Here is a 65,931-nt window from a genome sequence, read left to right on the forward strand (position 1 = left end):
CTCCCCGCCACGCACCCTCTCCCCTCCCCAGCCATCTGTTCTACTCCGCAGCGCCGCGACAAACACGGCTCCAGCTCGCTTCCGCCCCTGCCCAGCCCCCTCCCCAAACTCCCCCCATCCCCGGGAGAGGAAAAGTGATGGCACCCCTCTCCTAGGAGGCCCAAAGGTCTGCCTGCATCGCCCACCCGGTCCCAAGCCTCAGCCGGGCAGGGTTGAGCGTGAGACCCCTTCCTTCCATGGTGGGGGTGGGCAGTGGGGCTGGAGACGATGCTTGAAAGGTTGGGGGTCCGGGGAGACACGGGGAGACCTCAAAGGAGGGGCAGAGTATGTCCAGGTTAGAGGCTCAGGAGGCCGAGCCCCGGGAGGGGAGGACTAGTGGGCAGGGTGTGGGGTTCCGCGGGTGGTTCACCGCCCCCAGCCCGGGTCCCAGGCTGCGCCAGCCACAGCCATGCAGCGCCGCCTGCTGGGCGCACCGGGTACCCGGCGCGCACGCCCCGCTTCCCACCCAGAATCCGGTGGGATCTCACATTTCTTGCTCAATCTTCACCACACTACGGGGAAGGCCGGAGAGCACAGTGAGATCCGGGCAGGGCCTCTGGGAACCGGCAGGATCCCCTGGTGGGCGCTAACTCTGATCTTGTATTTTGCTAAGGCAATGTTGGAAGTCAGCTGCGAGCAGCCAGGGATGTGCAGTGTGACCTGGTCAAGTCTCACACCTCTCTGAACATTTTCTCCATTGAAAACAGGCGGGCCAGTCTGTTTCATTAACTTCTCAAGAAAATTTAATAAGACAGAGGGAATATGGTTTATCCGGGATGCTACCTCCCAGGTCCTTTTCAAGAGTAGAAATGGGGGAGAGGAGGATGGATAGGGCTGTCAAGGTCACTCTCAGCCCAGAGAGGGCTGCTGATAACTGGAAAGAAGCTTGGGGTCTCCATTTCACCCCTGATTGCCAGGGAAGGCCTTGGGTTAGGACTCTGCAGGCAGACTGCCTGAGTTCCATGATGAGCTTCACCACTCACCACTGTGTGTCCTTGATTTCTGCCTTAACCTCTCTGGGCTTGTTCCTCAATCTACAAAACAGGATGACAATATCGACCTCTTGTGCTATTGTTGGGATGAAAGGAGACACTGTAGAGAACGGACAGATCCTCAACCACAGTTAGTTGCCCCTCCATTCTGTGACTTTAATTGGTAAGGTTTATGTCCCAGGAACACAAGTAGGTGCAGGGTAAATGAGCTACAACTTCCGGAACGGTCTCTTTTCCTCAAAGATGATGTCTTCCCTCAATGTGGATAATTTTAAAGTCTCACTTTAATGTTAAAAGTAACATAGCTGAGTATGGTGGCACATGCCTGTGACACCAAGGATCTGGAGGCTGAGGCAGGAAGGAGGATCACAAGTTTGAGGCAAGCCTCAGCAATTTAGCAAGACCCCATCTCAAAATAAGATAGAACAAAAGGACTGGGGACATAGCTCACTCGGTGATACAGTACCCTGGGTTCAATCCCCAGAACCGGAAAAAAAAAAAAAAGCAAATGTAAATATAGCATAACATAAAGCTTAAAATTTGCATGAAGTTTTAAGATAAAATAGGAGACTACAAAGAGGTGTTGCTTTCAGCAAGCCCCAGAAATGCCTCGGTGGGAAAGTTTGAGTCATCCCTTAGTTTTCTTTCTGAAGCATCCTTCTCTGATCCACTGTGTGGAAAAAGGCCAGCTTCCTGGATACACCCCAAACCCTGGGAAGTAGGGGGCAAGATTCAGACTTCCTCCCGGCACTCAAGGCAGGGAGAGAACGGGGAGGTGAGCCAGACAGCCCGAGGACAGCCTGGCACTGCAGGCACACTACATAATGCCCCGCTGAGCCCGGGGGAGGAGGGACAGGGGACAGACAACCCTCCCGCTCCGCCACTGCCCCAAAGCACAGGTACACGCCAGCCAGTCTCCCGCTCCCTTTTTATTTCCTCTTGGATCTGAGAGCAGCAGCACCAGAGAGGGAACCTGCCCTCCAGTCCTGCAAGGGGCTTGTCCCCGCACCCCGTACAGGACACAGCCAGTACCTTGAGCCCCCTTTCCTCTGGGGGAAGGTATGTCACAGCACACACAGGTACTCACACTCCTGGCAGCTGGGGCCACAGGGGTAGCCTGCTCACTGACCCCACAGTCCTCCAGAGGCACCAGAAGACAGGACCCTTGAGGCCCCTGGGACAAAGGCCTGGAGAAAGGGCAGCCTCACGCCTTGGTCTCCTCTGTCCAAGGAAGAAGGCCCAATTCCTCCAGCACAGGCTTCTTCAGTCCCTGGAGAGTTGCTTTGGGAAATATTGTCTTAAGGTTATCCCCACCCCTTTTTGCAAGTCCCTATAAAAATAGACCTTCTCTTGGTATTTTTTAAATGCACGGCTCCGGGCTCCATGCACATGTGACAGGTAGGGAGCCGTCCGGGTGTTCCCTTTGGTCTCTCAAGCCTTGGTTTCCCGTCATCCAGTTTCTTGGCCTCAGACGTCTATGCTGCCCCCTTGGAGATGCTGAGCGTCTTCTGTGGGACTGGCTCATGGGTGACATACTCCCCCTGGAGCCGGGCACGGTAGTAGAAGAGGTAGCAAGGTAGCAGGAATCCCAGAAGTGAGAATAACAAGAGACCCAGGTTCACCTTTAGGGAAAGGAAAGAGAAAGTCAAGTGTGTGCTGGTTAAACCTCACCATCCTCAGAGACCCGCCTTAGCCACCAACGCAGAGGAGAAGGCAGTCATTTTTGCTCCAAGTCCTAGGGAAGAATGAGAAACAGCACTCAGTGCAGGCGATCGCTGCTCCACCAGTATCTCATTTAATGCTCAGCAGCCTGGCCAAGTGGCTGAGATGAAAACCCTGGAGTCTAGTAAGTGGCAGGGCCTGGATTGGGGCCACACAATGGGGCACTCTCTCGGTGGACAGGCTGCCTTTGCAATGGGACATGGGCCAATGGGATATTAGCCAATGGGATGCCATGTGGGGTGATGAGCAGCGGCTCTCAGGCCTGGGCAAAGGAACGGAGATGGACAGACTGCGGGACAGATGACTTGCAAGGCCCAAGAGAGTGAATGAGTTCACATTCCACTCCACAAGACACAGTGTGACTCGGGGCCAGCCATCTCCTCTTTCTCGGCCACTGTGGCAAAGATTAAGTGCCAAAAGGTACACAGCGTGCTTGGCACACAGCAAATTCTCCAGGAGCGGGAGCAGTTCTTTCATCACAGATCTTGGGGGAAGAGGATTTATGATGTGGGAGGCCCCACAGGACAGAAGTTGGTTTCAGGGAGGCAGATGTCAGTTCAATGCAAGGGAAAGCCTATCAAATAACATCCGTGCTGCAGGGAAGACCCCTGGTAGGACCTTAGGGACCAGGGCTCCTAAACACGGGCTCGAGGATCAGGGCTGGCCCACCGTGCAACTCACCTGGGAGCTTACTGAAAACAGAGCCGGGTTGAGAGAGGCCAGTTCAGGAGGCCGGGGACCTGCGTTCTTAACACTCCACAAGGAGTTCTGATGGGCACCAGCCTGGGAATCCCCAGATTAGGCCTCTGAGGTGCCTCCCAGCTGAGATAAGCGGAATGAGGGATGCTATCACATACGAGTCCCCCTCCCTCTTCCCTGTGCCCTGAGCCCACCCTGGCTCTCACCCAGAAGGGGTCTCCTCGCAGGGGTCCAACCACCACCATGAAGAGCGGCTGCTGAAGGAGGGCAAACACGGCGCTGATGAGAGACTGCAGGCCTGTCAGCGTCCCAAAATGGTTGGATGGGAACCTGTCCACAGAGAGGGGGCCAGGAATCAGGGGTAACCCCCCCCATTGTGCCCCCTCCCCAGACTTCACTCTATTGGCAAGCAGAGCAGAACTTAGCTAGAGACGGTGGCCAGGGAGGACCTCACCAGGAAGAGGACTACTGGCCTTGCATGTGCTCTTTGGTCCCTGCCCTTCAGGGTGCATGCCTGGGCCCTGAGCCCTGCGGGTCTGACAGCTCCTGTCTGTGTGATCATCATAAGGAGCTCAACCTCTCTGTTCCCCAGTTCCTCGAATAACAGGGATAGCATGAAACCCACTTGGCTGCTCACTTTATTCTTGCCACAAATGGCACTGATGTACGTGCTGGGGATAAAGCTATGTACCAAGCGAGCAAAGATGCCTGCCTCACAGGGTGACACTGTCATTGATGGAGCAGGTGGCCATCCGACCGTGAACACAGCACAGTCTAGGTGCTGAGGAAAGAGGTCAGGCAGAGAAGAGGGTGGGGAGGTCAGGGGGGCTTCAACTGTAGAGAGGGTGGCCTGGGAAGGCCTCCGCAGATGAGGCCTCCTAGGTCAGAAGAGGAGGAGGTGGAACTGTGAGCCTGGCAGACATCTGGAGGAAGAGTGTTCTAGCAAGAGGGAACAGCGAGTGCAAAGACCCCGAGGGCGTAACATGCTGGGGCTTCTGAGGCATAAGAGTGAGGGAGTGAGGAGAGGGGGCCAGATCTTGTAGGGATTTTTAGGTCATAATAAACCTTTGGCTTTTACTCTCGAGTGAGACTAGTGACATGAAGAGATTTATATCTACCAGGGGACTCTGGCCACTGGTGTAAAAATGGTCTGAGGAGGCCAGGCACAGTGGGGCACACCTCTAGTCCCAGTGACCTGGAAGGCTGAGGCAGGAGGATCACAAGTTGGAGGCCAGCCTCAGCAACTTAATGAGTCCCTGCCTCAAAATAAAAAGTAAAATATGGTTCAGTGACAGAGCATCCCTGGGTTCAATTCCTAGTACCACACACACACACACAAAGGACTGAAGAAGGACAAGCCTCAAGAGACTATTTGGAGGCCACTGCAGTGATCCAAGCTGGAGCCAATAGTGGCTCGGCCCGAGGTCGCAGCAATGGCGGTCAGAAGGAGTCAAAGGGGTGGTGGAATGTGGGCAGGAGGCCGATGGATCGAATGTGGAGCAGGAAGAAGACTCAAGGGTAACTGTAAGCCCTTGGCTTGAACAAACACAGAGACAAGTTCAAGACAGGGAGGGGCTGCTCGGTGCCGAGATGCTGCCGTGAGGCTCACACTAGGGAGCAATGGCCAAGCCTCCTGGCCTGGACCGGCCGTGGACGAGGCCCCCGGTAACAGTTAAGATTCTGTCATCGCTACTGTAATGTCCTTTATTACTCCATGGCCCCCGCAGGGGAGGCACTCAGCAGTGCCTGGCAGTGGAAACTAGGAGAGAAAGGGACACGGGGCTGTTCCAGGTGGAGAAGGAAAGTCATAAGGAAAGGGGGTGTTCTACAGGGCAGCCGGGGGGAGGGAGGCCACTGTGGAGGCCATTTCTGACAGCAGACACAGGGACCAGCGCCTCTGTCATCAAACCACGTGTTCCAGCTTCCCCCAAGGAAGATTTCCAACAACGGGAGTCTCCCTGCAGAGGGAAGGCTGATGTGGAGGAGGTGGGCTCCCCATGATCAGAGGGGCTCAGAGGAGTGGACCAGATGGCCCCCCAAGCCCCCCAACTCTGAGAGGCCAGCATGCAGGAGAGGTACTGAAGGGACGCGAGGGGCCCTTCTGGCTCTACCCTGGTTTTCTCTGTGATGGGGACAAAGCTGGGAAAGGCGTTCAGCCTGAATGACTCACACGGCAGCGTACAGGCCCCCACAGGCCGAGTGGTAGAATCCTCGAACTACGGTGTGCAGGACAAAAGTCAGAAACTGAAACCAAAAGGGAGACAGCGTCAAGGCAGGGTGCAGAGGGACACGGGGCCTCACCAAGTCATCTACACATTCCCACCCCACCTGCTACCAATGTACTAAGAACACCTGGGAACCCGGGAAACAGACCCTGAGCAGAGGCCAGAGCCATGCCTCCAGAAGGCAGGCCCTGGTGGATCGTCCCTTTGGAGGATCGTGGGAGGCAGAGGGAGGGGACAGAGGGAAGTGGCACCTGGAGGTGTAAGTTGCTGATAAGGCAGGTGAAACCAAAACCCACAAGGAGGAGGTTGGTCAGGGTGAAGGCGTTGATGGCATTAGTGAGCTTCTGGATCTTGCGGTAGCGTGGTTTGGTGGACTTGGTGGTGACCCCATCCCTGAGGAGAAAAAGCCATCACTGGACATCACCTGGACCTCCCTGGTTCTCAACCAGGCCCTGCCCCCTGCCCCTGATTGTTGGGGCAGAAGAAAAGGCAGGAAAACCGTTCTCTCGAAGTGTGGTTCCCCCAACTAACCACTCAAGCATCAGATTGGGGGGGGGATGTCTTCCTAGAATGCAGGCCTGACCCCAGGTCTCAGAACCTCAGGAGTGAAGCCCAGGAGTCTGCAGGACAAATGCCCGGAGCATTTCTGATGCACACTGCAATTTTAGAATCAAGACTGAGAAGAATGGTAGAGAAAAGGGAATTTCACAACGGCTCTCCCGCCGGTCTAGTCAGCCGCCGGTCTAGACAGCTGGGCCTCTGACTGACCAGAAAGCTCCTCTGTCTGGCATGATCCAGAGCTCTGTGGCCAGCCCAGGAGAGAGGTCAGTAGGCTGGGGTGAGGGCACGCTGCCCATCTATCCTGGACCAATAGACCATCAGGAGCACAGGGTCAGGGAGGAAGGTTGGGGCACTGCTGGTAGAGAGAGAAGCCCCTGGAGTGTTCCTTAGATGGCTTCTCTCCTGGTGTCTCTCTCCCATCCTCTCAGGACAAATGGGGACTATTTGTATTGACACAAAAACCAAAAGCAGTCAGAAGACCGGTTGGAGACACAGTGTTCAAGACCCAGTGGTCCCTCGTGGGGAGGCACTGACCCTCCTACCCACAGCCACGCGGCTGAGCTTGGAAGCAGCTCTGCAGCCCCAGGCAGTCCTCAGATGACTGTGGCCCTGGCCCGAGGCTCGACCACAGCCTCATGAGAGGCCCTGGGTCAGAATCAGCTGTCATCCCCAAATTCCCAATTCCCAGAAACTGTATGAGATGGTAAGTGTTTTTTGTTTAAAGATGGGGTAGTTAGTTACGCAGCAATAAATCTCATACACCAATTCCATCTCCCCCTAGCTTTAACTCAGTAAGCCCCATGGTCCCAGATGAGGGACAATAAATATACCACTTATGGAAACTTTTGAAATAGATATTATGTTTTTAGAGTTCTGTATTTTTGAGAAAATTGGTAAATGATTACAGTATTTGAGGTCATTATGTAATATGTTAGGTTATGTATATCTATAAAGGATATATAAGCTCTAGATTATTACTTCTACTCTATTTTAATGCACCTCTATCAATTTCATTGAGACATTCACGAATCAAAAACTCGGAACTTCGTGGGTTAAGAACACTTTGGAGTACGGCCTTTATGACATAGTTTCTAGAGCTTGCCGTGGGGTCCTGAGTAAGTTACTTAACCATGTGACCCTGTGTTTCAGCTTCCTCATCTGCAAACAAGGACAATAATATACCCACCTCAGAGAGCTGCTGCAGGACTAAACAGATCACACAAGGTGCCTCACACAGAGTCAGTCCTCACTGTTAAGCTATTCTTATGACCAAGCAAGCCATGCCCCCTCTAGCCTCCGTTTCCTCATCTGTAAAAGTGGAGAAGTACTCCTACCCTCCCAGGACTCGGAGGAGAATGAAATGAGACACTGTATGTGCAAGAATGGAGAAAATGAAAAGCACTGTCTGACCACTTGCTGTCTCCATCCTTGGGCAGGTCACCTGGCATCTCCGAGAGCAGTGCCCTCATTTGGGGAGTCCACGCAATCCTTGATCCGCCAGTCCATGAGGTAGCCAATGAGGGGGCAGGTGAGAAGGCACAGCAGCTGCATGGCCCCAAAGATGGAGGAGTAGAACCCAACTGGACAGGACAGGAAGGGAAGTGGGGTCAGGATGCTAGTGGCCCCGTGGGTACGGCCACCCACTTCCAGCAGACAAACAGCCTCCCTCTGACCCAGGTTCTTGGATCCCCGGATTACCAGGGTAGGCCCAGGCCCAGAGGAATCCCAGCACCTGGGGAACAGGCGACGGCACGGTGGGCCTGGGCCCTGCTTTCATCTCCCTACCTGTCTCTTGCACATTTTGTCTCAGCTCATCCGTCACTGTGGGTAGGGGAGAGACACAGTGAGCCAGTTCAGCCAGGGTGACCCTGCTATGCCCCAACCCTGGGCCTCAGCAGTGCCTCACCATGCTCCTGGCCACCGGTCATGAGGTACTCCAGCATCTTGTTCATGATGGCCATGTAGAATATAACTCGGAGCTGGGTCATGCCCATGGTGACAAGGCTCCACAGGAAAATGGGGGAGCAGAGGCTCTTGCGGAAGGGGACAGACTGTGGAGAGACAGCAGGGGGTGCCCCTAGGCCCCCAGAACTTCAGTTTCTCTCTGTTTGTCCCAGCTCATGCAGGCCTAATGGGGGCTGGGACACTAACTATGTGACTCTGGAGAAGGACCGCTCAGTAACTATCTCTACAGCGGTGTTTTGTGTGGTAATAATAACTGAAGCACTTACTACGAGCTATTCCATTGAACCAAATCTTACAATAATCTCCTCTCACAATGTTATCCAGGCTGGTCTTGAACTCCTAAATTCAAGGGATCCTCCTGTCTCAGCCTCTGGTGTAGCTGGGATTACAACTGCCTGCCACCATGCCCAGCTCTTTACCACATTTTACAGATGAGGAAACTGTAGTTCAGACAGATCCTGCCTGAGCTCACAGGACCGGAACAGCAGGTTGGCCTTACTCAGGCTCCTGCCCTTGACCACTTGTCCCATGGGGATGGGCAGTGGGAATAACCACTCTCCTGAACATACCAATTTTGTACTTTACAAAGAGGTCCCATGTCCATGATGTAATCCAACCCTTACAACTAACTTGCCTATTTAGGTGGGTGCTTTTGTTTTGGTTTTGGTACCGGGATTGAACCCAGCGCACTCTACTACTGAGTCACAACACCAGCCCTTTTTATTTTTTTATTTTGAGACAGGTTCTCACTAAGTTGCATAGGGCCTCGCTAAGTTGCTGAGGCTGGCCTAGAACTTGCAATCCTCCTGCCTCAGCCTCCCACAGGGTTGGCATTACAAGCATGCACCACCGTGCCCAGCTGAGTGGGTTTTATTAGTGCTAGTTTGAGAGGTGAGGAAGGTGAGATCAAGCACAAGTGATCCACCCAAGTTACATAGCCCACCGCATAGGAAGCAGGACTCAAACCCCATCATTTCTCACCAAAGGATATACGCCTTCTTCTTCTTCTTTTTTTTTTTTTTTGGTGTGGTGCTGGGGATTGAACCCAGGACCTTGTGCATTCGAGGCAAGCACTCTACCAACTGAGCTATATCCCCAAGTCAACGCCTTGAGAAGTGACCCAAGCAGGTGGATGCAGCTCCTCCTGCAGACAGCAGGGGGCGCTGGAGAGCCAGGAGTAGGAGGGCTGCATCTTTTGAAAGCTCCACTGCCCTGCCACAACAGGCTCAGAGATTGCAGGGGACCCTGAGTGAACCAATTGCTGGACAGACCAAGAGACTCTGCTCCTCCCTTCCTCACCCAGGGTACCAAGCAGGGTATCCCCAAGTCTGAAATTGCCAGAATTGTTTAAAGTTTGGCTTCCCCATCTGTGAATGGGAAGTGTGCTCCTCCTGCATCCCAGGGTAGTGTGAGAACAGAAGTGGAAAGAGACTGATGTTCACTGGTCTAAGAATGCACCCTCCCAGTCCCCAGTGCTGGCACCTCGACCAGACACTTACTCTCAGGAAGGTCTTCTGAGGTGTCACGGGCGTCCTGGAATGCGAGAAACGCGTCAGCCCCCTCATCCAGGCTGGGAGCCTTCTGGCTCAGCCGCTGACCCACGTTGGTCACATGGGTGTAGAAGCGGTCACCCGTGAGCTTGTGGTCCAGGTTCAGTCCAGCAAGATTGTTCTTCCTGCAGGCAACCAGGCCACAGCATAAGAAAACCAGCCACACAGAGGCCACCCTCAACTCCAGGGTGCCATCCCAGCCTGTCCCAAGAGTGTCAAGTATCCCTAGCATTGACAGACCCACTAATGAGCTCCCTAATGGAGGGCTCATCTCTGTTGCTCAGAGCCTGGCCCAGAGACCAGCATAGGCACAGACCAACAAACAAACGGCAAATGAATCATTTTCACTTGTTCCTACAGAAGAGGCAGCAGGGAGAATTCAAACTCTGAGGTCGCCTGACCTCAACTTACCCCCTTTTCGATGGGATGACCTTCAGAAAATCACTTTGTTCTTTGCATCTTGTTATTTTTGTTGTTGTTGGGGTTTTTTGCAGGGTGGGAGGATACTGGAGATTGACCTCAGGGGCACTCAACCACTGAGCCACATCCCTAGCCCTGTTTTGTATTTTATTTAAAGACAGAGTCTCACTGAGTTGCTTAGTGCCTCACTTTTGCTGAGGCTGGCTTTGAATTCTCGATCCTCCCAAGCCCCTGGGATTACAGGCATGTGCCACTGTGCCCGGCTTGCATTTTGTTATTAATGAAGTATCTAACAGAGACACACAGGTATTAGAGAATGGTATGGGAGCTAAGTACAGTGCCAGCATAGAGTAGGTACTCCATAAATGTCAGCTACATGACTGCCACCCTATGTGGCTGGTTGTGGGGCACCACCCTCTGTCACTGCTGAGTCGAAATGAAGCTGGGAAGAGCTGGAATTCCAGCTGCCCCACAGCAGGTAGTCTGCTTGATTCCTCTACATCTTCCCTTTTGGGTCCAAAAAGTATCTGGTGCTATTGCTGGTATACCAGATTTCTGATCTCCAAACACAGAAAGGATAATAACAATAATATTCTCTATGGGTTTTTGTTGTTGTTGTTTTGAGTGTCTGTGTGTGTTGTGTTTTGATTTTGGTTTGGTTTGGTTCTGGGTTTGAATCCAGGGGAACTTTACCACTGAGCTACATCCCTACTTCTCTTTCTTTCTTGAGACAGGTTCTCACTAAGTTGCTGAGGCTGGCCTTGAACTTGCAGTCTTCCTGTCTCAGCCTTCCAAGTCACTGGGATTACAGGCATACACCACTGGGCTCAACAGTCACCATATTTTGACCACCCATTGTGGGCCGGTTCTATTATTTCAAAACACCTGTGAATGGATAGAATTTCTCACTGTACAGATGAGAAAGCAGAGCTCAGAGAAATGAAGGCATTTGCAAAGCGGGGCTCCAAGTGTAGGTCTCTCTCCAAAGCTGATTGTGTCACACCTCAGGGCCCTGGCCTCCCCTTCAGTGGTGCAAGAGGGAGTCCCCTTCCCACTCCAAACCCCCACCCCCTCCAGCCACTCACTTGTAAGCACCTTCCTCAGGAGCAGGAAAGGCTTCCATGGGCCAGTTGAGGGCACAATTCAGAAAGATAAGGCAGGCCAGGACAGACCAGGTGAACATGATGACCACAAAGGGCACCCCAGCATCGTAGATCAGCTGTGGGAGGAGCAGGACAGCCCATGGAGGAGGCTGCTTGGCCCCAGGCCCCACAGAGGTCAAACCCAGCTCTCAGATGCCTTAAAGATCTCCTCTTCCCCATTCCGCGTGCCCAATTTGCAATTGAAAAAAAGTAAAGTCAGAAATTAAGAGTCAGATCCCAAAAACTACCAATCTTCTTCCTCATTCACCCAAGCCCCTCTCAAGAAGTGTGGAGTAGTCTCCACAAAGTGCTGAAGTTGTTGGCCACTCACTCCGAATGTCTTGGAAATCTCAATTATGGTCTTAAAAAGGCACATATTTTGTCTGTGGTTCCACAAAATGTTTATTTTCACACACACACACACAAAAAAAGTCATTTCATATTCTGTACAAAGGAAAATTAAAGCTCTGGGTTTACCAGACCCAACGGTGTTTATTCTGTCCCTTTCTGGCACGTTCCCTGGGGGAAAGGCAAACCCAATCTGAAAAACCTTATCTCACCTTTAACAGGTGCTTCCAGGTGCACCAAGAGGATGGGGATCGAAAGTCCTCTGCCCTCATAAGGCCTCCTAACCCCAGGACAACTCGGTTCTGCACTGACTGGGTTCAATGAGACATCCCCTCTAGTGGGTGAAGTCCCTGTGCACCAAGATGCTGTGGTTCCTCGTGTCCTCCCTGACACTCTCCACTTGGGATGACTGCCAGGCTCCTGCTCAGAGCTCCAGTTGCCTTCTGGGAGAAACCTCTGGCGCTCCTTGGCTTTGGGCCTTAAGGTGCTTTCCTTCCTGGGGACAGGACTGAGCTTAAAAGGGCCATACCCCCAAATGTGTGGGAGTAACAGCTGGCCCATTCACACACTCTCCAACTCCTATGAGAGGGTGAGCAGAAATGCCTTTTAAATCAAAAATTAACTACCCAACGTAGAGTTTAAGGAACATATCCCAGCCCAGGGAAAAACAGCACTTTGAGAGCTGCCCTAGGTTCAGGCCTTAGGATTGCAAAAAGAAAAAAAGAAAAGAAGCCTTTGACAGAGTCTAATAGAGGAAGAAACTGAGAACCTCCAGCCTGCCCCAAGTTCAGGCGTCTAGGCTCCCAAGTCACCAGGCTGACCTGTCCATGAGCTACCTGGCATAGACTCACTTTGTGACCTTGGACCAACTCACTCAGCCTCCCCAGTAGGAAGGTATGACTCAAAAGGCTGAGCGAAGCCAGAGAGTCGAGCCCTTGACTTGTGAGTCTGTGCAATGGTTTTCTAATATCAGTCAGGAAGTCAGGTGACTGCAGATTAGACAAAGAAAAGATCAGAGACTGAGGAAGTTTGCTTGGTCCAGGAGAGAAAAGAAAGGTCTGCTGGGACATTGGTGAAGGAAAGAGGAGAGTGGAGATGTCTGACCTTTGGGAGCAGTAGGGCCAGGATGCTTCAGTGCTTTTCTGCACAATGGTGGGAAATGACCTATGATGGGCAGGAACAGGGCCATTGGACACAATAGCCACTACTCACCCAGTCACACCCAGTTCTAGCATCAAGGTAAAAAGACAGGTGACTTTACTGGTCCCTCAAGAACATCCATACCTTGATTCCTCCAAAAGTGATGGCAGAAGAGACATAGGAGCCAATCATGAGGGCCATGAAAGTGGAGCGCAGGTTCCCAAACATGTTGGGCAGCTGGGGGAGAAGAATGGCACTGTGAATAGCCTGACATCACCTAGGGCTCCCCTTGCCCAGAGCCCCCCAAGAAATCTTGGAGGCTCCATGGGGGCATTTCTTAAACGTAGGTTCCAGCAACAATGTCACCAAGAGATACAACGGAAAAGCCCTTGGTTGGGGATGTAACTCAGTGGTAGAGCGCCTGCCTAGTATGCCCAGAGTGCTCGGTTGATCCCCAGTACTGTGGGGAGGGGAGGTTCCAAGGCAAAATCAATATAGAAAACTGTACTCTGACCCCCTCTGGCACACCTACAATGCACACTAGCACCTAAAGATTCCCAGAAGCACCTCCTAGAGAGACTTTTTAAATTCCATTTAATCCGGAGTTGCCCAAGTTGGTTGTTTATGAAACCCCTTGATTGTGTTACACCTCTAAATACCCCCATTGAACCGGTGTTAAGAAACGCTGATCAGGTTCAATTCATTTCACAGATGAGAAAACTGAAGCCAAGAGGGAAAGAAGTGCCCTCGGGTTCACAAAGCTTATTAAAGACTTTCTCCCCTGCTCTGCATCCAGCCTGAAGGCTGTGCTCATGGCTGACTCTATAACTAAAATGGTGCCCTTAAACTTCTTGATGGCACCCAAAACCCCAGCCTACTGAACTAGGAGGAATCACTGAAAGGGCCATGGAGGTGAGACAGAGACTGGGAGGGGGCAGGAAGAAGCCTGATGATCACAGGACAGGTGGCTCTGGCGGGCAAAGCAGATGCAGAACTCCAACCAGTAAAGGATTGATTGTATGTCCAGTTTCCTGGCCTGACCCAGGCCCTCAGGGGAAGAGAGGGCAAAGTCCTTTGCTTACATCTCCCTTTGGCCCTATCACCCTCCCCAAGTCACCACATCCCATAGATGAGTAGGACTTTACATGCCATGCAGAGCCTAACCCCTCCTCCACAGAGGGGGAAATGGCTCATGGCTCTGTAAATGGACTTCAAAATAGCTCTGAGAAGGAAAATATTTAAACACAGAGAATTGGGCTGTCCTCCTCCCTCCCCCGGAGTGACTCCATAAAGGGAGTGGAGCAAAGTTATCCCCCATTTGGGCAGAGGTTTCCCTGGGCACCCTCTTTCTCTGCCAGGCACACTGCCAACGACATCAGGGAAGGAGGCCAGGGCCAGGACCCCGGCTCCTCAAGGGCCGTGTCAGCTCAGCACCATGAGGAGGACAAGGCCAGCCCTGCTAACCGCAGGCTGACCCGCACTGGCAGGCTGGGAGCGGATAGGAAGCAGCCGGCGCCAACAGCAACCCGCTGCAGCCCTGGGCGCTGGGCTGGAGCTGACCCGCGGGCAGGGGGCAACACCGGTGGGAGGCGGGGTGAGGGCGGGACCGGCGCCGGCCACTGCCATTGGCTGGAGATTACCGGCCGGAGAAGATGCGAGGAGCCGCCGCCGGGCCGCGGGCGGAGCCCCTTTGGCTGGCCTGGGCAGGGTGTGGGGAGGTCAAGCCGCAGGCCCGCCCCCGGGAGAAGGGAGAGGGATTTGGGGACAAAAGCCAAGTTGCACAGCGGGAAGGGGCTGTGGGTAGGAAGGGATCCGTTTCCTTGAGAGTTGTGAAATGTCCCCAGCTGGAATTATAGGCGGCTGCTGGGGTGAGGAGAAATTCTGCCCAAAACTCCCAGTTGGACCGCATCCGAGATAAACAACCCTAAACCAAAGGCGAAGGCGGCCCAGGCCACTTACCTCCAGGTGTCCCGACACACTCTAAACCCTTCCTTATATTACTCACCTCTACAAACATAATACACTTCGATAAACACACATACACAACTCACACACATAAGTAATAGGTGAAGTTGTGAAAAAGTCAGTTTTATAGATCAAGCACGAACAAATGTTGGCAATTTCATATTCAACCTCATAGATATATTTACCCACTCCCACTCCTGCCCTTCCACATGGACAGCAGTACACACACACACACACACAGCAAAGGTACACACACCATCTCCAGCTGCTCCCTCTCCCCTCCCTATCACATCATCCAGTTTAATTTTCTTCCTAGCACTTGTGACTACTGACATAATTTATGAGTTTGCTTGCTTATTGGGTTTTCTGTTCCTCCTAGCTCTGAAATGGAAACTCCTAGAAGGTGAGGACATGGTTGATCCTGTTTGTGCTGCAGACCCAGACTGTGTTTGTGCCTAGAATGGAGCTCATCCGACATTCACGGGCTAGGTGAACACACACTGACCCACACCCACCCATAGCTGCCACCTGCACAGTTTCACACACATGCACCTGATCGACACCCTCTGAGCCCCTCCCCCACCAGTGCCCCACCCATTGCTAACCCCACTCTGCACCCGGGTGGCCTGTTATACTCACAGTGAGTGAAGTGAACGTGAGGCAGATGCCACCAAACCCATTCAGAGACAGCGCCAGGAATATCAATGGAGACAGGACTGGGAAGGGGGGAGAGGGGCAGGTGAGGGTATTTGGGGAGCTGTGGGAGGCCAGGACATCCCCCTTCATTCCACCCATTCTCTTCTTGTGGAAGCACAAGAGGTCAGACAGCTCACCTTCCGTGTCCCGAGAGGCCAAGGCCATGAGGGTGCAGGATGCAGCGAAGCAAGCACTGTGGGGACACAGGGAAGGGCAGGGCTGACCTGTGAGCCTCCCCTGCCCCACCCCACCGGGGGCTGCAGTATCTTCCTAGTCCTCTAGCTCCCACAGCCCAGCCACCTTACCTGCCAACCAGCCGGAGGGGCCGGGGGCCAAAGCGGTCCATGAGGATCCCCAGCGGCAGGGTGGTGGCACTGAGCAGGAAAGAGCCAATGGTAAAGCCAAGATTGAGCATCTCTTCCTGCTGGTCACAGCTGGGCCACTGGTGTTGCTGGTCCTGGGTAGTGTTGGTGGTGATGTTCTCAGCTGAGGAGGGGGAAGGGGGCATTCAGCACAGAAAAGCAGAAGCTGCTGAGATAAGAGCAGCCTGAACCAGAGTCCTGCCTTCAAATCCCAGGCCTGATCAAACCAACCTAGGTGTTCCTGGGGGTGGCCTGGAGTCATGTTTACTCTGTTGGGGGCTGGGGGCTCCATAAATGGCCACAATTAGTATCTGATCCCAGGACAGCCAATACATACTCAACCTAGGGCCTCCACTAGCTCAAATGAGATAACGGACGTCCAAGTATTTACCACATATAACCTCACTCAATGTGCAAGCTTCTGGGGCTGCGGGCCTCCAAGGGAAGTGCTCCCCAGTCAAGGGGCAAAGTTGTTGAGAGGCACTCTAATGCACGTGATAAGAAGTCACTTAAAACTTAGATAAATGACATTCTGATAAAGCCAGTATTGGCTGAGCACTTTATGTTCCAGGTCCCGTTCTAAACTGTTCCTATATTAACTCTCAACCACCCTTCTGTCGGTTAAACAAGTCTTCCCATCCTCCAGACGATGAAACTGAGGCACTGCCCTCTGTGACTCTAAAAGTTCACCTGGAGAACCTGTCCTCAAGGTAAACTGCCAACTTGGGGTTGTGACAAGACCATGAGAAAGGCCAATGTGGGGGACAGAGAATGATTATCACTTGTACTCAGTTTTCACTGAGTCAATGAGGGGGCTGCCCCACCACCTCCAATTTGTTACTAGGCAGCACTGCCAAGGGCAAATTCAGGACTCGCACCCTGGAGGCAGACCGCTGGGGGTCTCCATTAACAGCCGTACTAGCTGCACAAGCAACTTTGTGACAACTGTGGACAAGCAACTGCCTCTGAGCCTCAGGCCCCTGCTATAAACAGGGAATGCCTAAGCCACAGGCTCCTCAGGATGTCTCAGGGAATAGAGAACCCGGCACAGTGTCTGCCTCCAGGAAGGCACTCCCGAAATGGCTGAGGAAGGGGGAGAGGAACACAGCCTCCAGGTGCTGGGATCCCACAGTAAGACAGGCAGCTGCTAGTTTTCAAGGGGCCTATGTTAGATGGTAGGGAAAAAAAACGGATGCTGATTTAAAGAGTCTCAGATGTTGGAAGAGAATTGTGATGGTACCTACATGCTGGGGAGGGGACAGCAGTGACCCCTGACTTCAGGTATCCCAAGGGCCTTCAGGCAGCAAAGGGTAATTGGATTTGTGTGTAAACATAAGAACCAATATAGAGAACTGTCAGACTGAGCACTGGCCACCCACGGAAGGAACTGTCTTGGGTGATGGGGACTTCCCCCACTGTCTCCAGCTGTCAGGAGGCTGGGGAGAGTACCAAGGCACCGGGAGGAAGCGGTTAGGGGGGGTTAGACCACACAGCTTTTGGGTTCGTGCTAGCCCTGTAATTTGGTGGTCTTTATGATCACTGTTCATTTCCCCACCCACTTACGGGACATTGACCATATGTCAACACTGTGTCGGGGCAGTGCAAAAAGCAAGAAGAAATGGAAAGATAATTTAGACCAGGGTCTGCAATGAGATGACCAGCATTGAACCCCACCCAAGTTTTGCTTGGCTGGCAGTGTTGACCCTTATAATGTTATAAATTGTAATGGGGTGCCAGTTTAAAATCAGGATTAGTAGCCCGGATAGTGGCACTCGCCTATAATCCCAGCAACTCAGGAGACTGAGGCAGGAGGATAGCAAATTCAAGGCCACCCTGGGGAACTTAATAAGACCCTGTCTCAGAATAAAAAGAAAAGAGAAAGGGCTAGGCACACCTATAATCCCAGCAACTGGGGAGGCTGATGTAGGAAGATCACAAGTTTGAGGCCAGCCTCAGCAATTTAGTGAGACTGTCTCAAAATTTTAAAAGGACTAGGTATTGTACTTCAGTGGTAAAGTGTTCCTTGGGTTCAATGCTCAGCACACACACACACACACACACACACACACACTCAGGAGTTAGCACATAAATATCCAGATTTCTGACTTTTAAGCACTGGGTTCAATCCTCAGCACCACATAAAAATAAACAAAATAAAGGTCCATTTACAATTAAAAAATATTTTTAAAAAAGTTGGAAGATCAGCCAGGTATGATGGTATGTACTCAGGAGGCTGAGGTAGGAGAACTGCTTGAGCCCAAAAGTTTGAGGCTATCCCCATCTCAAAATAAACAAGCAAAAAATAGTCAGGAGACCTGGCCATTCCCAGAGCTGGATGGAGGTCTCCCCTTTTTGCCAGGGTTGGCCTTCCCAAGTCACACAAGTCCTCATCTCTCTCAGTTTCCAGATATATGCTATCATACACCTGCCCTGTTGCACTCAGTTATCACCATCTGTCTGACCTGACCTAGCATTGGAATTTGCAATCCTGGAACTGGAGATTGACCCTGCCCCTAAGTTCTTCACAATCAAATGACAATTTCACTCATAATCAATCCCACTGACTTTCAATGAACACCCCTTTGTACCTCAGTTTTCCATACAGAATCTCATTTAAGCCTTTCAACAGCCCTCAAAAGTGAATACAATGGCCCCCATTAGAGATGAGGAGGCTCTCAAGAGCAAAACCACTTGGTCACCCAGCTTCTTTTAAAAAATATTTCTCTTAGTTGTAGATGGACACAGTGCCTTTATTTACTTATTTGTATGCAGTACAGAGGATCCAGCTCAGTGCCTCAAACGTGCCAGGCAAGCGCTCTATCACTGAGCTACAACCCCAGGCCAGTCACTCAGTTCCTAACAGGAGAGTTCAAATTCAAGAGGATCTCCAAAGCCAACACTTTTCCATCCCACCATAGGTCCTCGATGTCTTGCACTGGCCAGCTTGGTACTTTTCCCAAGTACCAGATAGTGCTGACGAGGACATGTGCTTCTCCAGTGATAGAGAATCCACCACAATGGACTGCTAACGACTCAAGGTCAATTAATACATCACTTCCTCTGGTTTATCATCAGTCTCTTGTGAGTTTGACTGATATGAACAGTAGTTCCTCAGGCCTGATCACTGAGTGGTTGGTCAAAGTAAGGCTTCTCAACCAAGATGCAAAGAACTCTTCGACCTGTATCTAAGGCAGTTACAACAGAAGTCTTTGCATCCAACTTCCTGACTTTCATAGAGAGGTAAAGTGAGGCATGGGATGGAACAGGGAGAATGTGTTCAGTAAGTCAGTGATAAGAGTTGGGCTCAGAAGTCAGGGAAACAGGGTTTCCCAGTGTGTGGTGTGCAGTGCAGGTGGCACTCAGATGGGTTTGTGTGGTACATGGAATGGTTTCAGAGGTTTCACAGTTATTGGTTATTTAAATGTATAATGGAAACAGGCATATGTATGTATATGTGAATGTATTAAAAATATATATATGGTCAGGTGCAGTGGTACACACCTGAAATCCCAGTGTCTCAGGAGGCTAAGGCAGGAGAATCAAAAACTCGAGGACAGTCTGAGCTACTTAGTGAGACCCAGTCTCAAAATACAAATTTAAAAGGGCTGGGGGTGAGGCTCAGTGGTAAAATGCCCCTGGGTTCAATCCCTAGTAAAACACACACATACACACGTGAACACAATGTATATATATATATAAAGACACATAATATATATTATTTCATATAATATATACTAATTAATTATATATGACTATACCATTATGTAAGGGTATGATATATTATTATATAATATACTGCTATATAGTATCTTATAATATATGATATAATGATATATTTTATATTATACATTATATTTTACATATAACATGTTTTATATACTACATATATGTTATTAGACGAATATGCATAATATGTATAACAACATCAAACTCGAGATTTCAAGCATATTTGCACTTGAAATACTAGTACCTGTGGCACCCAGATATGGTAAAATCTTGAAGGTGGACTGAAAATGATCAGGTCTGAGAAACACTGGAAAATGGGATTATGGCTAAGCTTTCACCTGTTGAATTCTGGTTTTACTAGCTATGCTGCTGGCACTTTCTCATTATCCCATCTGTGAAACAGGGACAGTGGTCTCAAGTACCCGAGAGGCTGGCTCTGAAGACTGCCACATAGGCACAAACACACTCACAAAATGATCTCATCTTCTTTGTTCCGCTTGTCATGTTCCCTTCCTAACCTCCTGATGCTTCACTTTTGGCACTTGGCACAGTAACATTCACCAAAACATCTTAGGACAGAGCTCTAGCCAGTCTTGTCTATGGCTGGTCTCCCCCAGGAGAAACATAAGATCAGGGATATCTATGCTATTCCTATGAGGCCCAGCAGAAAGGTTCTGGGGTCAAAACTGAAGTTGAATCCTAACTCTGCTCTTTATAAAATAGCTAGGTGAGCTGTGTGCCTTGATGCATGCCTGTAATCCCAGTGGCTCGGGAGGCAGAGACAGGAGGATTGCAATTTCAAAGCCAGCCTTAGCAACAGTGAGGCACTAAGCAACTCAGTGAGACCCTGTCTCTAAATAAAATACAAAATAGGGCTGGGGATGTGGCTCAGTGGTTGAGTGCCCCTGAGTTCAATCCCTAGTACTACCCCCCCAAAAAAAATATAGCTAGGTAACCTTAGGCAAGTTTCTTAGCATCTCTGAACTTCAGGTTTCTCTTTTATAAAATGAGGTTATAATACTTGTATCACAGCTTTATGGTGAAGACTAAAAAAATCTAACTCACAAACAGTAAAGACTTAATGAATTTTAGTGATAGCTGTTTTTGTTTGTTTTGTTTTGTTTTTGTACTAGGGACTGAACCCAGGGGTGCTTTACCACTAAGCTACATTCTCAGTCCTTTTTACTTTTTAAGACAGAGTCTTGCTAAGTTACTGAGACTGACCTTGAATTTGCAATCCTCCTGCCTCAGGCTTCCAAGTACTTGCTGATTGTTTTATCATTTTGGCACTTATGCTGGATATATAAGGATGCGTGATAAACGGAGCTGCCACTGCCTATATTCTGGGTAACAGAGCCCGCACTAGCTGTGACGTCCCTTTAGGTGAATACCCATCAAGAAAGAAAGAAGACAGAGGGTATGGCCAGAGAACTCCAAAACCTACACAAATGAAAACATCAATAATGAGCTCCTTTACATATGTATTAAACAACATCCTTTAATTCTCACATCATTGTTCTGTGGTGGGAAGGTGACAACTGTACCCTCATTAACAGACTTGGAAAGAAATGAGATCCAGGAAGAATAAATGACTTGCCTAAGGCACACAGCAAATGAGGAATGAAGGTGGGTCTAGAACATATTCACAACCCTTACCGGAAGCCTAAATTTTGGCTGCTTGCTCTCAATCATTTTCATAGAAGCCCCACCAGGTGGGGATTATTGGTCCTCTTTAACACATGGAGGAACTGGCTCAAATCAGGCAACCAGCACAAAGTTGAGTTGGAAGAGACCTTTCCTGCCTCTGTGGGGACAGTTTCCTGGTCTGATACTAGATTCCTGGGACACGGTAGAAGGAGGCAGAGACCCACAGTGTATGAAGCTCTAAGCAGCAGAAAGTTGACACTTTTGATCTGCAACATGACTGAGACAGAACAAGGAACAGCATCTCTGATCAGCCAGACAGCCGAGGGAGTTTAGGCCAGAGTCGCTGGAATGGGAGAGAAGTGGGGGAAAGAGGCATGTTGTACTCTGCTTTCTAAGAATGGACAAAAAGTTTCTGAGAAAAAGAAGGGTTCACTTTGGTCACCTCTAGTGATCCTAAACAGCCAAACTTAGATACACACCCACTTTTGAGCAACTCAAAATACCAGGTGGATGCCTCCTGCCATATGCAAAAATTAACTCAAAATGGATCAAAAATCTAAGTGTAAGAGCTGAAACTATGAAACCAAGAAAACACAGAGGTAAATCTTTGTGACCTTAGATTAAGCAATGCTTTCATATTCATGACACAGAATAGAAAAAGAAAAAAGTAGACAATAGGACTTTGTCAATATTCAAAATTATCATGCACTAAAAGATACCTTCAAGAAGATAAAAAGAATCCATAGTGGAAAAAAACTTTTGCAAATCATATATCTGAAAAAGGACTTGTATCTAGAATATAAAGAGCTCTTACAAGGGCTCATGATGGAACTCAGGGGTAACGCATATGATATGCATGTGCAAGGCCCTGAATTCCATGATTAGCATGTGCAGGGCCCTGGGTTCCATCCCCAACACTAAAAATAACTAATTATTAATTAGCAATAATAAAAAGATAATTCAATTTAAAAATGGGCAAAGGCTTTTAATAGACATTTCTCCAAAGATATACCAATAGCCAATAAGCACATGAAAAGACGCTCAACATCATTAGCCATTAGGAAAATGCAAATCAAAACCAAAAAATTATACTACTTTATAGCTATTAGAATATCTATAATAAGGGGCTGGGGTTGTGACTTAGCGGTAGAGCACTCGCCTAGCACATGCAAGGCCCTGGGTTCGATCCTCAGCACCCCATAAAAATAAATAAATGAAATAAAGGTATTGTGTCCAACTACAACTAAAAAAAAATAAATATTTTTTATATCTATAATAAAAAATGAACAATCACAAATATTGTCGAGTGTGTGAAGAAACTGGAACCCTCATACACTGCTGGTGGGAATGTAAAATGGTGTAGCCACTTAAGAAAATAGTCTGAAGGCTCTTCAAAATGTTAAAGTTAGCCGTGCGAGCGTATGCCTATAATCCTAGCAGCTCAGGAGGCTGAGGCAGAAGGATCGGGGGTTCAAAGCCAGCCTGAGCAACTTAGTGAAATCCTAAGCAACTTGGTGAGACCCTGTCTCTAAATAAAAAATAAAAAGGCTGGGAGATGGCTCAGTGGTAAGGCCCCTGGGTTCAATCCTGGGAAAGAAAGAAGAGGAAGGAAGGGAGGGAAGAATGGATGGATTAAGGAAGGAAAGAACAGAAAATAAAGAGTAGAGGAGCAGCTGCAGAGTGCTTGGGGTAGAAGGAAGAGTGGGGAGAGTGGGTGCTACTAAATGGGTAGAGGGTTACATTTGGGAGGAAAGAAAATGTTCTAAAATTGATGGAGATGATGACTGTACAACTCTGAGTGATTTGTAAGATATGTAAATTTTGTCTTGCTAAAGTTGTTTTACATATTTTTTTAAAGACACAGGTGGACGATGGACCCTTAAAAGGGAAGCAAGAGGTTTTGAGGTGGTAGAAATAGCTTTTCTTTCTTTCTTTTTTAAGATGAAACCCAGGGCCTTGAGCACGCTGGCAAGCACAAGCACTCTGAGCTACATCCCCAGCCCCAGAAATGTTTTAAATATTGGCTGTGGTGATGGTTACTGGGGTGTACAAATTTGTCAAGCCTCATCAAAATGTGTGATATAAATTAATCTTCAGTGAAGCTGATTTAGAAAACACCACCAGCTCCAGGTGGAAAAGGCAGGAATAGTGGTGGGCATCGGAGCCATTGGGTAGCCAAGGGCAGGTCTTCTCCAGTCTCCAGGGAAAACTCAAGAGGGGACTTGGGTGTCATATGAGTCCCCTAGTGACCCACGATTTGATCCTCTTGACCACCCTGAAATGCCTATCACTTCCTCTTAGGCCTCCTCCTCAACAACCCACCTGCCTTCCTAGGCCAGCTCAGCTCTACAGCCTCCAGCCCACAGAACTGAGGCCAGGAGGCATAGGCATGTGCCTGCTCCTTACAGATAACCCTGGCAGAGATGAGACAGCCCCCAGGGTGGGGCAGCTGCTGCTCAGAGCAGAGATCAAGACCTCCTGACCTCCACCCACGGGAGCTGGTTTTCTTCCACAGCCACAGCATGCTCTGTGAGACATGTTGAGTTGAGGAGACAGGAGAAGCCAGAAACATTTACCAAGCATGGATGAGTCTCTCAACAATGAGACAGATACTATTATTGGGAAAGATATTATTGTTCCCATTCTGCAGACCAAGTAACCCAAGCTCAAGGTCTAAGGAACTCACTGATGTCACTCGGCTGGTATACATGGTGGAAGCTGAGAATCAAATCCAAATTGGCCTTCCTTCCAAGTTTACTCTAGAACAGGGAGGTTGAGGAAGGGGTAAGGAGGGAGGAAAAGAATCAAACCCCACTTCCACCTGGCTCCTTAGCTGAGCTTGTCAGCTAAGCACTTTCCTCCCAGAGAAGTGAGAAACCCATCAAGTCCCTGACATCAGAAGGGAAACTCCTTTCACCTGGACAGCTGCAGACAGCCCAGGGCTGCAGCTACTAATCCTGGGGCATTTAGAATTCTCACTTCAGCATTCAGGGCCATTCCTACAAGGTCAAGATGATTGGAGGAAAACAGAGACCCTCCACAATGCCCATTGTAGAGGAAACAGGACTATGGACTTCATGCAAATGGAAGATTTGAAAACCTGGGGACTCCAAGGTCCTGCAAAGAGAAGAATGCAGGTCCTTCACATTCATATTTCACTCTGTGTGGCTTTCCCCTGACCCCCCCTGTCTCCATTCCTGGGGATGCTCTACTACTAAACTGTATCCTCAGGCCTTTTTTGTGATAGGCCCTAAATTGCAGACGCAGGCCTTGAACTTGTGATCCTCCTGCCTCAGCCTCCCAGTTGGCTGGAATTACAAGCATTTGCCACCTAGAGGATTCCTTTCTCTTTTTTAGCTTTACAACAGCAGACCTCAAGAAATCCCTTGGGAGCACAGCTCAGTGGCACATGTCTGTAACTCCCAGCTACAGGAAAGGCTAGTATTGCAAGTTGTAAGCCAGCCTAGCAATTTAGTGAGACCCTGTCTCAAAATTTTATTTTTTTTAAAAGGGCTGGAAGCGTAGTTCAGTGGTAGGCCCCCATCCCCCATCCTGGGTTCAATCCCCACTACCACACACACATATTAAAAAAAAGAAAAAAAAAGTGAAAAGACTGGGGATGTAGCTTATTGGTATTGAGCTCCAGGCTCTGAGCTCCATCCCCAGCACCCCGTCTCAACACACACAAAGAAATCCCTCACCTTTTAGGTGAGACATTTCAGAGAGACTACATCCTCTTCTAGACTGGAGGCTGTCAGAAACTTAGGACTCTGCCTAAGAATCCCAGGATCTGGATGCCCAGCCAGACACCCAGCATTCAGTTGGTTGATATATTCCAAGTGGAGCATGTAGAATGTCACCCATTTCCTGATGAAGTTTTAAGAGGTCAAGAAGTGAGGCTATCCAATCCCCAGCCTAGGGCTCCCCTTTTGAGCAGTCCTGTTCTCTCTCTACCTTACCTATAGTCTTTTTCAGCTTCCACCTCCTCCCTCTGCGGTCCCTGCCCCAGACGACCCCAGCATACCTGGGCATAAGCTGGAATAGAAGCCCTCGTTCTTGAGTATGATCAGCAAGGAGGCCCAGCCCAGGAGCACCGCAGAGAAGAAGAGGTTCTCCAGCACAGCGGTGCAGGCCATCCACCAGCGCCTGCGGTACGCCTGTTGCAACGTGGGGGCCATTCTGGCCGAGAGATTGCAGAGAAAGAGAACGCTGAGCGAAGGACCTCCCAACGGCCCCTGGGAAGGGTACTGCATCATGGTAGCTCCTGAGATCCCTTGTGCCACCCCGCGATGGAACCTTCATGGAAGGCCCATAGAACCCAGAGCTTCCTAGCCAGTTCTACCAAGCTGGCTCGGCGCGCTCTGGCAGTGCCAGGAACGCACGCGGCGCTGGGTTCCCGCCGGGCCACTATCAAAAACAAGGAAGGTCCTGTCTGCGCACAGAAGCTTCTTGGCGTGCTGCCGGGCTCTCCCACCCAGGCCATGGCGCGCAGAGCCAGCTCTTGGAGGCCAAACCAGAACTTCCCCAAGTCTCCAAAATTCAGTAAGGTACAAAGCGCGCCCTGAAGCCTCCCCTAGCCCATGTCTGGCCTCTTTGGCCTCTTGCCCCAGGAAAGACCCCCCAGAAGCAGGCAAGAGGAGGAAAGGGAAGTCTGAGGCTAACCAAAGACCTCTCTTTCCTGTTGCCCCTCTCAGTCCACTCCTCTCCTCTGACGCCAGGCGAGAATAAGTCCTCTGCTTGCTGCACCAGGCGATCCGTGTCCCTACAGTCTCATGGGCCAATCCAACAGCTGCCACGTGGAGGGAGACCCAGGGCTGGCAATGTGGCGTCCCCACGCGCCCCTCACTCACTCCCAAGGCGACCCGATTTAAGTCGCGCGCCTAGGAGCCCGCCAGCTCCCCCCAGCCAGGGAAGGGGGCTCAGGCTTAGGCAGGAAGTCCGATGGTAGCTGACTTTATAAGGGCAGTGGCAGCGGATGGGTTGGCGGGCGGGCGAATGTGTTTACCAGAGGTGGGAGAAAGGCTACAGCCATCGCGGGAGGAGACCAGGGGCCGTCAGCGCGGGGGGCGGGAGCGACAAGACAAATGGGGTAAGACCGAGGAAGGCGGAGAGGTGAGGAACTGGGAAGGGCAAAATAGAAAGCCCAAGATCAAGGGGTGGGAAGCACGAGTCACTTCTCCCGGGAGGCGGGAGAGCCTCAGTACCCTTATCTGTGAAATAGGGGCTTTCGATTCAGGGGCTCCCGGAGGTCTCTCCTGACAAGTGTCGCGCCAAACAGAGGAAGTGCAGGAAGGGGGGCCGAGAGGAACACCAGAGTCCACTGGGCCAGGTTAAAGAGGAGGGAAGGGCGCGCTTGGAGAGGGGATAATGGGCCGCAGGGCTCAAGAGCTCAGGTAACGGGCTTTTCTTGAGAAGTCTGGGAGTCTATCGGAACCGGCCCGGGTGGCTCTCAGCGGACTTGCAGCTGAAGACACTGATTCTCACACGCGGCTCACCTCGGGTCGCGGGCAAACGCGCCTTCTGCAGCTGCGAACGCCCCCTGGAGCTCAGACCCTTGGCAGCACGTCCACACTCCGGGTGTCCTGGGACCGGCGGGCCCAGCCCTGATCTGCGCGCACGCTGAGGTCTTCTCTGCTCTTTGGACCCGGGGGCCTTGAAATTGCAGCCCGACAGCCCAGTGGTCTCGACTCCTCCGCCCTCTTGGGAGAAGTCACGGAGCTTGGAACCTGCCGGGCGCCACGGACCCACGAAGCGGGGTAGGAACGAAGTGATCTATCGAATTGATAGTTGTGTTTACACGCGTCCGGAGCTGCGCCCCGAGGTAGGGGCGGGAGCTCCCTTCCTTTCCCCTCCCCCTAGGTCGAGTTTCACATGCACGTGACTCGCCTGTCGGTCCCCAGATAAGCTCCCGCACACACCCCAGCTCCTGAATTTACACCCTCGACCCCCACCTTCTCCCTTGTCCTCCCGGGCTAACATCTGGCACGCCTTCTGCATCTTTGGACAAAACAAAGAATGACGACTCTGCTGGAGCCGACCAACTGGGATACTAAGCTGGCTTGGGTGGGGTTTTGAACTGTGCAGTTGGAAGTAGAGTTTTCCAAGAGGCAGAATGACACAGGTTTCTTTGGATTTCCTTCTGTCCAGGTCGGAATCTCGACTTTGAAACTCACTAGCCTGGGGTATCTTGGGCAACTTACTTAACCTCTCTGAGCTTTTAGTTACCTTCTCTGAAAATTCAGATGACAATAGAATTTACCTATCTGCCAGAAGGGATTCGGGATTATGATGCGGGCAAAAAGCTGGGTATAGCACTTAGCATAGTAAGAATAATAAATGTTAATTGTTGCTGTCGCTGTTGTTATTATTTCAGAAGACTTAGTGATGCTTGTAAAGCTCTTTGATAGGATGAGCAATTACACAAAAAGTTCCAAGAAAAGCCTCAGACAAGACAGGACCCCTGAGCAGCTGAGCCACCAAGCCAAGAGAAGAGCATTGCCAAGTGGTGACCATATGTTGGAGACTTTCAACAGAAAAAGAAGAAGAAGAAGAAGAAGAATACACATTCAGACATCATAACTTCACTCAGGGAGAATACTGGAGGCTGCCAGGTGGTAGTTGGAGACAGGACGCATGGTCAGATCTGTCAGGCTCTAAGCACTGCTCTTTCCAATCCTCTAGGCAGGGAAATGACAGAAGCAAAAGCTTAGCAGTAGAAAAGGCACGGGATGTTCTCCCTGGCAAAAGCCCTAGTCAGGCTTTGATGATTCCACTTCTTAAAATGCAACACGGGAGCAAGCAGTGTAGGTCAGTGGTAAAGCATTTGTCTAGCATGTGTGAGACCCTGGGTTTAGTCCCCAGTGCCACAAAAAAAAATAAATAAATAAATAAAAATAAATAAATAAATAAACTGGCTACCAGAACTTCAGGTCAAGGTTAAATTTCGTAGCTCGGCACAAGAAGACCTAGAATAAATGTTCTAACCCAAGAGGGTCATGGATGCCCTGGAGAAAACAATAAAATATTGTTAATCCACTCTATGAAAATACTGGTACATTCAAAATCTCAGGGTTTTGTGGACACCTCCCCCCCCATGAGATTCTGGTAACCCACACACCCCCATGACAGGGAGGCTTGCCCTTGCTCATCCCAGCCTGCATTCCACAGTTTTACCCCTAGAAGTACCAGCTCCCTGTGGGCAAAGGCCCTGTCTGTTGTGTTCACTGCCTGGGTATCCACAGCTCCTGGTACCTAATAAGCTCTCAGTGAGCACATATACAACCAAAGGTCCATCCAGCTGGTTTGACACCTCCCTATCTTTGCACCTGCTACTCCTTCTTGATGGAATGACAGATTCTCCTTTTCATTTCTAATATATTCATCCTTCACAATTCAGCTCAAGTTTCATATCTGTATGGAAGCTGTGTGACCTCCTACGCTGTGTTAGGGGCCTTGCCCAAATGATCCCCCCAAACACTGTGCTGACCTCCATTGAAGCCCACACAGACATCTACAAGGAAGTTCTGTTCCTTCCTCCCTTTCCCCATCACATGAGGTATCAATTTCTCGGAGGCAGGAATGACCACATTATAGGTAATTTGTATTCCTGCTGCCTACCACAGGACCTGGCATGTAAAACACCCAGGGTAAACATTTGTTGAATACATGAAAAGGGAGTAGTGAGAAATTAAGCTGAAAAGGTAGGCTAGGGCCACCTTGGAATGACCTCTGTGAGGTCAAGGACTTCCAGTGCTGTGAAGAAGGTGATGGGAACTCCTGGATTTTTGGCAGATTTTTGGTGTGTTTTGTTTTGTTTTTTCCTAATAAATGGGATAGATATGGTCAAGTTCATGTGTTTAATGATGGAGGACATATTGGAAAGGAGAATCAAAGCAATTAGGAGGCCACTGAAACAGTTCAGATTTTAAAAAACAGGGAAGCAAAGGAAGAGAACTAAGATATACTTCTATACCCAAATTAATAGGATTTATCAACCTCTTTCTTCCTCTAGCTCCAAAAATAAAACTCCCTTCCTAGACTATTTTCCTGATACTGGCCATAGCTTAAGTAAAGCAGTGTTATCCCATTGGATCTCATGTGGGCTCCTGGCTAGACTACTCCACAGCTTACTGGACAAGAGCACTGGCTCAAGAGTCAGGTGGGATCTAAATCTTGGCTCTGCAACTGATAAATTGTGGATTTTGCCCAAGTCACTTATCTCCTGAGCTTCATTCTGCTTTTTTAAGTGCTGAAAATAATAGTACCTGATTGAATTCATTCTGTGAGAAGCTATTTAGCCTTAAAAATACGTACTATAAACTTTGCATGAGGAATGTCAAAAAACTTACATAGCCGATTTAAAACACCAACTTGGCATATCCTATTTGTATAGTTAAACATAGACTTACCATTGTAACCCAGTAATTCCTCTCCTAGATATATACCCAAGAGAACTGAGAACATAGGTCAACACAAAAGCTCTTACACAGTGTTCAGAGCCATATTATTCATAATAGTCAAAAGCACAAACAAACCAATTATCCATTAACTGATGGAGAAATGAAATGTGGAATACCCATACAATATGATGTTATCCAACTATAAAAAGGAATGAAGTATGGATATAAGCTACAACATAGGTGAACCTTGAAAATTATGCTAAGTGAAAGAAGCCAGATATAGAAAGCCACATACAATTGCATTTATAAAATGCCCAGAAAAGGCAAATCCATAGAGACAGAAAATAGATTAGTGGTTGTGAGAAACTACAGGAGGGGAAATGGGGAATGACTACTAATGGTTATGGGATTTCTTCTTGTGGCAATAAATGTTGTGTAGTTAGATAATGGTGATGGTTGTACAGCTTTGTGAATATGCTAAGATATACTGGATCATATACTTTAAAATTTAGAGAGAATTTTTTTGGTATGTGAATTATATCTCAATTAAAAAAATTCATATACATCTTCATATACATCAAGAACTAGAGATTGGATGGTGAAGAAGACATATAAGCCCTATCATTAGAGAACAGCCAGTGGGACAGAGGCATAAATGAGTCAAATAGTTACACATTGAGTGTAATTTCATCTACAGGAAGTGCCATGGAGGATAAAGATACACTGCTGTGGGAACATATCATGGGTGGGAGTTGATCTAGATGGGAGAGGGTGGTCATGGGGAAGTCTAAGGGTGATTGATGTGTATGCTGTGATCTGAAAATAGCTTTCTGGGGTAGTGTCAGTAGGATTTATCAACCCCCAAGAGGAAGAAACAGTACATGAACTGTCCTACACCAGGAGGACACCTGAGGTTTTGGGAGGTAGATGAGGACCAGCATGGATGACCCACATGGGATGAGGGAGAATGTAGCACAATCTTCTAAGACCACAGGCATGCTCAGTAATCTCGAGTGACCAAAATTGACCTTCCTCCCCAACAACTTGCTTCTCCTCCATTGTTGCTTGGGTCAGTAAAAGCACCATCTCTCCCAGGGCTTAAGCTACCAAACTGGAATCATCCCAGACTTTGCTGTCTCCTTCTCCATAGCCAACTTGCCTGCGAGCCTGTGGCTCCTACCTTCTGAAGACCCACACCTCCTTACATAGCCCTCCCAGGCTCCCTCACTCCCCCACCCGAGTCCACAGCTCTGGACTGGACTTCTTGCCATCCTTCCAACATGGCTTTCCCAGTTCCACCCCTGCACATGACCAACTATCCAGTGGGCATAGTCTACTAGAAATGCAGATTTGATTGGGTCATTTCCCTTGAGATGCTTCTCATGATCCTTAAGGAAATGACATTTGAGGACCCTTCTCATGACAGACTTCAATAACAGCCCCTGAGTCCTGTGTCATCTGAGTCACCTGCTGCACGCAGCCCTCCTTTTTAGTCTCTTTCCTGTGTTTGTTCTCACCATGGTAACCTGCTTCCTGCTCATTAATGCTCCATGTTCTCTCTCACCTCAAGCTCTTCTTGGGCTGGAACATTCCCCTGCTCTGGCCTCACTAAGCAATCCTTCAGACTTTTTTTTTTCCCCCAGTACTAGAGATCATACCCAGGACCTTGAGTATGCTAGACAAGCACTCTGCCGCTGAGCTACATCCCCAGTGTTGTTTAAATAGTTTTTACTGTGAAAGGGTTTTGGAGTGTTTCCCAGGCTGGCCTTGAACTTGTGATTCTCCTGCCTTAGCCTCCAGAAAAGCTGAGATTATAGGTTTGCGTCCTGGTACCCAGCCCTTCAGATCTTGACTTAATGGTCACTTCCTTTTAGTGCCTGATTGCAAGGACAATAACTTGTTTGATAGATCCCTTTGCTTTGTGACCTATATAACAACTGACTTTCCCCTTTAACAAAACTCATCAATCTGTGTCTGTTTCCTTTGATGGACTATATGGCTCAGAGTCAAGTGTCTGTACCCACCTTCTTCATACTACACTCCCACCCAATACCCCTTTCCTAGCAAATTCCTACCCATCCTTCGAAACACTGATCACTTTCTGTAAGGCAGCCTTCCCTGAGCACCTAGGCTAGAGGGTGCACGAACCTTCTTTTATATAGCTCCACACTCCCTAAACATCTTTTTTAACACTTATCACAGAAAGCACCTGTTTTTAACACGTCTCCCATTCTAATTTTTTAAAATCTTGTTTCTTCTTTGTCTCAGCACCTAAAACAATACTTGTCTCAAGACTCCTCTCAGGTCAGCCCATAAAAGCTTTTATGAAAATCTCTATAATTGCATGAAAAATCCTACATGCGTTGGGAAAATGGTTCACAGTTTTTTAAAGGGTTTTGTTGTTGTTTGTGTTGTTTTGATACTGGGGATTAAACCTAAGGGCACTTAACCACTAAGCCACATACTCAGCCCTTTTTAGTTTTTTTTGTTTTGAGACAGGATCAAAAGTTGCTTAGGGCCTTGCTAAATTACTGAGGCTGGCCTCAAATTTCCTCCTGTTTCCGTCTCCAAAGTCACAGGGATTACAAGCATGCCCCACTTTGCCAGCTTTTTAATTGTCTAAAACCTGAAAGGTTATGAAGCTTTCCCCAAATGCTGAAGGAGCTATCTTCCTTTCAGAACAGTACTGCTCACCCAGACTTCTATGTGAAACCATATATATATATATTTTTCTTTCTCCAAGAGAGCAAGGATCTTTATCTATTTTGTTTATTGATGCATCCCAAGTGCCTAGAATGGTACCTGGCACATTCTAGGTATAGGTGTGAAATGACCAGTCTTGGTCAATTGCATCAGTTGTGTATTCGTTATCTATACATGTATTTATTATCCATTGCTGAGTAACAAATGACCCCAAAACATGTTGTCTTAAAACAACATTATCCCAGTTTCTGTAGGTCAGGAGATAGGGTGCAGCTTAGGTGGATCGGCTGCAGGGTCTCTTACACACTGCAAAGTGTAGGCCAGGAATGCAGTCTTCTGAAAGCTTGGCAGGGGAAGGATCTGCGTCCACACTCACTTACATGGTGGATGATTCAGATCCTTGCTGGCTGTTGGCTGGAGGCTGCCCTTGGTTCCTAACCACATGGGCCTCTTCACAGGTCAGTTCACAGCATGGAAATAAGCTTAACTTCATCAGAGTAAGCAAGAGGAAGGGAAGAAAAGAGAAAGACAGGGAGAGGCACTACTAGACATTGCAATCTTCTGTAACTTAACCTTGGAGTTAGCGTCCCACCAGTAACTTAACTTTGGATTGGTATCCCCTCATTTTTGCCAGTTCTGTTTATTAGAAGCAAGTCTGAAGGTATAGTACATACTCAAGGGAGGTTCCAGTGATCTTTCAAGCTGCCTATTACAGATATTTAACATGTTTTCTCATGTAGCATCCAGTTCATCTCAACACCCAGAGCTAAAGACCCAGACCAGATGCCTGCAAGTCAAGCAGATGATGAGAAGGACAGAAGAAATTAGTGGTGGTAGGTTTGGTGAATGGCCAAGCCTCTTCCCATCCTACAGACTGCTGCCAACCAGGAATGCAGGTTGACTTACTGTCAGATCCTTTTTTTTTTTTTTTTTTGTACTGAGATTGAACCCAGGGACATTTTATCACTGAGCTAAATACCCAATCCTTTTTATTTTTTGAAACAAGGTCTCACTTAGTTGCTGAAGCTGGACTCAAACTTGTGATCCCCCTGCCTCAGCCTCCCAAATTGCTGGGATTACAGGCATGCACCACTGTGCCTAGCTTCATCTAACTTTTTGAAAAACACCGAATTGCAGATTTTTATGAGACATTTCCTGATATTTAAAATTGATAATCAAGCAAAAACACATTTGAGGATTAAGTTTATTACTCTTTCCTAGGCAGAAAGGGCCTAATCCATTTTTCTTACTCCCTTTAAGTGTGAACTCCATTTCTCCTTTTCTCCACCCCAGCCAGCACTCTTGCACACTGGGGACAGGGTCTAGCTAACTCACTTTGGACATTTTGCCATAGCATCCTGCATGTAGCAGGCCAATAACAAATATTGTTAAACAAAATGTGAAACTGCAGACATATTTCCCACTAGGGACCATTGCCCTCAATCCTAAGGTAATGGTTAAAGTGGTCTCTGGTGTCTAAATTGGAACCCCAGCTCTGCTACCTGCTTGCTGCATGACTTAGGCAAGTTACTAACCCTTGATTCTCAAGCTTCTTTATCTGTAAAATGAGAATACTCACACCTACCTCACACAGCTGTGGTTAAGATTAATTGGAATTATGTACTTAAGGGACTTAGCACAGAGCTTAGTGTGCTATTGCAACTCAATAAACTAAGCCATTCTTCCATCATCCCTTCCCTCCTCACTGCCTCCTTGCCACGTCTCCCTTTAATCCATTACCTACCATCACCTACCACTTATCTGCCTGGCTGATAGTGAGAGTGAGCCTCTAAAATGCAGATGTCATTGTCACTGAAGGGTTTAATTCCTTCAACTCTTTGCTGATGCTCTTAGTAGGAAAAAATCCAAATTCCCCTTAACATAGTTAGGCTCTTTAGGAACTGTACCTCCTAGCCCTCAAGGCCTGTCTCTCAGCTCCACCTCTCTTCACACTCAACATCCCAGCCTTGCTGTGGCTTGCTTCCTCAGTACAAGTACTCCCCATTTCTGCTGCTTCAAAGCCTTCGCAAGTGCTATTACTCAGTGGAAACCTCTTTTCCACACTTCTATCTGTTCCAGCTATGCATGGAGAATTCTTGCCATTCCTGGATAAACTTGAGGTCAGGTACAGTTTTGCCTCACCACTGTCCCTTTCTTCCAAGTATGACACTAGCAGAGAACAAGTGATAAACATTTATGGAACTGTCCAAGGCAGGCAGACCTGTGAGCAGACAGTGCCACCTGTTGGCCCACACTGTACTGCAGTACCTGGAAAGGAGCCTTAACATTCTGCCTATGCCTAAGGCAAGACAATGGTTTTGAGTTTTACAGGGGTCCATCTGGGGTCTCCACCTCCTGCCAAACTTAGCAATGAAAAGAGCTACTATTGAATACATAAACCACTAAGTCCCAAATTTTCAATTTTACAAATATTTCAACACAGGTACATTAAAATAGGCTAATATTTGTTAGTTTGTTTTTTTAAGTTTCACATCGGGGACAATGAGACAAAATGGGTTAGTATAAGGTATGCACTTTTCAAAGTGTTTTAGTTATTAATGGTTAAATTTGATGACCACCCAGTTAGGCATCTCAATACTTTTATTAGGGGGTTAAGTGAGGCAGTTAAATGCCCACTCAAGATCATACAGCTAGAAAATCTGTGAGGACTCAAACCCAGTCAGTCTGGCCTGAACCTGCACTTATAAGCCCAAAATTCACTGCCTCTATTCTCTCCTTTACTCCATCTCCAATAACCTACTTCCATCCCAGACATCTCCACCATGAAGACCCACTCTGATGGTACTGCTACAGGTGCCACGGGGTCAACCAAAATCCCACCTGGCACAACGCACATGTCTAAAAGCTGTACAGTCCTCTAAGGGGACTCCTCAGACAGGATGTAAGCTTGCTGTACTCCACCAAGTAAGACAGCACATGAAGCATAAACCCTGGCCTCCACAATATTGCTCTACCTGCATGACCTGCAAGCAGCCACCTCTCTGAACCTCCATTTCTCAATAAGGCCTTTAGCCCAGACAGGTGGATTAGCTTGGATATTGTATGAAGGGTGAGGAGCAGAGTCTGACTCAGGTGAACACTGAATGACAGTGGCTGTTACTCAGTCTCTGCCTGGATTCCCATGAAGCTGGGTCCCTCAACTTGACATTGCCCTCTATCAAATCCCATCTACTTTTCACACTCTCCTTTACATCTTTTCTTTCTATCATTTGTGGAAATGCCTGCTTTTCTCCACTTAATTTCAAATTTTTAAAAAATGTTTAGTTAGTGCTTCCTACACCCGAGTCATTATGCTATTGTCAGCAAAGCATTTAATATGTTTTTCTCATATTAACTCACTTAATCTCCACAATAGCTCTCTGATCATCCCCATTTTACAGATGGGAAAGCTAAAGCCCAGAGAAATGTCACATTCAGGGTCACACAGCCAGAGACAGATCCCAGGTGCAAATCTAAGCTATCTTAACTGTTCATACTTTTTTTGTGTGTGTTATGCATGCAGGGCAGGCACTCTACCAACTGAGCTATATCCCCAGCCTTTAACTGTTCACACTGTTAAAACACTATCTTGGACTCCCTCTGCTGGTAGAGGCTGTGTTTGATTTTTTTAATTTCCAAACACTAAGCATACTGCTTTAAACATAGTAGGTGTCAACAAACTTGCTTTAATATACATATATATATATACACATACACACAAACATACACAAGTCACATACCAGTGTGACAACTATCCCTTCCACAAGACAGTTCTACCACACCCAGGGCTCCTGGAGATGCTCCAGAGAAAGCCTAGGCCTGGCAGTCTTCACTCGACACCCAATAGGGGCATTTTTATTAAACAAATGGGAGGAGCAAGGTGCACCCCAGGTGTATATTGTCTGAGGACCTCATGCAGGACCAGAGCTCTGCTGCACTCTCTTCATCAGCTCTTCATCCTGCATAGACAACTCTGTCAACTTTTTGCCCATCCGTTCATGGATATCCAGGTACTTGGAGACACATCGATCCAGGCATACAGACTCGCCCTTGGACAGTTCTGCTTCCTTATAGTGGGGAGGCACGCACTTCCGGTGGCAGGCACTGGTCATTCTGGGGAGAGAGAAGGATAAAGTCCAGCAAGCAGCATCCTGTGACATCCCAGGAACCCACAGTCATTCCAACCCTGTATACTGATTTCATCTCCCCCAAGAAAACAGTGTGAATCCTCATTTTGCACTTCAAACATCTTGGAGAGTTTTCAGAGAGTAGGAACCTCCTTTGAGCCCAGACACAATGACTATTTGTTGAATGCTGGATGTATAACAAGCCTCATGCTAAGAGCTTTACATAGATTCTTTTTATGCAATCCTTCTGATACTTCTGTGAGATAGGCACATCATTATCCTCATATTACAGATGAGGAAATTAAGGCACAGAGAGACTCAGTAATTTGTTGAGGATCACATAGAACTAGGCAGTCTGACTTCACAGTTTACATCTAAAAATCATTCTGCTGGACGTGGTGGCACACGCCTGTAATCCCAGTAGCTCGGGAGGCTGAGGCAAGAGGATCACTAGTTCAAAGTCAGCCTCAGCAACTTAGCGAGGCCCTAAACAACTTAGCAAGACCTGTCTCAAAAAAAAAAGTTAGGGATGGGGCTCAGTGGTTAAGCATCCCTGGGTTCAATCCCTGGTACCTACCCCCCAAATCATTCTAATCTATAACTTCCAAAACCAAATCAAACAATTCAGAGAACTTGAGCTGATAAAAGTAGCAAATATGTGATTGTTTCCTGTTTGGGCTTGATGCAAAGGCCCTTTGTATTTAGTGTTTTTAATGTCTCTATGAGGTGGGTACTATTATATGTCTATTTTATAGATAAGGAAATGTTTATCAAATAGTATAATCCCTGGTGGAGCCAGGACTATTCCCAGATTTGCCAAATCATTGAGAGCACCAATTGTGGAGTCATACTGACGTACTAGACCTGACACTGCTACTGACTTGCGTGGGCCCTAATGAAGTTTTTAACTTGTAGAAGGCTCAATTTCCTCTTCTTAAAATGGGACTAATAAAATTAACCCACTGGATTATTTTAAGAATTAAAAAAAGATAATGCAGCTGCATGCAGTAGAGTATGCCTATAATCCCAGTGAAGCCAGAGACTGAAGCAGGAGGATCTCAATTTCAAGACTATCCTGGGCAACCTAGACTCTGGCCCAAAATAAAATATAAAAAGGGCTAGGGATGTAGTTCAGTGTTAAAGTGCCTTCGTGTTCAATCCCTAGTACCACCAAAGGGAAAAACAAAAAGATAATGCATATAAAAAGCTTGACAAATGCCTGACAGAGTAAATATTAACTACTAAAGGAAATGCTTAACTGTTCTTTTTTTTTTTTTTTTGGTACCAGGGATTGAACCCAGAGGAGCTTAACCACTGAGCCACATCCCCAGCCCTTTTTTATATTTTATTTAGAGATAGGGCCTCGCTAAGTTGCTGAGGCTGGCTTTGAACTTGCAATCCTTCTGCCTCAGCCTCCTGAGCTACTTGGGACCACAGGTGTGTGCCACCACACCCGGCCTTAACTGTTCTTGAAAACTAACCAGAGACTCTTAGAGCTTCTCTTCTTGCTCTTGCTCCTTCATGCCAGTTCCATCCCAACCAAACTCCCAAGTCCTTGTAGTGACTCTATATTGCATCTACATTAGTACCAAATATGGGGTGGGGATGGGGAAGGCAGGCCTCAAGGTTCCCCACAGTGAGGGGAACGCATCTGTTAGAAGACATCCACCTCTGCCTTCGTGAAGGGTGATCAGGGCTAATTTTCCAACACAGGTTAGCGCAGAGAGGCTCTCCTTACCTGTTGTACATGTCCGCCATCATCTCCACCTCCAGCTCAGCTGCCAGCTGTTGGGCCCTAAGCGGATCCATCTCGGCCCAGCACCGTGCAGGGAACCTCCTCCTGGTTTTCTAGTCCTAGGAGCAGCCATCAGCTTCAGCACCGACCCACTCCCGTTCACCCTCCCTCCCAGGGGCTAGCGGACTCCGAGGAATCACAGGGCGTGGGACCGACAGGAGCCAACGAGCTTTAACCATCCCTCTCCCAGAAGTGGGGGAAAAAGCCCTAAAGGGTCAGTGCCTAGCCCAAGGTCACTCAGGATGTCATTGAAGGTCCTGGAAAACGAGCCCCCGAGCCCTGAACCCTGTCCCTGAGGTCACCCTTATCCGGGAAAAGATCGAGACACCGGAGGAACACAAAAACCGCGGGTCCCAACCTCTAGGGCCCTGGAAATTGGACTCGACGCTGAAAACGAGGTGCTGCGGACCCCGGTCCAACGGCTACATTTCCGAAATGGCGATGCCATTACCTCAGAAACCATGAGGTCAAAGGCCACGACTCACTCACCACAGATTGGTGCGAGACACAGTGCCCACCGTGTCGCCAATTTAAGCAAATACTAGAAACTTGCCGGGTGCCCAAATAGATCACGGCGGAAGCACGTGGACCACTTCCGGGAGAGAAGTCCCGCCTCCTCTTTGATCCGGAAAGAAATACCACTGAGGCGCTGCTGGGAAATCCTCTACCATAGAGAGGGAGCTGCCGGCTGGCCGAGGGGGAAGGCGACTTTCAAATGCTAGAGGGGATGCCTACGTACCATAGAGGGGTGTCGGGTGTGCAGAGCGCCTGCAGCCTGATTAGACTTCAAGACTCGTGGGGTCATCCCCGGGAAGTTTGAGCGTGTTTGGTGTAGGGATGGGGCTGGCGATCCAAGTCAGCGACCTTCACACCCACCTGCGCGTAAGTCATGCGTGAAGGTGAAAGAACACCCCCAAACCGCGGCCCTTTGTTTCTGTAGCACCTTGAAACTACCTGGGACTCTTAAAACAAAACAAAACAAAACTCGATTCCCATCTGGGCACTGCGGCGCCCGCCGGTAACGGTAACAGCTCTAGAGGCTGAGGCTGGGAGACCTCAAGTTCTAGGCGGGCCTGCGGAACTTAGCAAGATCCTGTCTCAAAAGTTAAAAAGTTAAAAGAAAAAAAGGGTGCGAGGCTGGGAATGTAGCAACGTGGCAAAGCCCCCCAGTGTGGAAGAAAAACTAACTGAGATGCAGATCCCGCCCCACAAGTTACCAATTAAATAAGAATCTCTGAGGTATCAGCAAATTTTCAAATTCTCCGGACTCGGGAGGCTGAGCTGGAGGATCACAAGGGAGGCCAGCAAATTAGCGATTCCCTCAGCAACTTGATGAGACCCTGTCTCAAAATAAAAATAAATAAATAAGTAAAAGCTGGAGAAGTAGCTCAGTGGTAAAAGCACTCCGGGTTCAATCACCAGCACACCCACCACGACCACCAAAAAAAAAAAAAAAAAAAAAAAAATCCTCCAAGTGATTTCTATGTGCAAACAAATTTGAGAACCAATGCTCCATTGGCTGTGTGTTCCTGAACATTCCTGCTTTCTACACACATCGTGCCAGGTGCTGCAAAGATAAGCAAGATACGGTTTCTATTGCAAAAGAGAAGACAAGTATGAAATCTGTTTTATTCAACTTCTATTAGACGCCCTGAGCCATAAATTCATTTACAAGATGAAAATATAGGACAGACGCAAGACTACATTTCCCACTGGAGGAGGTGGGGTGGACATTTTATATGTATAGTTATCATTACACTTTTGTAGTTGTCCAAAAACAGTTCTGATTTGGGGTAGGGATAGTAGGTGTTAAACCCAGAGCCTACATATGCTAAGCATATGCTCTACCACTGAACTACATCCCAGCCCCAACATTCTTAATTTTAAACATCAGCCTTCCATTACTGCCCTTAGGACTCATCTTCATAAAAGTCTATGCTCTGATTCTTTTAAGATTGAAGTATAACATTTATACAGTAAATGGTGTAAAACAAATCAGTCTTAAACTTTATTTATTGTGTGTGCCTGTGTGTGTGTGTGCTTTTCACATGATAGGCAATTGCCCTCCCAATAAGTTACATTTCCAGTTAAACTTCCTACTAAGAATTAATTTTAAAAATATTTTACATACATATAACTACACCCCGATGAAGATATAAAATATTTCCTGCACCCCCCAAAAGTTATCTCATGTTCCTTCCCAGTCAATACACCTTCTCTAGATGTTATTACTATTCTGACTTCTATCACTATCAATTAGTTTTGCCTGTTCTTGTACCACATGTAAATAAAATTATGCATTATTTTGTTTTGTCCCTGATTTCTTTAACTTAAAGTAGTCTGTAAGATTTCATTCGAATTGTTGTGTATGTCTGTGTTCATTCTTTTCTGTTTCTGCCTAGTATTTAATTGTATGAATATACCAGGATTCATGCATCCATTTCTCTGTTGATGGACATTTGATTGTTCCATGTTTAGGCCATGATGAATTATGTTGCTCTGATATTCCTTTCAGATTCTGGGGGGTTATGGAGATTGAACCCAGGACCTTGTACATGCTAAGCATTCAGTGTCCCACTAAGCTACACTCTGATCCCCAGTATAGATGTTTTAATGGACATATCCTGCCCTCATTTTTGCTTTTGGTTTTTTTGTTTGTTTGTTTGTTTCTCTTTTTTTAATTATTAGTTGTTCAAAACATTACATAGCTCTTGACATATCATATTTCATACATTTGATTCAAGTGGGTTATGAACTCCCATTTTTCCCTCATATACAGATTGCAGAATCACGTCGGTTACACATCCACGTTTTTTACATACTCATTTTTGCTTTTGAAAATATAATCATCATATTATGAATGACTAAGAAGCTGCATGGAAAAAGGAGAGGGATTCTTACAGAAGGAATTTGACTCTTAAATGGGATACTTACTGGGTGTTCTGAAAGGTTATATACTATATGATTCCATTCACATAACATTATCAAAATGATGAAGAGATGAAGAAGAGACCACTAGAGGTGAAGGCTTGTGGAGGAAAGGAAGTGTAGGTAGCACATGGGAGATCTGAGGGGTTATAGAATGGTTCTGTGTCCTGATTGAGGTGATGGTGACAAGCATCTAAATGTGGCCAAGAGTGGGTGTTCACTCCTGTAATCCCAGCTACTTGGGAGACTGAGGTGGGAGAAGGATCTAAAGTTTGAGGCCAGCCCGAACCATTTGAGGAGGCCCTGTCTCAAAAATAAAAAGGGCTGGGGATATACCTCAGGGTCAATCCCTAACAACTCAAAGAAAAAGAAAAATCATAGAAATATACACCTATATTGTACCAATGTCAATTTTTCTGGCTTTGATATTATATGTAGTTATGTAAGATTTTATTTTTCATTAGTCATAATAGTTATACATAATACTATGATTTATTTTGACATAATTATAAATTCCTGGAGTATAATTTATTCCAATTAAGTCCCCAGTACTTACCCTTGCTCTCCACCTTCTCCCTTCCCAAGATTTAACTTATAGTGGAAGCTGGGTGAAGAGTATCCAGGGTCTATCTCTACTATTTATGCAACTTCCTGTGAACCTATAATTATTTCACAATAAAAAGCCTAAAAAATCTCTATAGAAAGGAAAACAAATCAAAAAGACAATGTGAATAAAGAAGATAATCCATGATAGATACTCAATAAAAAGAAATCATTGTTCTCATCCTTTTCAAAAGGCTTTTGTCAGGACAAATTTAGAACATACAGAAAAGTAGAAAGCACAGTCGATTGAACTTCCATATATCCATCTCCAGGATTTAACAATTGTTAACATTTGGTTATATTTTCTTCATCTGTTTTTAATCTCTAACAAATGAAGTTCTTTTTCCCAAAAATTCTATTTCCATGCCCTCAAAATTATAGGTTTTTGTTTTGTTTTTATTTTATTTTGTTTTGTTGTCATTTGCAGTGCTGAAGACCAAAACCGTGGGCCTCATACAGGCTGAGCTGTATCCCAAGCCCCATATAGTAGTTTATTGATATAATTTAATTATTAATATGATTTAATGCAAATATTCTATTTTCCCCAATTTCTCAAAAGGGCCTCTCTTTTTTAAATTGTGTAAGAACACTTAACATGAGATTTACCCACTTCATAAATACATGAGAGTATAATGAAACATCATTATCTATTTTACAGTAGATCCCTAGAACTTATTCAAGTTGCATAACTAAAACTATATGCATTGAACAGCAATTCCCCATGTCACCCTCCCTCAGCACCTGAGAATCATTATTCTTATTGATAATGATTTTATTGTTGTCGTTATTTACTGTGAGATTGTGTCTTTCTCCTATACTTACATAGTCAGACATTTGGAGACCCAACAAGTAGAAATCTCCAATTGTCCCTGAAAAAGACAGCTTAGATAGCTTTAGCTTGTAAGGATATTCTTGAACTTCTGATATGTTATCCAAAACTGCAGATCTCTGTCAGCACCATGCTGAAACTCTGGCCTCTCCCTCTACCCTGAGTTCTCTCTGTTCCTAGCCTTACACAGGGGAGTTGTGTATTTGCCACTCACCATGGGTCAAGTATTGTCTTCTTGGATGGGAATTCAACTCCAGAGAAGGGATGAAGGGTTGTCACTCAGGATGTCCCCATTGGTACCTGACCACTCATGAAAGGTACAGAGAATACAAAGACAGGTGTCCTCCCTGGACTGCCCTGAGATGAGCTAATGAGAGAACATTCTATCAACTTGAAGAGAAAGCTGGTCCAGTCTTCATCATGGCCTTTGCTGTTATTGTCCCTCACCATTTCTCCTCATCTCCACTGCTGACAGTCTGGTCCAAGTCACCTCATCTTGCATCTGAGTCACTAAGAGAGTCTCCTGGCTGGTGTCCCCACTTCTAAAGCCCATGCTTCCCCCTCAACTGTTCTCAAAACAGCAACCAGAGTGATGTTGTCAAAAACTAAAGTTAGACCATATCACTTCCCAACCTAAAACACTCCTGTGGCTCCCAATCACAGAGCAAAAGCCAAAATCCTTAATGAAAGGGACAGAGTTACTGACAAGACCCTACATGATTTGCCAGATCCCTGCTACTGCCTTTTATGTCCAACTCTTCTCCTGGCCCAGCGCTGTGTCCCAGCTTGCTGACCTCCTCTCTCTTCCTTGAACACGCCAAACATGTTTCCCTCTCTCCATTGCCCTTCCCTCTGCCTGCAATGCTCTTTCCCTAGTTCGCCCATGTTCAGTCTCACTTCCTTCAGTTCTTCCCTCCTGTACCACCGCCTCTGTGATTCCTTCCTTGACCACTCTATCTAAAAGTGCATCCCCCCCAAAAAAGAAATCCCCACTTCCCCATCCTCTTCCTGTTTTCACTTTTCTCTATAGAACCAGTCCCCATCTAATATACTACATTTTTTAAATTTATTGGCTTGCTTACTAAAATGATCTGTTTTCAGTGCTATGTCCCCAGCACCTAGTAGGTATTCAAAAACCATTTAGTCAACGAGTAAAAGAATTGTCTAAGATAAGTTTCGATGATTGATTGACTATTTTGTTGGTTTCAGTATCTAATGGCAGTAAGACAAGGAGAGAAATGGATTTAAAAAAAGAAAAAGAAAAAGGACAGTAAGACAGAAGTAGAAGCACTCACCAGTCTTGGACAGATAAACTCTGGTTGGATGAAGGTAACATAATACTAGAGGCAGCCAGCAGCCATTCATATTGAACTGTTTGACCATGGGCATCTAAACCTGGCTGTGCAAAACCATCTGTCTTCCAGATCATCCCAGGCATAGGACCCCAGTTCCTATTCCATATTTCTATTGATCAGTTAATTTGTTAGTTAATTTGCTGTTTATTTATCAAGCATCTAATATACACCAGGCATTTGCAAAGCCCTGAACATACATCCATGAGCATGGGTGATAAATTCCCTGGATTCATGGAGCTTAGAGAAGAAGGAAATGAACAAGGTAATTTTAGATTCCATTAAGTATTATGAAGAACACAAAACAGGCTGAAATGCGGGAGAGGAACTGAAGGTCATGGAAGAGTCTCTGAGGAAAGGAAATTTGAGCTGAGTCCAGAAGGATGAGAAGGAGCCAGTCTTGCAAAGAGCAGAAGGAAGAACCAGTCCGAGTCTGGAAAAGAGTCAATACGTTTAAGGAACAGAATGGAGGCAGTGGCTGAGTGATGGGGTCTGGGAAAGCCTCACTGGAGGAGTCACAAGTCTCCTAAGTGGCAGGAATGTCTCTTGCCCACATTCTCCAAAGTGGCACCTTTCTTAGACTATAGGACACAGAGCGAGGGTAAAGACATGTTTTGGTTTCGTACTAAGGAAAATTGCAGTTCAGCAGAGAAATGCATTCAAAGCCTACCACTTACTTGAGCTCAAAACAGAACCCGGGAGTTAGGTATTTTCTAGACTCCCCTCCCCCCGTCAAATCTCTCTGTCCAGCGTGAGCCCGAGACATCCTCTGCTTCAGCAGCTGGCCCACTCAGCCCCTCCTCAGCCCACCCTTCAGCAGCTGCCTGATCTGAGAGTGAAAGGGACTGCATGGAGGAACATTGAGGGCCAGGGGCTGAGAGAAGGCACAGGACCTTGCCACAGTGGTCTGGATGAGCCCGGGGGGCCAGAGGACTGGGAACCAGGCCCTAAATGGGCTCTGCAGTGATTGTCAGGGTCCCCAGAGCCAGGGCACATTGGGAAGGAAGGTGATGGCAGGACTGATGCTGCTCGGGTCAGGGAGGGAGGGACACAGCGTGATTGAAAGGTGCCACCTGTCAGATCCTCAGGGGAAATCTGAGCCTCCCAGTCTAGGGGAAAGTGTTGTACCAACAGGGCAGTAAACAATGCTCTTCGGGCAGCCCAGGCCTCTTGCAGTGGGGGTGGGGTGGGGTGGAAGGGGAGAGGAAGAGCGGGAGGGAGGCGGGCCCATGAGCTGGGGGCTAGAAGTCACTGGGGCTTAAAGGCAGCCCGGGAGTGAGGCCATTCAGCTAGAGAAAGGCGACAGCTCCCAAGCCCCAGGCAGAGGCCTCCAGGTAAGAGAAGGCCTGCGCCCCTTTCTAAGGGTCCCTCCCCATCTGCCAATCCCAACGCCCACCTTCTAAGGGCCAGGGCTTCCACGAAGGATCCTACAATTAGAGAAATCCAGGTTCCTCTCTAATTTTCTCCACCACTATGTCAACTCTCTTTAGATGCCAGAGCCCAGGGACTTGATCCTGAGGAGTTGGTAACCTTGAACTCATCTAGAGAGTAGCCTGCAGGTGGCCATCCATGAGGAGGACCTCAAAGGGTGGAGGGGACTTTGGGGGTATTGCCAGTAGAGTGGGGCTGGGAGGTGGACTCTGAGCTGTTGAGAGGAACACCTCCAAGGGAGGGTCTCTGGCCAAGTGGGAAGAGTGGGAAGAGGGGCCGCCTCAGGTCCACTGGAAGATGGATTGGGTAGTGGTGGGTGGTGGAGAAATCAGTAGAAACAACAGGCATCCTTCATGCTCTTTGGGGCTTGGAACCTGGGTTTCTTCTTCCTGCTGCAGGGAGCTGTCTGCAGTGCTGCCTTAGACACAAAACAGGGATGATATGATATGGGGGCTTCCTGGGGAAGGAAGGAGGAAGGAAGTAGAGAGTTAGACAGGAAGGAGGGGGTGGAGAAACTTTCACCAAGGACCTAGTAGTGTGCACTTAGAAGAGAGAGGAGTTCCTCAGCCGTACCTGACAGCTCTACCCACAGGTGAGGTGTCGCTGCTGTGGGACCTTTGAGGGGACACTGGGCTGAGGAGTTATTATTGGGAGCAGTGTCTGTGTATGGTTTCTCTCCCGGGAGTCAGGAGGCCTGGGTTCTAGCTATGGTTTGGGCCATTTTATTCTCCTATGACTTTGGTCATAGGGTCCTCAGCTCCTTGAGCCTCAAATTCCTGGTCTGTAAAGTGGGGCTAATAACACCACCCATTCAGAAGGGCCAGAGTGAGGAAGGACCAGGTAAGGCAGAGCTGCCAACTGCTTGGGAATTGTGAGTGCAGGTGTGGGTGGTGTTGTCCCGGCCCCTCAGCAGTAGGGCTCCTTCACTCCATGTTTATTTATGATCAGTCTGGAGGGTGGAGAGCTGAGGAGATGAGCATGCAGGATGGCCATTGGTGGGCGACGTGCCGATGGAGAGAAGGGGGTTGGAGTCCTCAGCGCGTCTCAGCCCAACACTGCTACACTTGGGGGTATAAAAAGGGCTTGTCATCATCTTACTGACATTCAGTTCTCTCTGCCTTGTTTCACGAACAAATGCCCTCGAGGCCAGGTCAGGACCTTATCTGGCACAGGCAGGGTGCATCCAACCTCCACCCTAAGACCTGATGTGTGCTGTGCTCCCTCCAAACTGGCTTCCTTAACCCTCCATCATCCCCAGGGTGTGGGGCCTACTTTTATCCCCAGAAATTAAAACAAAAGAGGGTAGGTAGCTTGCTTAAGATCACACCATTACTAAACAGTGGGAGCTGGGGTTGATCCCAGGAAGACCCCCAATCATTGACTTTCACCACTACTTCACCCACCTTCCCCCCAAGAACAGAGCAGGAGGGGAAAGGGCTGTGTGGCTCCTTCAGACAAGCTGTTCTGCATACTTCTTCCTGCTGGACATGGTATTGCTCCAGGGGGCAGTAGATGCTCTTCAGGAAAACAGTCCCATAAGAAAAAAAAAAAAAAAAAAGCAGAGGAAGAAAAAAGCCCGTGCAAATCAGTTTGGGGAAAAATGAGTAACCTGGAGGTTAGGCAAAGTTACGCTTCCTTTACCAGGGGCCATATGAGATCTACTGGGTGCCGGTGAAGCCGTGTACTCTAAGTGAAGCGCAAGCTATTTCTAGAAGAACTTTGGTCAGAGAATACATCTCTCTCCCACGTCCACAGGAAACCTTATTAGTATGGTGGGAGACCCTAATTTCCCACACAGCACAGTCTATAGAATGGGATCTAGATGAAGCCTGCCATTGTTAGTGGAAATTAAGGCCCTGAGAGTCAGAAGCAGTTGACCTGGGCTCAGATCTGGTGACTAGAAGGTGGGGGTCAAAGCCAGGTCCAGGACCTCCTTGTTCTCTGCTGAAGTGCCACCACCCAGGGCCATGTTCCTCCTTACTCCGATACATTGCTGGGCCTGCTGAACCACGAGGGCTGAGCAGGAGGGTGGACTCTATAGACTGCATCTTTATGAACCCAGCCTCCTTCCTGGGAAATGCTGAGGTCACCAAATCTAAGGACCCCAGGACTCTGATCTGGGGGCAGTAAGACCCAGATGGGTGGCAGGAACAGAGCCCTGTCCCTGTCTGCATGTACTCCTGCCTCCTGTGCTCTGTCCCAATTACCCAGGTGCCCTGGGCACTATCACCAAGAAAGATAGTACTGCCAAGGGCAGGAAGTATTTTTAGCCAGTGACAAGAGTGACCACTTTTCTTATGGTCTGAGTCATGCCTTGAGCCCTATTTGGGGATTGTTTTCTTTGTAACTACCCCCTCAAGAAAGGCAGGGGGATAAAGGAGTTGGACCTGTCCCCCTACTCACCTGTTATTGTAGATCTTAAGTATCCACGGGACTGAAATAGGAGAATGATGTCTCACACACTTCCAGGAGCACTTGGAGGCTGAGAATTCCCTGCAGAAGCTAGCCTGAGTACGATTCTATTTTTTACCAAAACAAACTCTTCTTTGCCCACCTTTTCTGAGAACCACAGTCTGGCAGTGATTCAGAGAGCAGCTGGCCCAGGGGTTCCCATATTTCAGCATTTTTTACACCACCTCTATGATTTAGTTACATCTGCACTGCCTGTACTCCAATTTCCTGAATGCCTTCCTTTGAATTAACTTATTTTAAAATTCAATAAATGTATTTTTAAAAGACACTTTATATCACTGTTGGAAATGGAAACTCAATATCACTTGCCAGAAATAGTAACTGTAAAAATACCTACAATGGAAACAAAACAGAGATAATTCTGTGGAAGTACTCCTGCCTGCTTTGAGTTCTAGGGGGCCAAGTAGCAATTATTCCACAGGTGTTCCAGGATGCTAGGATCCAAGTGTGGCCACTTCACTGGCTTAATAAACACAGAGGCAAAATCTCTGGGCACAGTGGTGTATGTCTGTAATTCCAGTCCCCCTGGGTTCAATCCCTGCTACTGAAAAAAGAAAAAAAGAAGAAGAAGAAAAGAAAAGAGAGGCGGGGAGTGGGGTGCAAAATCATCCAAAAGGCATCATGTGAACCCATGTTATTTAAAGTCAAAGCCAGAAGCTACGAGGGTGTTGGGGGCGGGGGTTAGGTGAATACCACCCAATATCAAGTCAATGTGGCCCAACTGCCCCACCTTTGGGGAAACGGTACTGTAGCCTTCATTTACCCCAGAACAAGTGGATATGTGAGCATCGTGTCCAAGTAATGGGGGAGCCAGGCCTGACCCACAGGCATCCTGACTCCCAGACAAGAACTCTTGGAAGGTGGGGTCTCCACCTCATGCAGGGATGGAGCATGAGCAGGTCCTCTTGCCTTCTCTTTCCAGACATGGAGCAGAAGGAAGGAAAACCCACTGAAGATGGGACTCCTGTCTCTCCGACCACAGAGAACCCTGGGACGTCAGGAGGTGGCTCTGCAGAGGAGAAGACCAAAGGCACAGCTGGGCAGACTGTCAAAGAGGGGCCTCCAGAAGGGGCAGGGAAGCAGGAAGAAGCACCAGGCGAGGGTGGCATGCCAGTGGAAAGCCAGGGGGAAGCCAACGGCTTAGATGAGGTTAAGGTAGAATCCCAGAAGGAGGCCAGTGGGAAGGAGGAGGCCAAGGCTGAACCTGAAAAAGAGGCCACAGTGGCTTCTCGGGAGAAGACTGGCGGGGAAGAAGAGACCAAATCTGAACCCAAGGAGGCGGAGGCAAAAGAGGAGGCCACGCAGGCCTCAGAAACGCAGAAGACTGATGAGAAAGAGGCCAAGGCTGATGAGAAAGAGGCCAAGGCTGGTGAGAAAGAGGCTGAGCCTGATTCTAGGGGGAAAGCTGATGTGAGGGACAAAGACAAGCCAGAACCCAAGGAGGCCGTTGGGGAGGAGGCTGCCAACAAGGAGACCAAGACTGAATCTCAGAAGAAGGCTGCCATGAAAGAGGAGGAGCAGAAAGAACCCCAGGAGGTGGATGGGAAACAGGAGGCTGACTCTGATGCAAAAGAATTGGTGGTGAGTGAGGCAGAAAAGAGGAAGACGCCCCCTCGCCCACCAACAACGAGGTTCTGGAGTCTTCTGATCGCCAGGGAGCAAGTCCTCCCTGCTTTATTCCTTTGGGAAGGTCCAGTCTTCCTCCCAGATGTGAAGAGCCTGGGGGTGGTGGCGGGAAACAGGGATGCAGTGCTGTGACTCCCGGCTACCTTCTAGATCATTCTGTGGTCCTCACAAAGCATTGGGCATGGGCTTGTGTGACTGTGAGCCCAACCAGATCCTGTTCAATACAGGAGCCAGGGGATGCCACTGAAGAGCAAGAGCGGAATGAGGGAAAAGAGTCAGAGGAAGGGGCAGCAGTGATACCCAGCTCCCCTGAGGAGTGGCCTGAGAGCCCCACGGAGGAAGGCCCCAGCCTCAGCCCAGGTGAGTGAGGGCCGGTGAACCCCCGGGATGCTGCAGGGGCTGCCCTGGGGAGTCAGATGCAAAGAGCGCATTGTGGAGAGCCCCAGCTTCCCTCCCCCGTTCTCTCCTGCAGATGGACTGGGCCCAGACTCTGCAGCTTCTGGAGAGACCAGTCCTTCAGCCAGGTAAGGTCAAGCTCTGGGGCTCAGCTCCAACTGCCCCTACCTCCTGCTCCCTTCAAGTTATCGTCACCTCTGTCTGGGCCTCCAGCACCTGATTTCAGGATGTTCCAGGATTCCTGGCATTCAGCCTCCTAGCCCAGGGCAGAGCCCAGGAAACCAAAGAAGTGAGAGACAGAAGGAAGCATGAGGGACACATGGCCTACCTCCCGCTCCACAGCTGGGGCTCCTCCTCGGCATCACTGACTCTTCCCAGGAGCTGCTTGCCTTACAGTGCAGAATCCTATGGTATCAGCATCATCCATGAGAGCATGATCCAAAAACCTGAGTTTGGACAGTGGCTCTGACACTTACCAGCTGTGTGACCTTGACCATGTCACCTAACCTCCTCTCATCTGTGAAGTGGGCATAACGATTGTATCCACCTCATAGGATTATTGTGAGGCTTAAATGACATGAACGTAAAGTGTATGGTGCCCTGAACGCAGCATGTCTTGGATAACCAGCCTTGTGCTTGCATTGCACAACCTCAGTCATTACTAGAATCTTTCTTGGCATCCCACATAAATCCACCTCCTTGTCCTTCTTAGGGAAAGACACCCAGATTATTCACATCAGTCACGCTGCTGTGTGGCAGGCATCTCCAGGTGCTTCCCAGTCTCCTTATTCTGCAGGCCTTAGAATCGCCTTGTCAGTAGGTATTCTTATCCCCATTTTACAGATGGGGAAACTGAAGCTCAGAGAAGTGACGTGACAGTCTCAAGATCACACAGCAAATAAAAGCAAAGCCAAGATCCAAACTCAGGTCAGATCTCAGATGGGTCCTAGTCTGCCCATGTGGCCTCACTAGACCACATGCTCCCCAAAGTTAGGCTGAGCCTCTTTATTCCTTCTCGTCCCCTCCAAGTGCTGGGCACAGGGTAAGTGCTGACTACAGGCACCACAACTGCCCTTGCCCATTTAGGTGGCAGTGCCCCCTGCCCTGTGTCTTACATGGGTGGTCCCAACTCCTCTCATACCTCTGACCTCTGCATGTAGTGAGTCTTCACCCAGCGATGTGCCCCAGAGTCCCACGGAGTCCCCTCCTTCCGGGGAGAAGAAGAAGGAGAAGGCACCGGAGCGCAGGGTGTCAGTCCCAACGCGGCCCCGGGGACCCCGTGCCCAGAATCGCAAAGCCATTGTGGACAAGTTTGGCGGGTAGGATACAGGCGGGAGCTGGGCTTGCCCTGGGATCCATGGGAGGGGTGGGGAGCTGCAGGCCTGAGGGCCAGTGGGAAAAGCCCAGGCCAGGGCAGGAGGACTGACATTGGGGTGCTGGGGCTCCTCCCAGTGGGGCCCTTTGGGGAAGCCTGTACACCTCTCCCCTCTCCCAGGGCAGCCTCGGGCCCCACTGCCCTGTTCCGGAACACTAAGGCAGCTGGGGCCGCCATTGGCGGGGTCAAGAACATGCTGTTGGAGTGGTGCCGGGCCATGACAAGAAACTACGAGGTGGGCACAGAACGGGGACCCATGGATGAGGCAGGGGACCCTTACCCAGGGAGGTGGTGCTGGGGAGGGCCTGAGTGGTGCTAACCCCAAAGAGAGGGAGGGAGAGAGGGTCAAAGTTGAGGCCCTCTGGCCCGAGGGTCACCAGGCCTTCTGCACCCCTGGCCCCACAGCACGTGGATATCCAGAATTTCTCCTCCAGCTGGAGCAGTGGCATGGCCTTCTGTGCTCTCATCCACAAGTTCTTCCCTGATGCCTTTGACTACACGGAACTGGACCCCACAAAGCGCCGACACAACTTCACCCTGGCCTTCTCCACTGCAGAGTAAGCTCGGCCCCGGGATGCATGCCCGCTGGGAGCTCGGGCCGCCTAAGAGTGGGCTGGAGTCACAGGGGTGGACAGTGGTGGTCAGGTGGATGTCGGGCCACACGTTCATGTATCGACAGGTATCTATGGAGCACCGGGCTCTGGGGAAACGTCAGTGGCTTCTACAGGCAAAAACCCCTGCTCGCTCAGGGGGCCCATTCAAGATGGATAAACACACACACAGAGAGGTGAAAACAATATCAAACGGTGACAGTGCCATCAAGAAAATTCAGGCGGGGTAAGGGACAGAGAAGAGACAGGCCTGCTGTTTTAGACAGGAATGTTGCAGAGATTGGGGTCAGACTCCGGCTCGGTCATTTGTCAGTTACATAGTCTTGGGCATGACTCTTTACCTCCCTGAACCTTCATAGTCCAACTTCTAAAATAGGCATGATATTTCCTTTCCAGCGTTCTTGTAAGGATCAAGTAAAATAATCAAGCTCCTGTAACAGTTCCTAACCCGGCGCAGTAGGCACTTTGGCTGTGTCACCACAATCTAATGAATGAGTCCACAGTTGCTATGATGATTATTTTTCACTTCACAGCCTGACAGGGAATCGTTGCTCCAAAGTCAGCCTTAGCCCCAGGCTCCCATCTCTACCCATGAGAAGCTCAGTCCAGGAGCTCTCTCCAGCCTTGGGGAGGAACACAGGAGATGCTTCTGAGTTACCAGGGGGGAGACAGGGCTGTGCAGAGGGCAACTCTGAGGCCCAGGGAAGGACCCCATGTGTATTTCCAAAGTCCAGGGACAGGGACTAGATAATGAGAACGTGAGAGCACTTTGGCGTGGGTGGCCGAGCCCTCTAATCTAATCCAGGCCTGGCCACCAACCTGCAGGGGGGATCGCATGTCCCCATCAGCAACAAGAAAGGATTAATATTGATCTGAACTTCTCAACATTTTCTTCTTCACGGCTGATTTCCTCAAAGAAAACTTTAATGAATGTTCAACTACAAAACAGATTAAAGGGAGAACTTTTTAGGTTAGGAAGAGCTCAGTGCCCTCCCCTCCCTTCCCAAGATGGCCCCTGAGGCACATCTGTAGGGTCCTAGAACAACAAGGATACCATCTGGAAACTGCCAGGCTCTGGGTGAGGGGTGTAGATGGGTGGAAGGGCATTTACCTAACCCATCAAGGCCCTGGGTTCCAACACTGGCACTGGAAGGGAAAAATAAACCCAACACCAGACTCAAGGTTCCAGAAGGTTCCCTCCAGTTCCAAATTATCTTGCCATGGGATGGGATGGGGGTGTTTGGGGTGGGGGCATGAGGCAGTGAGGTGCACCATGTCCCACCCTGGGCTCAGAAACACCTTTAACGATGACAGTTTCATGAGTCCAGTGAGCAGGCACCACGCGTTCCTCCAAGGGGTTTCCTTGGATGGTCTCATTTTGTCCTCCACAATCCTGCAGTGGATACAAGTAGAGAGCTTGCCTGATTTTTTCTGTGCAGGAGGGCAGTGGCAGGGGTGGGCTGTAGGGAGCATCGTGAACATCAGAAAGAAGGCCATTCAGCTCTGACCCGGCCAAATATCCCCAGCCTGGAGGGCACAGGCCACTGGCCTCCCGCAGCTGCTTGGTGTCTGGTGCCAAGCCAGGCAGGGTCACAGGAAGGCAGGAGGAATAATCAGAGGACACCTAGAGGCTGACAGGAGGCGTTGGACAGTGAAAAGGGAAAGGAGGCAGAGAAGGCAGAGACAGCTGCAGGAGAACAGAGCAGAGGTTCCTAGGTTTGAACCTCGACCCCTCCTTCCCACTGGATGACTGGGAAACTCACTTAACATCTCTGAAAGCTTCCTATCATAGTGTTTGGTGCAAAGATCAACTGTGAAAAGTAAGGGCCCCCTGCCCAGTCACTACATATGACTGCTTTGTTCTGGAACTTTCCTGATTCCCATGGAATCCTGAGATGAGGGTGGGCAACGGCCAAGGCTGAATTGAGGCCATTGCTACCACCCTGGAAACAAGGGTTTTGCCTCCCCTGGGGCTGAGGTCACTGCCTTGGTTGTAGGGAGCTTGCTTGTCTTGTTCTTCGAAATGCTCGGGTCTGCATCCCTCCCCCAGCTCCCTGGCCAGCCCAGCTTGGATTTCAGCCCAGCTGTCTCAGCCCCAAGAGAGGATTTCCGCTGGGGCCCTCCTCTCTCCTACTGCCAGTGTCCACGGTGGCTTTGGCAGCCTGGAATTGCTGAGACCCAGCTTCAGAGCAGGTGCCAAAGGCATCAGGCAGGTCTGGAGTTGAGTCCCAGCTGTCACTCACTTTGACCTGGAGCAAATCCCCCATATATTGAGTCTCAGTTCCTCTGCAGGCAGGTTGAGGACCAGTAAGTGAGACCATCCAAAGGCAATTATTTGATAAAGCACTTGGCAGTGGGTAGTGAGGCCCCCAACAGCGATTAGTTCAGCTTATCAGCCTCAGCAAAGCTGAGTATCAAATGGCCTCACAGGGCACCTGGGAAGTTAGAAGGAAAGGACCGACTGCTAAGTTCCCGGCAGCCCCTCAAACACACCAAACATGGCTGTCTCAGGGCCTTTGTAAGTGCTGTTTCCTCCATCCCTAGTCCTGTCCCCAGATATGCATATGATTTAAAAAATCATGAGCAACCTATGAAAAATCCCGGATCCCCTCTCTAACACCGGAGCGGATGCTCTTCCTGCTCTGCCTTATTTTTCTCTCCAGCACCTCTCACCATTTGATGTGGCATCTACTTCAGTGCCACGAGAGTGGGGAAGTTTGGGCTTTGTTCATTGCTGAATTCCTGGATCCTAGAAGAGTGCCTGGCACACAGTAGGCTCTTAACAAATACACAGAGTCAGAATGAATGAAACTCTTGTGGATGCTACAGCTGCACCCCAGCACTGTGGCTAGGATTTGTTTTCTGCCCTTTTAGGGGACTGGCCTAGCAGGAGTTCTGGACAGATAGACAAATGTATGGAAGGAGGAGGTTAATGTAGAACTAGAGACCAGAGGGTCCTGCTCCCAGGCAAGGATGTGAGGACATGGAAGCTTTGGAATCAAAGCCAGCTGGGTTTGAGGGTTTTTGTTTCTTTTCTTTTTCTTTCTTTTTTTTTGTACCAGGGATTGAACTCAGGGGCGCTTTACCACTGAGCCACATCTCCAGCCCTTTTTATTTTTTAATTTTGAGACAGAGTCTTGCTAAGTTGCTTAGGGCCTTGCTAAATTGCTGAGGCTGGCCTTGAACTTGGGACCCTCCTGCCTCATCCTCCTGAGTCACTAGAATTACAGGCATGTACCACCATGCCCCGCTGGGTTTGAGTTTTAAATCAGTCGGGGCCTCAATTATCTCATCCATGCAGTGGGATGGCTGGCTAGACAATCTTCCAGCTCCAACATACATGGTTTGATAAGATTCATCCTCCCTGAGCTACCCCTTGGCTCCTTGGCTCCCATATCTTTCACCTGTGTTGCTCTAATCCTCATCCCACCCATCCCTCAGGAAACTGGCAGACTGTGCCCAGCTGCTGGAGGTAGATGACATGGTACGGCTGGCAGTGCCCGACTCCAAGTGCGTGTACACCTACATCCAGGAGCTGTACCGCAGCCTCGTGCAGAAAGGGCTGGTGAAGACCAAGAAGAAATGAGCTGACAGGCCTTGTGGGTGGAGGCGGCAGGCTGCCCAGCTGACCAGCGGTGGCACCAGCTTCAACTGCATTAAAAATACTTTTGTAAAACCCCGTCTTGCCTTTCTGCTCTCCGGACTCTGCCCCATGAGTGTTCAATAAGTGGTGGCCAAAGTACATTCTGAGCCACTGGGGGCACTTTTCCCAGTTCTCTTCTGCTCTTTCCACGCTTTTCCCCAAATTGGGGAACTGCAGGACAGGAGATAGAGGTTTCTCTAGAAATCGTACCCAAACTGGGCTGCTGGGGTCTGGGGTGACTCTATTGAGATAACGCACATTCTGTCCCTGGGATGTCAGTAGTTTTGTAGGCAACCAGAAAGTTCTTCCTGTGGGTTAAGTTAATCCCTCCAACTGTGGCTGAAGCTTCGGTTTGTTTTCCTCGTTCCATGGTTCATCACGATGAACCTGGAGCTGGTTATCATTTTCTGTTAACGATCCTGTCTGGCTTTATCAGCCATTGCAGCGTGTTTGCTCAAAAACAAACAACCATCACAAAATCTCAGGCTGGCATGGCTGCAAGGGGTGTGGGCTCCAACCTGATTGGCAGAGTGGACCCCTGCAGTCCACTGATGTGCTCTGTGCTTGGTACATCATCTGTAAAATGTGGGTATTATCCCTGTAAGCTATTTGAAGCCCCCCACCCCCGGCCAAGGATGGCCTATTCTCTCATGGCCAGCATCCCTTATATTTGGGAAATATACATGGGAAACTGGGTCACACCTTTATTATCATTATAGTGTTATTATTATTGCATTATAATCATACAAAATAGTGGGGTTCATTATATTTGTATGTGTATACAACAATTTGATCAATTTCATTGTCCAGTACCTCCCCTTTCCCTCTCCTCCCTCCCCATCCTCTACTGATCTCCCTTCCACTTTCATGAAATCCCCTTACCCTTTCCCCTTTTGGTGTCTCTAACTTCCACATACAAGAGAAAACACACTACAGGGTCCTACCAGTTGCTAGATGGCAGCTAAGTCCCAGCCTAATGAGGAGATTGGCCTAATGCCACAATTCACGTGTGGCCAGCATATGGGGCCTATGACTCCCCCTGGATCCTGGAGGGCACACAGCTCACAGCCTGAGGTCCCACTCCTGTCAGGATAGCAGTGGTCTTCAAAAGTGTAGTCAGATTGCTGATCTGGAGGATAAACTTTTTTCATTTTTGTGATTCATTAGTGGAAAACAAAAAGCTTATTATCTAAATCTGTACACACCTATCAGTAGTTTGGCTGATTTCAATCAGTGGTACCTATGACATCTTCCTTGAACCCTGCTTCCCACCGTGTCTCCCTCTGCCCCCACCCCTCAATGCCTGGGTCCTGGGGGGTTCTGGTTTGCTACCGGCTGGTCTGGAAATGACCTGTTCTCTAAGAGGGACAGCTGGAGAAATGGCCTATAATTCTGCAAACCTAAACTCTGCTGGCTCTGGGGAAGATAAAGGGTGTGGGAAGGGCACACCTGTGGCCAGGTGAACCTGGGAATGAGTCCACACAGCATGCACATGCCTGCAGCCCCATTCCCACCCCATGTATGAGTCATGTGCAGCAACTAAGAAGGAAAACATGAGCAGGGCATGAGCCTCCTAGGAGCTCTGGCCTAAGTCCACAAGTATGTCCTTCCAACCGACAAAGGTTCCAAGCAAAGAGGGGCCAGACCGGAATTAGGAGGGCCGGTCTATTCCGAATTCAAGGGTGAACTCTTCAGCCTTCTTCCTGAACAGCTCCGGATCCTGTAACAGCAAGTCAGCGAGCTCCACCCGCAGGGGCTCCCTGGGATTCGGTTTATCCACCAGCATGTTGAGGGCCTCCAAGACTGGGGAGAGAGGCCATATCAGAACAGCAGGTTAGGGGGCGAAATCCTGGAAGGAGGATCCCCCTGAACCACTTCTGGGGAGACCCCCAAGGAGATCCCATCTCTTAGGATGATTCTACAAACAAAACAAACATCCCCATCATTCTAGGTGGATAACACCCAACTCTCTGGCTCAGTGGGTCAGTGGTCCTTAGTAACAAGCTTCTCATGAGATATGGGGTTTCTGGGTTTCACCCTCATTTCAACAAGAATCACTCTGGTTTTATCTGCTATATTGGGATTCCAAATTAACTTGTGTTTGGGGAAAAGAATTTTAAAGCTAAAGATTGAAAACGCCTGCTGCTCCACAGCTTTACTCATTCACAGGTGCCTTTGGGAACCCCAGGGAAAGTGGCAGGCCATCTCCCTAAGCACATGCACAAACACACAGTTCCAGGTGAACCGTGCTTCACAGACCCCCTGAATCCCATCCAGGGGCCACTCCCCGTGCAGCTCCACCACTCCAAGGATCTTTGTTTCTCAGGGTTAAGTATTTCTGTTTACCCAGAAACAGGATGGAACACTGAAGAAGACCATCGGCTCTAGAACTAACCATGTGTGCTTATCTAAATCTAATTTAATTAAAATTAAGAATTAAATTTAAGCAGCTGGGGTTGTAGCTCAGTGGTAGAGTGCTTGACTAGCATGTGGGAAGCACTGGGTTCAATTCTTAGCACTGCATATAAATAAAATAAAATAAAGATTCATCGACAACTAATAAAATATTTTTTAAACATTTTTTTTTGTAGCTGTAGATTGACAGCATGACTTGTTTATTTTTATGTGGTGCCGAGGATTGAACCCAGTGCCTCACACATGCAAGGCAAGCACTCTGCCACTGAGCTACAGCCCCAGCCCTAATAAAATATTTTTTTTTTTAAAAATTTAAAGAATTAAAAATCCAGTCGCATTTGCTGGATATGGGCTAGTGACTACTGTATTGGACAGCAGAGCCACTGAACATTTCCAGAACTGCAGAAAGTTGTGTTGGACCACACTGTGAGCTAAGCTCTGCCCCTTGCCAACTTAGGCTCCTGCTTCACCTCTCGTCTGCCTCAGTGTCTCTGTCTATTCAGTGGGTTCATGATGGTCCTCCTCAGAGCACAGTTCTAAATGGGCTCTGTTAAGTGATGGGCAGTATCATTACCAGGACAATCCCTTCCATTGCCATTTAGGGCACTGTGTCCCAGAAAAGCACAGAGGGTTGCCCAAAGTCCACGGATGGAGCAGCAGGCCTTTTTATCCCAGGCCCTTCCCTCTACACGGAATCTGCCCTCTTTCCCAGGAACCATGGCCAAGTTCATCTGTCTCACCTGCCTAAGATGTAGGAACAGAAGCAGGAGCAGGTTAGCAGGTTCAGAATCTCAGGAGACTCCCTTCTATCCCACATCAGGTTCAACTGATACTCATATTTTTTTTATCTCCCCTTTTTTAGGCTTTTCTAACTTAAATCCAATAACCTCCACCCAGACCAGTCCCTCCTCTGGGCCAGACCCAACCCACCTTGGCAAATCTTGATGTAAGGATTCCAGTTCTCCTTGCTGAGGAGAGGCACGCAGACCTCTCCACTCTCACTCACATTGGGGTGATAGATCTTGGTTGTGAATTTCACCGTGGGCGGCTTGAATGGATACTCCTTGGAGAAGTCAATGCGCAGATTGAAGGCCTTGAGGTTGTAGGGAGGTTGGTGCTGTGCAGAGAGAAAGGTTGAGCTCTGACGCAGAGCTGCTCTGGGAAGATCACTTTCCTCTGGGGCCCTGGACTGGCCTTTCTGCCCCTGTCCCCATCCCAGGGTCCCAGACATCCTGTGCCCCCAGGAAGAATCAAGAGCACCTTCATTCATCTGGCAATGGAGCCACAGATTAGTGGAAGGGTGGAATCACAAAAGGACACTAGTGTCAGAAAAATCTGACCCTGGCTTTCACTGTCTTACCAAGAGTGAGCCATCTCTCATCTCTGGATCTCAGTTTCCTCAGTTGAAAAACGGATAAAGTTTGACTAGATGAGCTACAAGGTCCATCTCAGTTTTATGGTTTTTCTGGAAGACAGCCCAGGAGAAGGATAGACCATTCTCTTTCTAGTTGTTAGCAAGTAGAAGAGAAGGCTGTCATTGTGGGTGAGTGGTGGAATGGAGAGAATGAGGAAATGCCAAGAACTCAGCGGCTTGGGGATGGAAAATGGGAAAGGAACAGCAATGCCTCACAGAATTAAAAAGAGAGCCAGGTGCAGTGGTGCACACCTGTAATCTCAGCAGCTCGGGAGGCTGAGGCAGGAGGATCGCAAGTTCAAAACCAGCCTCAGCAAAAGCGAGGCGCTGAGAAACTCCATGAGACTCTGCCTGTAAATAAAATGCAAAATAGGGTCTGGGATGTGGCTCAGTGGTTGCGTGCCCCTGAGTTCAATCCCTGGTTACCCACTTCCCCCAAATTAAAAAGAGAATATGTCCAGCAATTCTACTTCTGGGCATATTCTCCAAAGAATTGAAAGTAGGGACACGAACGGGTATTGCATACCAATGTGCATTGGTGTTCACAGAAGCATTATTCACAACAGCCAGAAGATGGAAGCAAACCAGGTATTCATCAACAGATGAATAAACAAAATGTGGCATACGCACACAGTAGAACATTATTCAGCCTTACAAAGGAAGTACTGGCTACAGTATGGATGAACCTTGAGGACATTGCACTAAATGAAATACTCCAGAAAAAGCAACAGATATAGCATTATGCCACCTATGTGAGGGACAGAGAATAGTCAAATTCGTTGAAAAATAAAGTAGAAAATTGGTTAGCAGGTACTGGGAGGAGAGGGAAATGAGGAAGCTATTGTTGAATGGATACAGAACTTCGATATGAAGGATGAAGAGTTCTAGAGATGGGTGGTGGTGTTGATTGAGCACCAACACAAGCATATTTAATGCCACTGAACTGTATTTCTCCCCGCCAGGTACTGGGACTGAACTCAGGGGTGCCTGATCACTGAACTACATACCCAGTCCTTTCTATTTTTACTTTTTAATTCTGTGACAGAGTCTCACTCAGTTGCCCAGGCCAGCCTCAAACCTGCCATCCTCCTGCCTCAGCCTCCTGGGTTGCTGGGACTGTATTTGTGCAACACTGCACTCAGCTGAACAACATCTTTAAAAATGAAGCCAAGCGTAGTGCACACCTGTAATCCTAGCAACTCAGGAGGCTGAGGCAGGAGGATTGCCAGTTTGAGACCAGCCTGGGCAACACTGTCTAAAAAAAAAGTGGTTGAGACAGTAAAGTTTGTTCATATATATTTTACCATCAGTTTTTTGAAAAGTACCAACTCAAGGACCAGAGTTCCCAAGGGGTTGGGAACTTCCAGAGACCAGTAGGAGGTCCTCCAGGCTTGAAGTGACCTGAAGACTTTCTTGAGCACCTACTCTGTGCTCCCTGAGATAATGGTCAACATGCAGAAGAGTGTAGGGGTTACATGGACTCTGGAGCTACCTACCTGGATGTGAATCTTGGCTCTGCCACTTATGAGCTATGTGATCTCGGGTAAGGAATTAGCCTCTCTGTGCTTCCCAAATGGGGACAACAGTAGACTTCTCCATAAGGTTTAGGTGAGGATGAAATGAGTGACTTTATGTCAAAAAAAAAAAAAAAAAAACAAACTTAGAACAAAGCTGAGCATGGCGGAGTACGCAGGTAATCCCAGTGACTTAGAGGCTAAGGCAGGAGGATCACAAGTTTGAGGCCCGCCTCAGCAACTTGACAAGACCCTGTCTCAAAAGGGCTGGGGATGTAGATCAGTGGTAAAACACCCCTAGATTCAATCTCCAGTACAAAAAAATAAATAAATAATTGAAAACTGAGAGCAGGACCTTGAACTTGGCTAGCACTGTATATATGTCAGCTATTATGATCCATAGGAAAACTCACATCTACCAGCATCTCCATTTTCAAATAAAGAATGTCAAGTTCAGCACAAGTTCACAGTGGTGGGGCTGGGAAGGAGACATAGTACTGTCGACTTTATATCTCCTCATAGGACCAATGTTCTGTACCCGTAGAAGGAAGGAACCCCAGAACTTGGGTGATCTCTGCACAGAGGCCTTTGGGCTGGTTCCAAAGCTCCAAGTCCTTTGACCCTTCATACTGAAAGCACAGGACAAAGGAAGCCAGAATGACATGAGCACCTCTCAGCAGAGTCAAGGGTTTGTTTTGTTTTGTTTCTGTTTTTGTTTACAGTGTTGGGGATGGAACCAGGGCCTCGCACAGGCTAGGCAAGCATTTTACCACTGAGCTGCGCCAAGCCCAGAGTCAGGATCTTCGCAGAGCTCCTCCTTAATGGGAGGTAAACTGGAAACCCACAGTGGCCGTGGGTGTATTGAGGTAAAATGAAACAACTACTGGGCAGATAAAGAGAATGACGGGCTTTTATGGTGTTGATAATGAGAAAATGCCTTGTGAGGTAGAGATAAGGCCCAGGGCAAGGCCTCAGGTCAGGGCGGGGGCATCATGCATCCTGTCTGCAGGGCCTTCTTGCTGGGCTGCCCAGGTCTTAACAGAGGACAGAGGTTGCAGAGAGATGGAGCTGAGAGCTCTGGGACCTGTCCCACCTCTGCCACTAGCTGGTTGTATGACTCTGAGCTCCTGTAAGATTCAGCTTCCTCATCTATCAAATGAAGTTGGACAAGACCAAGGATTTCAAGTTGCATTATACTTAGCCGAGGAAGTCCTATTGACTCCCAAGTTCTGGGTTAAATGAAACATCTTGCTATTTTAATATTCCAAAAGAGCTTTGAGCAACAAAAAGCTAATAATAATAAAAATAATTTTTATTTTCAAGTAACCAAAGGTGTGTAGATGAATTTCTCAAAGATAATGTCTTCAGTACCAATAATTAGATGACAAAACTGAGATCTCATAGTCTGCTAGATTCTTGGGAATATTTCTTTCAAAGGGAGATTTTATCAAGATGCTACCAGATAATGAACAGAGAGAAAGGAGAACAGTAGAGATGGGTGATCTTCTGAAATGAGATCTTCGAAAGAAAACAAAATACATTTTGGTTTTGGGGAGCAGGTTCTACTAACTCAGAAACTTAGAAGTTCAGTCCTATCCCTTGACAAAGTCTGCAAACGTCCAAGACTCTCTCTCTCTCTCTCTCTCTCTCTCTCTCTCTCTCTCTAAACCAGGAATTGAATCCAGGGGTGCTTAATCACTGAGCCACGTCCCCAGGCCTTTTTATTTTGAGACAGGGTCTCACTAAGTTGCTTAGGGCCTTGCTAAATTGCTGAGGCTGGCTTTGAACTCATGATCCTCCTGCCTCAGCCTCCCAAGCTGCTGGGATTACAGTCGTGCACCACCACACCCAGCTTTTCTTTCTTTCTTTTCTTCCTTTTATTTTTGGTGGTGCTGGAGGTTGAATCGAGGGCCCTGTGCACACTAGGCGAGCACCCTACCAACTGAGCCACATCCCCAACCCCTTTTCTTTTCTTTTATAAAGACAGGGTCTTACTATGTTGCCAAGGCCAACCTCAAATTCCTGGACTCAAGCCATCCTCCTGCCTCAGTTTCCCGAGCACCTGGGACTACAGAGGCATGTCACTGTACCCAGTTTTCTCCTTCTTTTTGACACTGTTTGTCTGAAGCTTCCAGGGTGGGCTTGGTGGCTACTGGCTTGAGGAAAGGGTCTCTAGTAAGTCCAAAAGTCTGTTGTCATATCCATCAATCTCCCAGGAACTCAGAGCAATCAATCCAGGGAGAGACACCCCTCCACCAAGGATAACCTCCAGAACAAGAGCCCCAAGGCAGGGGACATTCTCACCTCATCCAGACCCTCCCTGCCCAGGCCACTGGCCCATGGTACCCCGCATCCAAAGCCAGGACCCCCATGGACACTCACAGGCAGGAGGAGCGCATGCCACACCAGGACATTGGCATCATCGCAGTACAGGTGCTTCAGGTATGGCGGAAGCTCCTGTTGCAGATCCTCCATCTCCTGGAAGAGGCACATTGAGTGGTCAGTGGGTCTAGTACTTACTACCTCAGCTCCCGCCCCCGCCCCAAGGGCAAGCCACTCTGGGAGCAGAACCTGGCAAAGTTAAAGCCCCCACTTACTGAGCACAGAGCATGCATGTAACATGGCACTATGTGCTTTAAAACATCTGATTTTGTCCTCACCTCCGATTCGTTTCTTCCAGGAGTAGGTGATCACTTCTTTCAGGTATTAAAACTTGGGAACGAATGTCTTAGGAATCTTTACTTCCTGAAAGCCACGTACTTAATTCGGTCCTATTATGTGTGGATTCATAATAAGAAAGACAGAGAAGCAGGGAGGCTCCGCAAAGGGTGCACACTGTGGGCCAGGCTGTGCCGAATTAATAGGAGTCTGCCATGCAGAGAAGGGGACAGGCACCAAGGCACAGGGCCTAGACCAGGCAAATGTGGATAGGTGTCCATGGAAGCTTAATGGTTATTACAGGAAAAGGGTTCCATGGTCAAGTATATTTGGGAAAACTAAGCAAAACCGCTTCCTTCACTGCAGGACTTCTCAGAGCCTTTAGAATGCTATGGTGTGTTGTGACTCTCCAAGACGTGAGCCCCAGCATGCCCTACTTCTCAAAGGGCACTGCCCAGCCCTTTTGGGGATCCATCCCATGGGCCTACAGAGCCTTTCATTTGGGAAAAGAGGGGATAAAACAAATTCAACGGCAGGTCATATCTCACTGGAAAGATGAATGGGTGGTTTTCCACTAGGGATTTTACCTCCCAGGGGACATTTGGCAATGCCTAGAAACATTTTCCATTACAATTTAGTGGGTAAAGATTAGAGATATTGATAAACAACTCTAAGAATTACCTGGGGGTGCTAGGGGTATAGCTCGGTGGCAAACAGCTTGCCTAGCATGCACACAGCCCTGAGTTCAACACCCAGCACTTTAAAAAAAAAAAAAAAATTACCAGATCCCAAATGTCAATAGTCACAAGGTTGAGAAATCCTTGTGTCAACAAAGGACTTGGAGAGAAATCTCCAAACCGGGTCCACAGTTGAGGAGGGGTCCTTTACCACTATGTGGCCATCGGAACTTTCTTTTCCCCTGCCCAAGAGAGACACACTCTCCTGCCTCTTGAATATCTCTCACCTGTGTTCCAAGTCCGCCCAACAAACTGCTCCACCCAGACTCCATGACCTCATTTATCTTTACCCCAGACAATGGGCACATCATTACTACTATAAATCCTGCTCCTATAAATCCTGCTCTCAGTATTGTCTAACTCTTGGCAAGAATGAAGCCCAAGGCTGAACAGTCAAGATTTGCAATGGGCATGTTCTGTATCTTTCTATAACTGGGAACACATGGACTTTATCTCTTTTAGGTGAGTTCTGCCAAAACTTTCCCAAAGCCCCAGGATGTTGAAACTCAAGCTAGGACAGTTCTTTCCCAAGACAGGCTGGGAAATCACCTGACTTAGAGGAACCGAAAATGAAAGTAGAGAAGCCACTGAACAAACCTGCTGATTTCCTCCAAATTTTCAACTGTAAACATGTATTTTTTTAACCAAATATTTAAAAAACAAAAAAAATGTTACATGCAAATAAAATGAAACTTGGCCATATGTACAAAAGAAAGGGAGAGAGAAACTGCTAGTTGAGGACCCATGACAGGAGCCTGGGCGCCAAGCCCAGTTCCATCATTCCTTACTGAATGACCCTGGGCAGCTGAGTTATTTTCTCTCAGCCTCAATTTCTTCATCTGTAAAATGGAATATTAGCCAAGTGCAGTGGCACACTACTGCAACCCCACTACTCAGAAGGCTGAGATAGGAGGATCACAAGTTTGAGATCAGCATGAGCAACTTAGTGAAACCCTGTTTCAAGACATAAAGGGCTGGGGGTGTAACTCAGTGGTAAACCACCCTGGGTTCAATCCCCAGTACTGAAAAAAAAGGGGGGGGGTATTATTTATCTCATAGAGCTGCTAGGAGAATTAGATGAAGTAATTGATGTAAACTGCCTGAGTTAATACCCCCTATACCCCCACATCCGAGTGCTTAAGACCACCAGTGACAAGTAACACTCCAGTCTGCTCCCCACTTGGTAGGGAAGACCCTCTGCCCCATTTCACTGCCAACCTTCAGATTTCAGTTCTTCTGGGCTGAGCCTTCCCTGGGTGTACAGATGTCCCTTCCCCGCCTCTCACAAGAAAATGCTGTCTGCCCCTCGAGTGCTTCCAGGAGCCCCAAAGGTTGGTGGGGGGGGATGCCCATGTCACCTCACCAGAATTGCTCTTCCTCCCCCTCTCCCTCCAATTCTGGCCACACCCCAATACTGCAAACACCCTGGATTTTCCCACCTCCTGGGGAAAACTGCTCCCTCTCCATCCTTCCAGATCTTACTTCAAGTTGTGTCCCTGTTAGGAATGAAAGTCTAAAGGGATAGGATTTTTGTTCGTCGATGCCCCGCTACCTCTTAGCACAGGGCCAGCATATCCTAGATATTCGACATCTGCCTAAAGAATGCAACCAGGCCACCTACTCCAGGAAGCCTTCCAGGGCTGCCTCTGATTCGTTTCCTCCAGAGAACACCCATAGATCGCTCCTACACACACACACACACAC

The 65,931-nt window shown here is 48.3% G+C and overlaps 4 protein-coding genes across 18 annotated transcripts in view; 1 reads left to right on the forward strand and 3 right to left on the reverse strand.

The window, feature by feature from the left end:
- Positions 1–1,942: 1,942 nt before the first annotated feature.
- Slc43a1 (solute carrier family 43 member 1) lies at positions 1,943–27,009 on the reverse strand. 7 transcript variants are annotated; one of them, XM_015477941.2, is made up of 15 exons: positions 26,695–27,009; positions 25,224–25,378; positions 15,770–15,950; positions 15,602–15,657; positions 15,408–15,484; positions 12,948–13,040; positions 11,258–11,392; positions 9,703–9,880; positions 8,145–8,315; positions 8,024–8,059; positions 7,680–7,818; positions 5,929–6,070; positions 5,623–5,696; positions 3,659–3,782; positions 1,943–2,653 (listed from the first exon to the last, which is right to left on the reverse strand). In XM_015477941.2, exons 2-15 carry the CDS (start codon positions 25,375–25,377, stop codon positions 2,507–2,509), a joined length of 1,707 nt encoding a protein of 568 aa, XP_015333427.1. In that variant the 5' UTR covers position 25,378; positions 26,695–27,009; the 3' UTR covers positions 1,943–2,506. The 7 variants fall into 7 exon arrangements, with proteins under 7 accessions (XP_015333427.1, XP_048644806.1, XP_048644805.1 ...); XM_048788849.1 differs by lacking the exon at positions 26,695–27,009 and adding an exon at positions 25,869–26,319; XM_048788848.1 differs by lacking the exon at positions 26,695–27,009 and adding an exon at positions 25,862–26,319.
- Positions 27,010–35,967: 8,958 nt separating this feature from the next.
- Timm10 (translocase of inner mitochondrial membrane 10) lies at positions 35,968–38,854 on the reverse strand. 3 transcript variants are annotated; one of them, XM_015477946.2, is made up of 3 exons: positions 38,713–38,854; positions 38,167–38,282; positions 35,968–36,414 (listed from the first exon to the last, which is right to left on the reverse strand). In XM_015477946.2, exons 2-3 carry the CDS (start codon positions 38,235–38,237, stop codon positions 36,213–36,215), a joined length of 273 nt encoding a protein of 90 aa, XP_015333432.1. In that variant the 5' UTR covers positions 38,238–38,282; positions 38,713–38,854; the 3' UTR covers positions 35,968–36,212. The 3 variants fall into 3 exon arrangements, with proteins under 3 accessions (XP_015333432.1, XP_015333434.1, XP_015333433.1); XM_015477948.2 differs by having other exon boundaries at positions 38,675–38,817; XM_015477947.2 differs by lacking the exon at positions 38,713–38,854 and adding an exon at positions 38,582–38,603.
- Positions 38,855–45,901: 7,047 nt separating this feature from the next.
- Positions 45,902–55,516, forward strand: Smtnl1 (smoothelin like 1). The gene is made up of 8 exons (XM_048788852.1): positions 45,902–45,958; positions 48,761–49,419; positions 49,692–49,824; positions 49,937–49,988; positions 51,021–51,179; positions 51,356–51,470; positions 51,641–51,792; positions 55,288–55,516. Exons 2-8 carry the CDS (start codon positions 48,763–48,765, stop codon positions 55,430–55,432), a joined length of 1,413 nt encoding a protein of 470 aa, XP_048644809.1. The 5' UTR covers positions 45,902–45,958; positions 48,761–48,762; the 3' UTR covers positions 55,433–55,516.
- Positions 55,517–56,178: 662 nt separating this feature from the next.
- The window catches only part of Ube2l6 (ubiquitin conjugating enzyme E2 L6), a 10,889-nt gene continuing 1,136 nt past the window's right edge, over positions 56,179–65,931 (reverse strand). For 2 of the 7 annotated variants that reach the window (XM_048788858.1, XM_048788853.1), the window contains exons 2-5: positions 63,215–63,310; positions 59,571–59,669; positions 58,835–59,021; positions 56,179–57,292 (exon numbers count right to left, since the gene is read on the reverse strand). In XM_048788858.1, the coding sequence (XP_048644815.1) occupies positions 57,141–57,292; positions 58,835–59,021; positions 59,571–59,669; positions 63,215–63,307 (531 nt within the window). In that variant the 5' untranslated portion in view covers positions 63,308–63,310 and the 3' untranslated portion in view covers positions 56,179–57,140. Of the gene's footprint in view, positions 57,408–58,834; positions 59,022–59,570; positions 59,670–63,214; positions 63,311–63,492; positions 63,604–65,931 lie in introns of all 7 variants that reach the window. The other 5 variants (XM_015477950.2, XM_048788857.1, XM_048788856.1 and 2 more) reach the window with 4 other exon arrangements.

This window comes from Marmota marmota, unplaced genomic scaffold (genome assembly GCF_001458135.2).
Source record: "Marmota marmota marmota unplaced genomic scaffold, marMar, whole genome shotgun sequence".
Classification (NCBI taxonomy): Eukaryota; Metazoa; Chordata; class Mammalia; order Rodentia; family Sciuridae; genus Marmota; species Marmota marmota.

Coding starts and splice junctions, on each gene's coding strand:
- Timm10 (XM_015477946.2), bottom strand. CDS start 38,237: ATGGATCCGCTTAGGGCCCAACAGCTGGCAGCTGAGCTGGAGGTGGAG. Junction 36,415..38,166: donor ATGGCGGACATGTACAACAG/GTAAGGAGAGCC, acceptor CTCTCTCCCCAG/AATGACCAGTGCCTGCCACC.
- Smtnl1 (XM_048788852.1), top strand. CDS start 48,763: ATGGAGCAGAAGGAAGGAAAACCCACTGAAGATGGGACTCCTGTCTCT. Junction 49,825..49,936: donor AGGCCCCAGCCTCAGCCCAG/GTGAGTGAGGGC, acceptor TCTCTCCTGCAG/ATGGACTGGGCCCAGACTCT. Junction 51,793..55,287: donor CTGGCCTTCTCCACTGCAGA/GTAAGCTCGGCC, acceptor CCCATCCCTCAG/GAAACTGGCAGACTGTGCCC.
- Slc43a1 (XM_015477940.2), bottom strand. CDS start 25,455: ATGATGCAGTACCCTTCCCAGGGGCCGTTGGGAGGTCCTTCGCTCAGC. Junction 13,041..15,407: donor TCACGTTCACTTCACTCACT/GTGAGTATAACA, acceptor CTTCTCCCCCAG/CTGCCCAACATGTTTGGGAA. Junction 8,316..9,702: donor CTCAGAAGACCTTCCTGAGA/GTAAGTGTCTGG, acceptor CTGGGGGCCTAG/GGGCACCCCCTGCTGTCTCT.